We start from the raw sequence: 68,137 nt of genomic DNA on the forward strand, positions 1-68,137 counted from the left end.
CCTGAACAGTTGGGTTATTGTTGTAATCTATAACATTTTAGTCAAGAAACTTTTAATGAGACATCTAGAGCAAAAATTGTTCAGTTTTGCAAGATGTTTCAAACAACATCATGAAAAAGGCGAACAGGCCTCATGGCTCGCCTGAAGAGTTCGATTAGTGTCACAATCAATAGCTTTTTTCTGGAGAAACTTTTGATAAAACATGTAGACCAAAAGTTGTTCAGGTTTGCAAGATCTTTCAAACGATATCAAGAAAAAGGCCCACGGGCCTTATGACTCGCCTTAACAGTCTGATAAATGTCGCAATCAATAACTTTTTTCTTAAGAAAATTTCCATAGGATATGTAGAAAAAAATTTGTTCAGTTTTGCGAGATATATCTAGAATGATATAAAAAAAAAAATAGGCCTCCGGGCGGCATGACTCGCTTGATCAGTCGAATCTGTATCGCAGTAAATAAGATTATTAACTTTTTTCTCGAAAAAAAGCTGACCCCTTTAATTAGTTGCCGAGAGGTAGAGGGAGTCTTTAATTTATAACATTTAAATGATCAATATTTTTAAAACATTACCAAAGCTAAATTGTACGTCTAGACAATATATTTGTATCATTATTTATGAACGAAAATGTCAGTCAAATTCTTATCTAATCACATCTAAATTTGGACGGAAGACCCACTCGTTGCTCGCAACGAGATCGAATCTAGTTATTATTCTTTTTTTTTCTCCTTACCGATTTTTGTGCAGAAGATTTCTCGGAGATGGCTGGATCGATTTGCTTGAAATTTTCAGGATTGATGCGTTGTCATTTGAAGTTTGTACCGCCGTTTCACTTTTTGAAAAATCACTTCCGGTTGGAAGTTATCCCACTTTTATCGATTTTCAGATGACCATTTTGTCCAGACAAAAACTCAAAAACGGTAAAAGCTAGAGTGCTGAAATTTTCAGTGATGTTAGACGACATGTTGTAGTTGTGCACCTGGGTTTTCAAAATTTCCGGAAGTGCCTAGTATGGAAGCTCGGTAGGGGTCGAAAATGGAGTTTAAAAAAGTGTCCAATTTTTTTCCACGTTTTAAATCATAACTTTTTACTCGTAAATATTTTGTTTAGACATATATAACAAAAGTTGTACAGTTTATTGAGATCTTTCGTGTCATATCAAGAAATAGGCCCATGGGCCTCATGGCTCGCCTGAACCATTGAATTTCTGTTACAATGATTAACTTATTTCTCACGAAACTTTTGATAAGACATGTAGAATAAAAGTTGTTCAGTTTTGCAAGTTCTATTCAATGATATCTTAAAAAAGGCTCCTGGGCGTCATGGCTCGCCTGAACAGTCGAATTTGTATCGCAATTAATAACATTGATAACTTTTTTCTCGAGAAACTTTTGACAAGACATGTTGAACAAAAGTTGTTCAGTTTCGCAAGCGTTAACTAACAATGTTAAGAAATAGGCCTGTGGGTCTCATGGCTCACCAGAACAGTTGGGTTATTGTTGCAATCTATAACATTTTTGTCAAGAAACTTTTAATAAGACATCTAGAACAAAAGTTGTTCAGTTTTGCAAGATCTTTCGAACAACATCATGAAAAAGGCCAACGGGCCTTATGGCTCGCCTGAACAGTTTGATCAGTGTCACAATTACTAACTTTTTTCACGAGAATCTTTTGATAAGACATGTAGAACAAAAGTTGTTCAGTTTTGCAAGATCTTTCAAACGATATCAAGAAAAAGGCCCACGGGCCTTGTGACTCGCCTTAACAATGATAAATGTCGCATAACTTTATACTCGTGAACATTTTGTTTAGACATATATAACAAAAATTGTACAGTTTATTGAGATCTTTCGTGTCGTATCAAGAAATGGGCCAATTGGCCTCATGGCTCGCCTGAACGATTGAATTTCTGTTACAATGATTAACTTTTTCCTCACGAAACTTTAATAAAACATGTAGAATAAAAGTTGTTCAGTTTTGCAAGATATATTTAATGATAACAAAAAATAGGCCTGTGGGCGTCATGGCTCGCCTGAACAGTCGAATTTGTATCACAATTAATAACAATAATAACTTTTTTCTCGAGAAACTTTTGATAAGACATGTAGAACAAAAGTTGTTCAGATTCGCAAGCGTTAACTAACGATGTTAAGAATAAGGCCTGCAGGTCTCATGGCTCACCTGAACAGTTGGGTTATTGTTGCAATCTATAATATTTTAGTCAAGGAACTTTTAATGAGACATCTAGAGCAAAAGTTGTTTTGCAAGATGTTTCAAACAACATCATGAAAAAGGCGAACGGGCCTCATGGCTCGCCTGAACAGTTTGATTAGTGTCACAATCAATAGCTTTTTTCTGGAGAAACTTTTGATAAAACATGTAGACCAAAAGTTGTTTAGGTTTGCAAGATCTTTGAAACAATATCAAGAAAAAGGCCCACGGGCCTTATGACTCGCCTTAACAGTCTGATAAATGTCGCAATCAATAACTTTTTTCTCAAGAAAATTTCCATAGGACATGTAGAACAAAATTTGTTCAGTTTTGCGAGATATATCTAGAATGATATCAAAAAATAGGCCTCCGGGCCGCATGACTCGCCTGATCAGTCGAATCTGTATCGCAGTAAATAACATTAACTTTTTTCTCGAAAAAAAGCTGACCCCTTTAATTGTTTGCCAAGAGGGAGAGAGAGTCTTTAATTTATAACATTTAAATTATCAATATTTGTAAAACATTACCGAAGCTAAATTGTACGTCTAGACAATATATTTGTATCATTATTTATGAACGAAAATGTCAGTCAAATTCTAATCTAAATTTGGACGGAAGACCCACTCGTTGCTCGCAACGAGATCGAATCTAGTTCTTATTATTTTCTTATTTTCCCTCTTCTTTAGTGAGAAATTTGTCCACACGATTATATGAACACGCTTCGACTGATCCACTTCAAACTCTCTGAGCTGAGAGGGGGTCACTAGGAGGGGTGCAATCAACTTTTCAAATTTTCAAAATGGCCGCCGTTTCAAGATGGCGGCCAAAAAACGTCAAACACTCAAGGTTGTCGGATTTCAACCAAATTCTATTTCTAGGGTTATATGGTCACCCCGAGTCCAATTCCACCATCCAAATTTTTTTTTGAGCCGCCATTTTCAAAATGGCCGCCATATACCGAAATATTTGAAAGTGTTAAAATCTCTACAACATTAGGGTTCTGGGGTCAATTGAGGGTCCACAATTCATTTCTAGCATCAGTATTTCCTTCCAATCAATTTTCAAATGTTTCAAAATGGCCGCCAATGAAGAAAATGGCGGCCAAAAAACAAGTCCGTTGGATTTCAACCAAATTTAGTTTCTAGGGTTCTTTAAGGATCCCGAGTGCATATCTGGCATCCAAAACCATTTCTGACATGGGGAGGTGTTCGGAGACATTTGTGTTGGCATCCCAACACAGTTATAGCTCGTTATTATTATTATTATTATTATTTTCTTCTTCTTATTCTTATTATTCCTCTTCTTTAGTGAGAAATTTGTCCGACCGATTTTGTGAAAGTGCTTCGACAGATCCACTTCAAACTTTGTGAGCTGATAGGGGGTCACTAGGAGGGGTGCATTCAACTTTTCAAATTTTCAAAATGGCCGCCGTTTCAAGATGGTGGCCAAAAAACGTCAAAGACTCAAGGTTGTCGGATTTCAACCAAATTCGATTTCTAGGGTAATTTAATGACCCCAAGTTCATTTCCACCAACAAAATTTTTTTTTGAGCCGCCATTTTCAAAATGGCTGCCATATACCGAAATATTTGAAAGTGTTAAAATATCTACAACATTTGGGTTCTCGGGTAAATTGAGGGTCCACAATTCATTTCTAGCATCAGTATTTCCTTCCAATTTATTTTCAAATGTTTAGAAATGGCCGCCATTGAAGAAAATGGCGGTCAAATTACAAGTCCCTCGGATTTCAACCAAATTTAGTTTCTAGGGTTTTTAGAGGATCCTGAGTGCATATCTGGTATCAAAAACCATTTCTGACATTGGGAGATGTTCGGAGACATTTGTGTTGGCATCGCAACACAGTTATAGCTCGTTATTATTTTTTTTCTCCGGTACTTTTTTGTCCGGCAGTGTTCTCAGAAACTACAAAAGGAATCGATATGAAACTTTCCAGGATGATAGTATAGCGTTTGTAGATGTGCATGGTGATAGTCATTTTGTCTGCACATGCATGCACGCGCGCGCACGTGCACTGCAATTTTGGTACAAAAATTTTAAAATCAGAATATTGAAGGGATCGATATGAAACCTAAATAGGATGGTAGTATATCATCTGTAGATATAAAAAAGGATAGTAATTTTGGCTGCACGCGCACGCATGCGCGTGCACATGCATTACAAAATTTGTACACTAACTTCGGAATCAGTCTAACTTTTTTCCTGTTCATTGAAATGGCTTAATATTCATATCATAGGTAGATATTGAGACCCTTAACTGATTTGCATGGTCAAAATTACCAATTTCCACGTGCATGCACGTGCACTTCATTTTGATTGGATAGTACTAAAACGTTTGTAACTATCTTATTTATGAAGCGAATGAGATGATATTCACAGCATACGTAGACAATATGTGGATCTATCTATTGGTGTAACAAAAAATGCCAACGCACACGCGCATGCGCGTGCGACGTTTTTCAAATGTTCGATTTTTAAAGGACGATAACGTTTTTGTTTTTCATTAAATTCTATTGATATTAGGGTTTTAGATGTGTCTTGGTACTCCTTACAAATTGATGTGGTTAGAATTACTGTTCAGCACGTGCATGCACGTGTGCTGAATTCTGATTGGATGATTTTAAAATCGCTATAACTTCCTTATATTTGGTGGAAACGTTATGAAATTCATACTGTGGGTATATGATACAAATGCCTGTTGAACGACATCAACAAAAATTCGGAATCATACACGCGTGTGCGTGTATGCACGTGCAACGCTTTCTTTCATTTCTTGGCACTGAAATGACCATATTAAACGTACTACATGTAATTAAAGGCTAAAATAAAATGCTTTTTTGCTATAGATTCACAAGGACATCACATTTTATTTGGGGGAGGTTTGGGGAACATGTGTAACGGTTCCCGTTACAATTAGAACTAGCTATTATTGTTTTTCTCCGGTACTTTTTTGTCCGGTAGTGTTCTCAGAAATTACAAAAGGGATCGATATGAAACTTTCCAGGATGATAGTATAGCGTTTGTAGATGTGCATAGTGATAGTCATTTTGTCTGCACGTGCATGCACGCGCGCGCACGTGCACTGCAATTTTGGTACAAAAAATGGAAAATCAGAATATTGAAGGGATCGATATGAAACCTAAATAGGATGGTAGTATATCATTTGTAGATATAAAAAATAATAATTATTTTGTCTGCACGCGCACGTATGTGCGTGCACGTGCATTACAAAATTTGTACACTATCTTTGGAATCAGTCTAACGTTTTTGCTGTTCATTGAAATGGCTTGATATTTTTATCATAGGTAGATATTGAGACCCTTAACTGATTTACATGGTCAAAATTACCAATTTACACGTGTACGCACGTGCGCTTCATTTTGATTGGATAATACTAAAACGTTTGTAACTGTCTTATTTATGAAGAGAATGAGATGATATTCACAGCATATGTAGACAATATGTGTATCTATATATGTGTGTAACAAAAAATGCCAACGCAAACGCGCATGCGTGTGCAACGTTTTTCAAATGTTCAATTTTTAAAGGACGATAACGTTTTTGTTTTTCATCAAATTCTATTGATATTAGGGGTTTATATGTGTCTTCGTACTCCTTACAAATTGCTGTGGTTAGAGTTACTGCTCAGCTCGTGCATGCACGTGTGCTGAATTCTGATTGGATGATTTTAAAATCGCTATAACTTCCTTATATTTGGTGGAAACGTTATGAAATTCATACTGTGGGTATATGATACAAATGCCCGTTTAACGACATCAACAAAAATTCGAAATCATGCACGCGTGCGCGTGTATGCACGTGCAACGCTTTCTTTCATTTCTTGGTACTGAAATGACCATATTGAACGTACTACATGTAATTAAAGGCTAAAATAAAATGATTTTTTCCTATACATTCACAAGGATATCACTTTTTAATTGGGGGAGGTTTGGGGAACATCTGTAACGGTCCCCGTTACAATTAGAACTAGTTCCATCTTATATTCCTTTTTTCCAGAAAATGAAAAAAAGAAGCATAATACCCTCTCTACGGCCACTAATTCTCTCCATGTGGATCTATTCTCCCTCTCCCTTTTCCCGATACACCATGGGAAACAGCGTTACCTGTATGTACCCAATAATCATCAAATCACGTCTCATTTGCGTTAGTATAGAAAATCCGATTGGAACATGAAATATACTTCATTTCTTTTCCATTAATTTTATCTATCATATTTCTCCATGCTGAATTTAATTGATACGTCCTTCAGATAAATATATCATGCTATTCCAGGATGTTGAAGATAGCGTATCAATGCTACGACATCTAGTCACAAGATGAGAAACAGTGCCAATAACAATAGACATAGAAATTACAATACCAACAAGGCTAACAGTACGCCTTACTCTCAGTGTCTGAAAGTTTGCTTAATCTTCGTGTAGGGACATGGATGATAAGTGCCCTGTTCACAATTCAAAATATATGCCTTACAATTCTATCTTTTGACAGGGTATCCACATACACTGTAGACTTTTAAGCCTTTTGGTATGAGACCTGTAAAAACCATATTTGAGTACATTTCACACGCTGTTACATAATCACAGTGACATGCAAAACCGTTATCTAAACGCATCAAAATGTTTCCCTTTTCTACGTCATTTCTTGTTCAAGGCCTTAGTAAGCTCGGCGAAAATGTATGATGTAAAAGTAAGACCCAACGGCACACCATGGAACTGAAAATAACGCGAAACACTATCAAATTCCAAGCAAATCACAAGAATATAATCCACTGAAACTGAAAGAGGATTACTAAGAAAAGGCACTTCGTATTCCTCTGTCATCAAACCATTATCTTACAGATCTATAATCGCACCTCGTACAAATTCATCCTCCTGTAAAGCAAAACTGTTGTTCTTGGAAAATCTACCTTGTAGCAAAGAAAAATACGGAATCCTGTAATCAAAACTAAATGTATCAACAATAAATCTGCGTGCATTAATGTTTTTCCAAAACTGAAAATTACCTTTTTAACGATCCCTTACAAAAACTTTACCGTTTTCTTTGTACTCATGAACAACAATCATCAAATTGTAAAATATCAAAATAGATATTTTCGGTAGAATACGCATCAGATCGGATTCTCTTTCCGTCCCATTTGCTCGGGTAGAGTAATTCATTTTCCACAGTGAAAACATCTGGTGGCGAATCTCGGCTCCGACATTCCAGGAAATTCAAACTGAAAGAGCGATGACCCACGGAGTGGCTGCCTTGGAAAATGACAATAAGACGGAGCAAAGCCCCTAACATCATTAGAAATATTATTTCTAGACTTTTATTTTTCCGTTTGTTCTTCTTTTTCCCTTTTTGCTATAAGAGCCTTATTTTCAGCCTTGTTGATACGCTTTCCATCATCAGAATCATCTGCTACAGAGTTCGAGATGTAATACTTAACTCTGCAACAGCCACCGGGAGATATACCGATCATTTTGATAAGAAATTGCGTTTTTATCGAATTATATTTGCTTTCACCTGTACGATCCTTACACTAATCATATTTGTTATCATTCAACGCCAACAAACCTCGAGTTAAAGTATCAGAAACCTTTTCGTAATGTTCATATTTTTCCTAATTACCTGATTTTTTTTCAGGTAGTACTTTGGTCACCTTGGCGCTTTCTGACCTGATAGGACACAGAGGACACAATTCTTCTTTAAATTGATTCAGTTACATCGCCACAGTACGTTCCGTATCGGAATTTTACTCCATCAGCTTATTCAGAATGAATTGAAGCATCTGATCCGCTTGAGCCCAAAACCACACACATTATATTCACCTGTACGCGCCATCAAATCGAATATAACATATGTTTCTTACAGTTGCAGGACCTCAATTGAGGTGTGTAGCGGAACATGGTCTCAGCACGTTTGTGATGTTTGAACTGAGTGAATATTTATGTACCGTGCTTTAAAAACTTGATATACATTTTTTGGACAGCATGTTTTTTAAGGCATCAGTATTGTTACATTTTTACCAACTCTTGCAGAAAACAAGATTTGTTGCAATTCTAAATATAGTATTCACTTGCTGGTATAGTGTGCATACACATGCAAATTGTCCTGTACCGTTTATTAAAAAACGTAATGTGTAATATAGAGAATATATCGACTTTATTTATCAATACAACGTTATACGTTATACCTGGGGATGTCAAGGTCGTTAAGGTTTCGCATCCTAAGGCTGGGTCGCAATCACTATCGGAACAGTTACACATGTTCAAACAGTGCATTCCGTAGTACGGGAACTTGCAGATGTTGTTGCACTTTATTCTCCAGTAACCAGGAGGACAAGCTGAAAAACATTTTGAAAAATATCGCTTACAAATTTCATTCCAATAGACTTTAACAAAATATCGCAAACGGTACAATATACGCCCGTTGGACAGTGAAATTCAACCCGGAAGCATATTGTGCACTCTGAATTGATACACCACATATTCTAAATAGAAAAGCCTTAGAGTGGGTCATGGTGCACCAATCTACTTGACATGTGAACTGATTCTGTATTTCTCTGAGAGTGAGGTTGTGACAAAATTTCGGTACAATATTTATCTATGCTGATAAAAAGTCGGGGAAACCATCTGATCTACTTTTAGCTCTAAAGTGGGTCGTGGTGCACCCATTAAGTTGAAATGTTTGAACTGATTATACATTTTTCTGAGAAAGAGGTTGTGACAAAGTTTCAAAGAAATATATATGTGATCATACAAAAAAAACCTGAAAAACTGTTTGACCTACTTCTACCCCTCAAGTACATGTAGGTCATAGTGCACCAATCCCACTGAAATGCAAAAGAGAACTCGTATTCCTGCAAGAGGAAGCCTGGGACTAAATTTCAGCGTAATATCGGTTTTCATAATGAAAAAATCCCGGAAAACCATTTGACCTATTTTTAGTCCAAAAGTAGGTCAAGGATGGACCAATCCAGCTGAAATGGAAACTTAACTTGTATTCCTGCAAGAGGAAGCCTGTGATTAAATTTCAGCGCAACATCTGTATTCGTAATGAAAGAAAAGCCCGAAAAACTGTTTGACTTATTCTTAGCCCAAAAGTAGATCAAGGATAGGCCAATGCAGCTGAAATGCAAACTGAACTTGTACTGCTCAAAGGGGAAGCTTGTGACTAAATTGCAGGGCAATATGTGTACCCATTATAAAAAAAAGAAATTTGTTTGACCTACCTTTTAGTCCTAAGGTAGGTTACGGACGGACGAGCCAATCCAGCAGATATGCTAACTTAACTTCCATTCCTCTTAGAGGAAGCTTATGTGTAAATTACAGGGCAATATTTGTATCTGTAACGAAAAAGTCCGGAAAACTGTTTGACCTACTTGTAGCTCCAAAGTAATTCAAGGACGGACCAATCCAGCGAAAATGGAAATTCACACTAACACTTCATGGGGGAGAAATTGTGACAATATTTCAAAGTTGTACATGCTTTTGTTACGTAAAATAGTGATCGACGACAACGCCGACAGCTTGAATTATTTTCTTTTATAAAACTCATTAAATTAAATATGAAATGATCGGACTATGTTGGACTTGTATTACGAAATGTTTAACACCCTTTGTATAACAATATTCGATCTGTTTCTTGGAACTATGGTGATTTTGAGCTTTGTTTACAACCGGTATCCTATTTTCGTGTCATCCCTTGTTAGATATTTGTATATAGATTGAGAACAAAATGGATAAGAAGCCCCTGTGTTTGAACTGAGTGAATAGTTATGCACTGTACTCACAGGGGCTAAGCCCGTTTCTGGCCCGAATTCTGTGATATGAGGAAGCAATGAATGTGAAACTTTAATCGACAGGTCCGATATCTTCTACACTAGTCTGAATTTAGCTGCTGTCATAGGCGCGAAATCACTCGGTGAGCTGGACATGTAAATGTACTAGTAAAAATAAACATGTGAAATCGAGAAAACGATGACGTATATCTCTGTTATCTCAAGAACCTGTAGCTTCAAATTTGACATGCTAGTAGTTGAAACATTAATCTATGCAAGGAGACCGGCAAATTACGCACACCACACCTACATGTAGTTTAAGAATTTTTAGGCAATTGAAGCAAGTGGGTAGTTTTTCGTTTATCTGGGTCTGAGTTAGACCCCTCTCTATATTTATGGTATCACAGAGTTCGGGTCCAAAACGAGTTTAGCCCCTGTGACTGTAATTTAGAAAATGCTTTACATTTTTGCACAAGATATTGTCTATGACATCAGTGTTGTTTTATTTTTTGCCTACTCTTACAGAAAACTCCGTGAGTACTTAAAAGAACACATTGGCCTTGTTTATCTATAAAACGTTATACTTTATACCTGGGGATGCCAAAGTAGTTAAGGTATTGCATCCTGAGACTAGATCACAATCACTATCGGAACAGTTACATATGTTCAAACAGCGCATTCCGTAGTACGGGAACCTACAGATGTTGTTACACTTTAATCCCCAGTAACCAGGAGGACAAGCTGAAAAGATAAAAACAAATATCATTTATTTCATTCATATAGACTTTAGAAATGACATAAATGCCATCAAATCTCCTAGCAACATGTGACCATCATGCTTGACCATATGGGTAAGTAAACAACATGCGTTCGATGATGATGAAATTCTAGCCACGCTGTTACTATCTGGGGTTCACCTCACGACCTGCGGAATCAAATCTCCTAGCAATATGTGACCATCATGCTTGACCATATAGGTAAGTAAAAAATGCGCTCGATGACGATGAAATTCTAGCCACGCTGTTACTCGCACCATAATGATTCCAAAATCTTGGATATGTATACAGTACGCAGAATTGAAAGATTCAGAACACATTGATATTTAGACTTATAGAAACTGGGAGATGGTCTGGTATCCCAGGGCAGATAGAAAATGGAACGTTTGGAATTACATGTAGGCTTAGGGTAAATTATGAAGTGGAGTTGAGTCGTGGAGTCATGGAGTGGAGTATCTGTGCTTCATAACTTTACTATCCCCCAACTGCCAATCTTTATTTTAGAGCAATGTAACTTAACACCCTCATCCGGTACAAATAGGTGTTCTGGAATTTGGTTCAATCTATTTGTTCTACTGTAGTTGCACACACATCTGTCGACGAGCCGTCATCCCCTTAGGTGAGAGGAAATTGTTTAAAGCGGCAAGACGACACGAACTGTTTTCCGAGAGCAGAAGGAGGTTGAATTTCTCACGACTCTCGGTTGCTATCATTTTGAGTAGGTATTTCTAACATTGGGGACGTCAGTTTGAAATTTGTATCAGAGTAAGCTACGGATGACAATTAAATTGATTAAACATGTACTGTACATTTACATTCTAAACGCAACTCATGAACATGACCAATTACGTTTTCAACTTCCGTTAAACGCTTGTAGAACATTGTTTGTTTTGATTTTAAGTATACTTTTAGTTACAAAGTGAATATAAATGAGGAATATTTCCCGTTCCCATTATTTTCTAAAAATAAATTTGTGTGTGCAAATAAGAAAGATTATGTCGTATTTATTTACTGAGTAATTCAAAAGAAATAGTTATGACTTGCTTCAAGATAAATTTCCAAACAGATGACACTTCAAGTGTGTTGGATGCCAAATGCCCATTTATATAATCGACAAATTTAAGGAATGTTCCTGAATGGTGAATATAACGAAAATTGATCAATCTCATAACTCCTATAAGCAACAAAAATGGTTTAGCTTTGCAAACACCGGCCTCTGGACACACCAGAGGTGGGATCATATGCTCAGGAGGAGTAAGCATCTCTTACCGACCGGTAACACCCGCCATGAGCCCTATATATTTCATAAATTATTTATCTAAACGATTTGCTTAAATCTAAATCTTGTTTTTAAAGCTATTTCCACCCCTACCTGGAATCAAATATCCCAGCAGCATATGATCAGTGTGCTAGACCGCTCGATCATCTGAACGAATAAAAATGACGATGAACCATCGCTACACTGTCGTTGAAGATGGGATATTTCGTACTTACGTAAACAACTGTTCGAAACTTCATTCCATATGGTCCCAGCACAACACCTAAATATTAGATAACCTTTAATGGAGAATATTGCTAGCAATATTTTTGTAGTAAAAGATTCAAACTTCTGTCTCATCTAGATTAATATCTTGAATAGGTGTGGATTATCGCTCTAGCAAATTTTGTTACATTTCAAGATGCCTGCAAAATTGTAAAGATATATTTTTACATGACATAAATACACAACACTCTTTAATAGTCTTCTGCAGATTACGATCAACAAATCTTTGAAAAGGTGCAGTACTTCGCGGATTAAATCTAATATGGATTGTATACGATGCGTTTCGGAATTTATCACAAATACGCAAGTTTATATTGTTGTTCGAAAATGTTATAATTGACGATCTTTGAACTACCAGACTCTTGAAAGTTCATAATGACATGATTTGGTGTTTGCACTGCATTGTACAATACACAGATGAATTTCCAATGACTAGGCCTACAGGCCCCATGAAAAACCAACATGATATAACATAACGCCTAGGAGTAACAATGCCATGTTGAACTGTCACACCCACTGTGAGCCCTACATCCCGGTCAGGTAAACTGAGTAATCTGTGGTTAGAATTATTGTGCAGATAACTGCCTAGCAATTGGTATAAAACAAATCAGACTTGACCCAGCAAGCACATCCAACGATGAAAACCAGAATACATGTAATTAGCATTTATCAGCATTTACAATATTCAAATCATATTTACCAGTATTTAGAAAATTGTGATTTTACAATATTTACGCAAAACAAATAGGAAATTCACATTCTGTTCAATAAAAAAAAAAACATTCCATGGTTTCATGCATACGATTGAGTTATAGAATCATAAACAAAAGCCGTACTATTTGACTAACAATTGTTCAGTCTAACATGATAGGGATAATATTTCTAGAATTGTAGTTCAGCAAACATAATTAGGCATCCATCAAACAGTATTAATGCTATAAAGGAAGTACATGTGTAGGAATTTATGCTTTAAATATAATTTAACAATTATTTTAATAGGGAAATCAAAATATATGCATAGTGTACATGTATGTACTGAATTGAATTGTTCTGGAGTAAACATATATCCACAAAATGCATATTTTTTCTTGCCAAATGCTTTTGATTTTTTAACCCAAACGTGTTTCATTGCAGTTTGGATTTGAAACAACTACCAGTATGTACCCAGAGGTTTAGTGACGAAGAAATGAATATAGGTTAGGAAATAAGTGCTCTACTTAACGGCAGAGGACTGGTACATTTATAACCAGCTACCTGTTTGACCGAGGCAACGTAATATTTGTATGTGTATCATATTGAAAGCTTCATTTGTGTTTCTCTTATTTTTGTTGTAAAACTGATAGCTGTAACCAGATACCAGTGCATTGATGTTTGTATTGTGTCAAATTATTTATGTGGGTGTTTTTTCTTCAGAAACATCCACAAAATGAAACAAATCAACATGAGGAGCACTTGACATGCCCTTAATCAAAGAACTGGCAACAGTCAAAATGATGTTTCTTCTTTTCAAATAGTGCGATTCTTTTTTTTCTTTTTTTTTTTGGAAAGAAGAATTGGTTAACTCACCAAGAAAAACTTTGTAAATGAAAACCATAGGGTAACGGTCTATCTTGACCTACTAGTATGTAAAACTAAAATTGACAAAGCACTAAAGACAGCTTACATTTTATTCTCTTTCATAAGAAAGGTCGATTCATTGCAGTACCATGGAATTTAAGGTAATTCCATACTCGCAGTTTTATCTGATACAAATTTAAAATGTGTATTTATTTCCATTCATTAGATTTAATGTATATTTAAATTTTACAATACATAATGCGCATTTTTTGGCAAACAAAATTTAACAATCACTTGCAAGAAACTTGAATGGTGAACATAAAGTGTGTCCAAGCAGGCGTTGGACAATGTCTGAAAGTAAAAACTATTGCTGGAATTTAAACCCCACACATTTTTATGGCAACATACCGGACATTTTGGAGATGCATTATGGTAATGTGTTATAATTTCAAATCCGGGTTATTTTCATCCAACTAAGAATTGTAACCGAATATAATTAGGATTCATGCCCGATACTCATTTGATATTGAAACAGGAACATATTTCGGTTGGCGAACCCTTATCAGTTGATACAATTAAGCGTAAAAAATGTGCCAACGTACAACATGATAAACTGCAAATAATTACAGTTTGGGTTAGACATGTGCTTATGCTTGATAACTGATGACAAATGTAAAACGAAAAAGAAATCTACCCACTCTCCTTTTGCATATCCAGTACAATCCATGGAAAGATACATGCCAAACAGTGTGACACAAAGGAATGATGTAAAAGTATTCATTATTAATTCGCTTGATTATTTAAGTCAATAAGCATGGATGTAAATGAGTTCGTAGTTGTGTAAAATTTCTTCCTTGTGCGACTAATTCCAAGTAGATATTTATAGTGACAAGTAGATGTGATACGAGTTGTATTTTTCAGTTCTCGCATCGTATTATACATGTATGTATATGAGCAGTCTTTGAAACTAACTCAAAATTAGCTAGACATGCAGGGCTGACTCCTTGTAAAAGTTGTCAGCCCAGCCAAAGACCTACTAGCCCTGAAAAAAACTGCATTTTTAAAACTTACTTTCATTACTACATGTATCTATCTTCCAATGAAGTACGACAGGCCTAATTCGGTTCTACCGTATCACATTTTATCAAATTTGGATATATGGTAGAATATAAAATAATAAATCAAAATCAAACAGAAAACATGATTACGGTAATCAGCTTTGATTCTCAGCAGGGGTGTTTTTGGAAATAGGCTTTGAAAAATTCGAAATATCAAAAGGCAAAAATGAGAACATTTCCCATTAGAATATAAGTTTTAAAATAGAAAATCCACAATATACATGTACTTTTAATCCAAATCGAAGTATAACAGTAAGAAGATATTAATATTACAAGTTATGAGAAAAAAGTGGTCGTCAGTCTAAATGTTTCCGTAGAGGGGATCACTTCAAAGGAAGGCTTTTGACCAATTCTCAAAGATATAAAAAATAAGCTGATTTTACTTGTGTTTTCCTACTTTTTCTTTATATCATAATGAATGACGAATTTGACTCCACTTCTTGGGGACTCTGTTTTTCCCTCAAATAGTTCTGAAAGTTTATTGTTATTTCGGATTTCAAACATTTCGGTTGAGCATCACTGAAGAAACATTATTTCTCGAAATGCGCATCTTATGTATCAAAATTGGTACCGTATAAGTTTTACATGTACATGTAAGAGAACAGTAGAGTTTATTAAAAATATGGGGGGGGGGGGCAACATGCTATCGGAAATAAGGTTTCCATCGTGTTTCAAAATACCTTATACAGCATTAACTAGACACTAAATTGGTGTTTTAGTGATAGAAAATTCATGAAACTCAGTCGTGTTAAGTGTCCGGAACGAAGTAATAGAGATTTATAATCATGAAGCTGTAGTATTTGCGTTGCGCCATCCTCGTCGGATGGGTACTGAGTTGATGGATCTAATGGAAATTAATACGTTTTTCTGGTGACAACTTGATTGATTAATTGTATATTGTTTAACGTCCCTCTCGAGAGTATTTCACATATATGAAGACGTTACCATTGCCAGTGAAGGGCTGCAAAATGTAGGCCTATGCTCGGCGCTTATGACCTTTGAGCAGGGAGGGATCTTTATTATGCCACACTTTGTGACATGACACGGGGCCTCGGTTTAAGCGATCTCGTCGAAAGGACCGCCCCATTTAGTCGCCTCTTCTGACAAGCAGAGGGTACTAAGGACCTACTCGAACCCGGATTCACACAGTCAATTTGTATATGTGTGATTAGCTGTCAGACAAATTAGTAAGATTGTGCATGTATGGTTTGGGTATTTTATATTAGGAAAAGTACCAGCAGGGGTGGATTTAAGGATGGGACGCAACCGACGCGCGCCCCCTAAATTTTTTCAAATTTAAGATAAATCGTGGTATCTTGTTTAGAAAAATGTACTAAACGATAAAAGAAGCAATTTCTACCACTCCCGGAAAAATTAATAACAAAATCTTTTGCGTCATTTTACAAATTTCACCTTATCAAAAATGATAGAAAATACTACAAATGACTTAAATAAGAGACATATTTCAAGCCCTATAAATCTGTAAAATCCCGAAGCTTCAGGGGGCTTCGCACCCTGGGCCCCCTCAAGGCCGCCCCCAGAATACCTGCCTCATAAAGTGGAGCCACACGTAACCACAATTCCTGGATCCGCCCCTGCCTAGTGGCTGATAGATGCACTAAAACGCGCTAACATTAAACCCAATCGAGATTGGTGGACAGGGATGAATATACGCCCCTTTCTCCGTCGGGATCAAACCCTAACTTGATGGGACAGTCATTTTCTATCAGATTTTGACATGTTTGTCGACCATGTAGGCGCGTAGCTGCCTATACGCAGGTACGCGACTGCGTGCATATCATTTGAGAGAGAGAGAGAGAGAGAGAGAGAGAGAGAGAGAGAGAGAGAGAGATGGGGGCGCAGCAGGTTCCGTCGATTCCATTGGACACCAAACTTTTTCCTTTTACCATTTTTATACGAAATAATTTTTGGTGTTTCATAAAAAAAAAATTATTTGTGATATTGCAGTACGCACACTCAAGGACTTCGCAGTGCATTTTGCTGTGTACACGTAATACTTAAGTCATAAGACAATAGTGTTTTGTATCACACTATTATTTTCAGTAAAACCAAGAATAAAAGATTTTTTGTAATACCTATCGGTAAATCAGTCTTATCTTCTAGAAAATGCTCAAATTCTGCTAGGAAAAATTGTAAAACAAATCAAATTCCCATACAATAGCTTCCATTGTTTCCTCTTCAGAATGACAATGATTGCAGTACTTTGACTCTATTTTTTGTTTGATTTTGAATAAAAAAGGAATTTGTAGCTAAGATTCTGTTTATAATTCTGTATTGAAACAATTTGATTTTGCTATTTTTTGTCACTCATTTTATGAATTATTTTCCATTCTTTAGTGTTACAATGTAGCTTTCATTGCATTTTGTTTTGCCTGGTTTGATTTATAATTTCATAAAAAATATTTTGATTTGTTGCATTTCAAAACTGTATATATGTTTGACATAATCAGTGGATTTGTGAGCTTTTCCATAGTTTAGTCACATCCACAATTTTCACCCAAGCCTTAACAGTATGAATAATACTATTATATTCTTTAAAAAAAAATAATCTTTGCATTTCGATAAGTATTGCAAAACGATTCAAGACAGAAAATGAACCATCTTCATTGATAATATCATTTAAGTTGTCTGATGCCGCTGTCAAACATTTGTTTATTGTAAAATGGTTTTCCACCAATATGAATATTTAGATTATAAAATAGAGATGCATCAGCAGCAACATCAAACGTTTTACTACGGTTGTGTAATGTAAACCATGATTTAAATACATCTATCCAAAATGTATTTTTCAACGTTTTCAGTTTGTAATGTACGGTGTATTAAATTCCACAGTTTATCAATTTTCTGAAGTCCAACTTTGGAATAAAATGTTCCATCCATCCATTTGAAAACATGAGATAACTTATCCAGAATAATTTTATAGATGCTATTACCATTTTTAACCCCTATCTTCATATTTTTTAAAGAATGACCTCCTTTTTACCCTATGTGTTTAATTACTCCATATAAACAAGAATATCTTTTCTAATTCCTTAAGGTAGAGAACAGAAGGTTTTTCGATTGACATTAAAACATGGTTTAGTAATGGTAAAAACCAATGTTTTAATAACTGTAATTTTCCCTATGGAGTTAAAAACCTGTTCTCCCATTGTTTGATTATTGATTTAATCTGTATTAAGTTTGGTTCATAGTTTAATTGTGGTATCTTATCTAATTCCATGTAAAAATGTATTCCCAACAAAGTAAATCTGGTGTACCCCACCTAAACCTGTAATTTGGCAGCAAAGTTTCATTGCTATATTTTTGGGAATTTAACTATATTACATGAGGGTTTTTTTTGATAATTGATATATACATGTAGTACAGATATTTCTAAAGTTCTAAACGTTTCTGTGAGAGATTCTTCACTGTCATCAAGGAGAAGTGAGGTATCATCAGCCAATTTCAATTGCAGTGAAGTACTTGTTTTCAATGTAGATGCAGGATTACCTTCCCAGTCTCGAAATGGTGTTTAAAAATTTCAAAACAAAACTGATAGTTTTAATATCTCTCTCTCTCTCTCTCTCTCTCTCTCTCTCTCTCTCTCTCTCTCTCTCTCAGTTCTCAATATATTTTTTTAGAAATGGTTTCAATACTGAGTTTGTTGTGAGTGTCCGCACTCAATTACTTGACTAACAATTATTATGAAACACATCAGACAACATTTAAACTAATGACCGATTGTACAGTAAATTAGATCGGTATAACGATCATGAAATCCATGTGACATAAACACCATGTGTTGTAGGAGATAATTGGATATTAAATGGAATAATCAATTTATAGAAATATTTTTTGAAATGCAATATTGAAACTTGATAAAGAACTATGACGTCGAATATATAAGAATCTCACGTGACGTCACGTGTGTACGGGTGGAAATTTAGTCATATTATTGCCATGAATAGCTGGCATTTGCTTTGTTTCGTTTACGTACATGTAACTTAGGTAACCTACCAAGTAACATGTTTACTAATCACGAATAAATCCGATATGTTTAGTCTCATTGAAACTTCGGGGAGGAGGGGAGGTCTCGTGCGAGATCGCAATGAAATTGTGTGGACTCAAATGTTTGTTTTTTTTTCTGAACTCGGAAGTTAATTTTAAGGCAAGTGGTCACGGAAGATATTAAAAATCACCATTTATATGTGCATGTAAACACACCTGACATAGCCAAATAGGGAAGCAGTTTTCCCTGCACGTGACAAAAAGCTCGTGATACGTTAAGGATAAAATAATTTAAAAAAAACAACAACCGTGGATTGGAATATCCCTTTCATTCTCAGGAAACAAAAGCAGTTCCGGTGTGGTATGACAACGAGGAATAGCGTCTTTCTCGGATCTAAAGTTTGTTATTTTGTCGGTGTTCAGAAGGTACGATGTTTAAAATGCTAATCAAAGTATGAATAGATCATTGTACCACATTTATTTCCAAGAAAACAAAACTATTCCTCAACATCTTCGTTTCGAAAAAAAAAATCACAATGTATGTTTAACTCGCATGAGGTATGGTGTTATGTCTAAGTCTGGTAAACACTGATTTCTGTTACATGGTCTAACCCAGATTGCGACCTTCTGCAACAAACCACTAACATGTGAGATGGGTGGACAGGGACGACTATACGCCCCTTTCTCCATCGTGATCAAACCCCAACTTGATGGTACAGTCATTTTCTTTGTGCCTAAAAATAACTGCATTATATAATACTGGTTTTTAATTCAATCAGCATCATAATGTCCATTCAGTCAAATTGAAATTCCTTTTTGAATTTCAAATCATTAATATCATGTCGAATATCACTTTAATGTACATCATATATGTATGCTAGTACATAAAGTAGACAGATTGGGACAATCTTTGTAATCAGTAACATTTACCATATTTATACCAGTCAAAAACAACGAAGAAAATAATTCATAAAACGACTGTAACGTCAGTATACACGGTGAGTTCGCATACTAAAGCACTTTAGAAAATAATTTCATAAATTCTTTAGGTTTGGAAATTGACAAGAAACCCTGTTTCTATGCACAGAGGGTGGGTAATTTCATTGGTAAAACCCAGGAGCTTCCGGGGGCCCCACCAGGGTTTTGTTCCGGAACCACTGGTTGCCTCAAGGCGGCCTCCAGACCCCTTACCTTACTTTGCTTACACTTCATTTTCTTTCTGGCTTAGCGCCTGCCATGCATAACATGCAATATGATGCCAATGCTTAATTTAGTTCGATATTTATGCAAAAAAGGCTTTTTGTTATGCACTTGGTACATTTATTCACTGACCATTTGTTATTATGATATAGGGCCGATTCTTGCCCGATTGTTTGATATTTGTCTCTTTCGACACATTTCTCATTTTCATTTCATTCTTTGAATTTCACACCACATATACTTGTGCGTACATTGATTCAAATATTCGCACTGATTTGAATAACATTGCAAATTTAAGCCTGATTATGTTTTGTCACCATAAGCAGAGTATTATATATGTCTTTGTTATAAGATAAAAAGATGCAGAACTCCGCATATTTTTTTATTTGATAGTCATTTTAAAATCAAACTTTAATGTAATATACCTAGAAAAGAAATATAGTCCGATAAAGAGATCATACAATTTGTTTATAAAAACAAAAAAGGCAAATAAATTGCACTTTTTGTTAGAAGAGAAGTCTTTTCCACCTTATTTTATTTTATATGCAACTCATTAGATGGTCAATGCTGAGTAATTCGTATGAATCTTACTTTCCTCTACATTAACATCAATCTAATTACCGATAACCAAAACCGGAGTTTCTGATAACATTCAAAACGATCAACCGGATTTCCGGTAACGAATTAAGGAGGTATGCTACACCAGGGAAATTTGATGTGGATGAAAAATGAATATGTACAACAATATTTTGAAGTTGAAAATTTTCAAATTTACTTTATTTTGTAAAAAATACAGTTTTAGTAGAAGATAATCTGAAAAAAAAAATTAAAACACCTGCTGGACTCGAACCTGCGACCTACAGTTCAGCAGTCGGTATTCTAACCTACTGAGCTACTCGGCTAGGTATTTAAATGCAAAAGGAAAAGTCAAATATTGCTGATATCGATTTTTTCATCCATGTTTTTAAAGGAAGTCAGCCATTATGACGATGTAGAGTATTACCTTAAAATCAAAACTGGTGTTTGTAGATCGACAAAACTGGTTTTAACGACATTGACCATATGCTATGTTATTGACAGTAAGTAATGGTTGATAGATTGCAGAAAATGTCGGACTGCATTTACATACAACAAAAATTGTGACCAAAATGCCTAACAAAATTGGTAAATTCTACATTTGTAAACTTCCTATTCTTCTACATCACCATTGTAAAATACATCATCGCATTTTTCTTGACTTCTACGGTTCAACGCAAACCCGTGTCATGTCCTAAAAGAACGTCAATAACAATGATTTTGAGCAAATAATAAACTTACCAGTCAGAATGTCCGATAACAACCGAATAGCCGATAACGCGTTTACCCGTGTGAATTATCATAAGTCAAATGTTGAACTATCAAGTTACTCTGTATAGACAACAACACAATACTATAAACACGAAAACAACGATTTAGATTGAATGGAGCTATATGTACTAGTATCAATGAGAGGTGAAGATAAATAACAATGATGAATCTCATAAATATTATAAAAAATGCAAAATTGAGAATAGGTCAAGCATGGACCCGAAAACTCAAAACTTCAAAAGATTTCGTATGTTGACTTAGCCATTCTACAATATAGATAGTCAGTCAAACCAAACTCTGTTCACTTTCCATACTCATATTATTTTTGAACAGTATGTCTGTAAACAAATATTTTAGGTCAATATTTGGGATGAAATCATCCTAATTAGGTTGTTTTTACTCTTCACAGCGGTGGGGGCGGGAACCAAACTAGGTTTTTATAATATACAAGGATTACTTTTAATTAAATACTAAAGCTTTTTTTACGTACGTCAAGAGGAACTATACATTTGGCGGTTGATATAAACCAATTGTGTTTACGATAAAAGAGGACCGAATGCATACTTGTACCTTCTGTCGGATATTATAAATAGATACAAAAGTCAACGGGGTTCAAGGTGACTCGCTCTATACTAACATGGCTTCATCAATTTACTTACTTATATATACGTGTATAGAGAAAACATATTCTGATCAGAAGAGCTCCATATGACTATTTCATTGTTAAATTTCATTTATAAACAAATCATGTAAATGCTAAATGATGACTATTTGTACTACCGTCAATATACAGTCAACGTTTTACAAGATTTTCTCGTTTTCGCCTTGCTTGCAGTTGGTCCGAAGTCGAAAATAGTGGGAACTGCATCTGGTCGAAAATTTAATTCCTTATACCCATTTTTCTGGGCCAAAGTAGAGTGTATACGATAACGAAACTGATCCTCATCAACCCCTATAATCGCGTAAAATGATTGTCAAACAACTTCAAGTTCTGTGTTCTCGGTGTAGATTTCACACCAAGTATTTCTGAATGTTAGATCCTTTGGACAAAACTACATTGAAACAAATGACTTGCTACATCACAGTTGAATTCAAGCATATTGAACATTTTGGTGGCTATAAAACACGCAGTTATATATAAACCTTTTACATGTATAAGACATTGTTTGTAAATATTAACCCGCAGTTATTAGTATAAAAAAAAAATACACCTTTGCGTCAAGTTGATCTCTTTTGACGTCATCAAGCAAAGGAAATAAGTCATCATACTATTTCGATAATTCATATCACAGCAACATTTGACCATTTGTAGCGTCTGTTACCTTACGGTTTTTATTTATTGACTTATTTACATATGTTAAGAAATTAAAGAACACCTTTCCATGCAAAACATTTTTTTTTGGTGGGGGAGGGGGGGGGTCGTCTCCTATGACATTTAATGAAAATGTTATCCGGGAAAGGGCAAAAGACCGTAGTACTATTTCAAGATGTATTTCGTTTCTAAAGTTAAACTAGGGATATTTTTTTCTATCTTAGTAACACAGGCACTTGTTTCTGTAAATAACTTACAACCTCTGTATGCTAATAATGACACGTGTTATCATTAGTAAACAGATGTCGTAAATTATTTACAGAAACAAGTGTCTGTGCTTAGTAACATAAAACCTTTTTTTGAATGCATGCATTTACATTTCATTTATCATAATGTTTAAAACCCATGAAAACTACGAATTCTATCGAAATTCCTATTTGATAAATACCTCCAGCGGAAGCTATCTGCCAGCATTGGTTACTAGTAGTTGAATATCTGATAGAATTTAAAAGATGATAAATTAAATATCTGTTTAGCATTACATCTAAACTAATATGATCACCATGTAAACAAGTTCATGGTACAAGTCTACACTTACGAATTATTATTGACTCAGATATATTTAATTTTATTCTTTTTCCTAGAGTACATCGCCTTCAAAGGAAATATCCATAATTCAAACGGAAAATGGGACGAAGCAAGGGCTTTAAGGCCACTCTCCTCCGCTGTAGAAAACCTACACGGTTACCTCCCGTGGACCAAATCGATGTTATCTAGAACGTTTACGAGAGTTTAAAGTAGGTCATTAAAACTAGTTGGAATGTTTTGAATGTTATCGCAGCACACACTACACGCACTAACGACTCGGTGTAAATTTCAAGATTTAAATCGCACACCGTCAAGAAAATCATTCACAACAGATAAACTTTAAGTGTAGTTTGTGCAGTAAGATAGCTTTGATTACTTCTTCCCAATGCATGCACATGTCATCGCCGAAAATGTCTACTTTGTACACTGGATAAAGGGCGCGTTTGATTTGTTTACACCGCTGTGTACCCAGTGTACTCGGTTTACACCTTATAATCAAGTGCAGTATTTGGTGTAGCGTATAGTATATTCAATATGTATGTTCAGCAACTGAGGAGATCCTCATTGGGGAATTTTTGATTTAATGCAAATAAGCTACAAAATGAATAATTATCGTAATTTGAGATTTTTTTTGTAACAAACTTGAGTTTTAATGTGCATTTATAAATACCTACATACATGGTCATACTCTTAAATATTTGTTGGTTTTTTGACGCCGAAGTTGGTTATTAATGATTGTACGAAATATCAATTTTTTTCATTTATTCTTTAAAATATATCTAAAACTCTTGTAAATAACTACATACAATGCGCTGGAATTGTTTTCTTATGTATTTTACAACTAATTAACAAACTACGGAGAAACACATCTGCAGATTTTCAGTCTCATAATTTGTCAGTCATATAATGAATTATTTTGGTACATTTACCAACACATGTCATATGCAGGGTGTAAATGGTGTACACCAGAAAGTGCACACCTCTGTGTGTAAATTGCCACAGGGGCTAAGCCCGTTTTGGGCCCGAACTCTATATTTATGGTATCACAGAGTTCGGGCCCAAAACGGGCTTAGCCCCTGTGTAAAATACAGTATACATGTAAATCCTGTATATAAATAATTTTGATATCAACATTGATAATCTCCGTCTAATATTTTGTTTGAAATGTTTTACAGCTGTGACATTGTTTCAGTAGAAACACGAGTTATGTCATCAGCGTTATGGTATACAGATCTTTCACCACGTCTGATAGGATTTATAGTATATCGATCCCGATCAACGTCATCAGACACAGCGTATTGACTGGTGAAAACCTCATCAGTCACTAAGGGTTCCGTCTCTTCACAATGAAGTTTGATGGAATACGTCTTTGATGGTTTTTCGTATGTGATAGTCACATTGGAGATTCCGGAAAACACATCTGCCATCCCCGTTCGTTGATAAACATGTTCAGATCTCATTGTAACACTGGGCGACTGATACAAGTACCTGTCATTGTGGTTAGCGTTGGTGATTCTGTTTTGGTTTCCGTATTTCCGAGCTATTAAGACTATTGAGACAATAATCAGAACAAATAAAATGGAGCATGAGACAATGGTAACGATAGATGGGAAAGACGGAGAATCTTCATTCTTGCTGTTAGTGTTATTGAACAAATGGACGCCACCAGAGCTGGTAACGTTGATATCGAATCCATTTACATCAGTTCTCAGAACATTCTCTGTGGTTCTCGCTGAAAACAAAAACCAAAGGCGTTTGAGCAGGACATCCCTATGCAACATGGATACTCCTCAGGGACCCCCTCCCATTTATTGGACTATTTATAATTCATTTCATAATTCAAAACTTTATGAAAATGAATTGAAATCAAGATCATTAAAAGCTATATTCTTCTTCTATCCTAAAAATAAGTAGACGCAATTTTTTCCTCACATCCCACCTCTGTATCAAATGAATTGATAATATAATGAAATCAGGAAGTAATGTCTTTATGACATGGCAAAAATACCATTACACACATGTACATATCTGTGCACATGCTGTTGATTCCATCCATTAATTCTAATCCAGAGAGAGAGAGAGAGAGCGAGAGAGAGATTGTTTCATTATTATTGTTCTGGTGTGCTAATTACTTGATAAATTTGGACACCCCGATGAAACATGACAGGATTCTCGATCACACCAGCATTTGTTCTCACAGAGTGTTCCGTAATATGGGTATACACAGGGTATTTCACAGCGCAAACCAAAGTACCCCGGCGTACATTCTGCCAACAAACATCATAATTAGTAAATAGATAATGTCAGAACAACACGTATGATACACTGTAGGATAACATGTGTCCTTTGTTAATTCTAGCAAGTGGCCTAATGTTAAAATATCAGCGGCCGGGTCTACACATTCCCAGCATATTAGAAATTCTACCAATGAATGAAAACCCCCTTCCCTTCTCATTTTTGTGAAACATATATGAGTAACATGTACATGTTAAATTATGTATCGTTTTTCTTCTATCATTTTACATAGCAGATTCAGATAACGCTACCTTTACAAGCTTCCAGATATTTGTTCCATGAGGTTCCTCGACAACAGCCATTTGGTCTGTAAACACAATATCAAATTAAGAATTCAAAGCACACGCATCGTATTTTCAGTTAAATTAAAATGCAGGCATAACGCAATGTACCTTCCTGAACATGGGCCGTTATTGTTATGCATTTTCCTCCTATGATTTGCAATCCCTTTGTATGTTCAAATTCAGCTCAAAGGAATGCAACCTTCACCTCATCTCCTGCTCACTGTTTTAATGAGCTCGAGTATATGTTTGTGAAGAGGAAGATACATGTTCAATTGAATTTGATTTATCAAACTTTCAGATAAATTTTGAAACTACTTTGCTCTCTTGAATCGTGTTTCCGAAATGGGTCTTGTAGTTCTTTGGTCATGGCACAAATGAACACAAAATTATACAAACGGAAATATCGAATTATATATTCCAATTCGCACTTATGATCGTAGTATAACTGTCAGGTCTATTCTTAAACAACAAATTGGTATTGAATTTCCTTTCTATATACAATTACATTATAAGTATATGTTATCAACGCATTTTCGCTTTTTTATCTCATTTTAATCACACAAAAAATGTCACAATGAGGGACAGATATATACATGTATATATGTTTATGTTAACTATATTATTTTATCACAAAAACATGTCACATGGAGAGAGAGAGAGAGAGAGAGAGAGAGAGAGAGAGAGAGAGAGAGAGAGAGAGCGTTTCATGTTACATATGTAACTAGGTGCAATCCGGGTAATTCCGGATATTTTTTCAATTCTGCAATTCAGCGCCGATATATCTAATAAACTGTTCCATAACATATGTACAATATTATATATCATAAATCTTTAATACCACTTTATTTTGTTCGAAAACACAGACCATTAAGGTAAAACACATATTTTTCCATTTTATGGGGAAAATGTATAAACATGCAGATGGGGTAAAACCGGACACATATGAGGGTAACTCCGGACAGGATTCTTTTAAGAACATCGATTGCAACATAAGCATTATCATTTTATTCACGAGAGAGAGAGAGAGAGAGAGAGTTTGAGTTTTGTATTTTGTGTTATTCTCAATTCTATATACTGTATATTTATTAGAATGGTTATTGTTCGTTATCTTCCTTTTTCATTTGCTGTTCTGCCTCATGAAATTCTAAAGAATGTGTCTTGTATTATCAAACGATTCTCAATTTCATCTGACAGATTCTAAAGAATGTATTTCATGTTTTCCCAAGATTTTCTAATGTGATTTACACTTGTACATGAAATCGCCTGGAATAAGACTATGAACTTGTTGTCCATGTGTGTGACCCTACAGGAACCTTGTGAACCTTTTAACTTTGTATAATTTTTGTTCCGTACAAATACCATTACATGTGTACTTTGTTGTCAGTAAAATAACAACTTTCTTGTTAGTCGAAATTTCAGCCTACACATACACAGCCATGTAAGTAGGCACTAACTCTAAACATGCTTGCATCTTGAGATAAAAAAAAAAAAAGAATTGTTTCCCAAATTCCTGACCACTTTTATAAGTACATGTAAGACCAATGCGATCCTTAAACTGCTCAACAAATTACGTCTGCGCCCCCAGCTCTCTCAGAGTGTAAATATAAATCCATATTAGAGCACCAATCTAATTCTTGAAAACATTAACCATTCAAATTATGTAAAATATTTACCCAGATTCTGACATCCTCCATATCTTCACTGACCATAGTGTGGTGTCTAGCCGATATGAATCCTACCAAGCCTTTTAAACATCCTATCTGAAGGAATGATCATTACACACAAATTAAGTAGTCCTATTACAGACTGCACTCTTTAGAGCATCGTTTTATTTTGTTTAAAAATATCAACACCGCATCTGATAGCTAACGCAACTTATCCTTTGGGATCCTGATTTGTTGTTTGTTAGAGTCCTCACACCCAGAAACGCAATAACTGCTGTATATCCTACTATTTCCTCAACAACTAATGGGACTTCAAATCCCTACAAATAACCCCCCCCCCCAAAAAAAAAAACAACAAAAAAACTCCATAATCATATTTACCAGTGATGCATAGCTCTTGTTACCAGCTGGCCTAGCCAGACTAACCTCTTTCATATTGTTTTCTAGAGCTTTCCATTCAGTTGACATAATTGATTTTTGATGAACATAGTGTAGATCATGATTAACATTGGCAATTTGAAACAATGATGCATCTTGTGCTGAATAAACAAAATTATCAAGTGTTGGGGAATAACTTCTACAAGTAGCCGTTATGATAGCCTGTGCAGCTGCTATTCTTTCTGCCAGGATTCTTAGCTGGTCATCCGAAACTTAAAGGTTGACTGTCAACAGCGGCCATTTTCTTTCTGTATCTTCTCCCTTTGCTACACTCCTTTCTGCACTTCTTCATTATGATTTGACATATGAAATTAGACATATATACTTATAAACTTCCATGCAATGCCAACATGCATGTCCATGTATCAAGTTGAATTACTTTACGATTAACTGACGTGTAGACGACTTACATGAATAACACCCCTCTTCATTTATATCGTAATATTCTTTTGGTTATATTTGTTCAAGGCTCCGTGTGTGGTCTACTCGTCGTTTGTATTCTTTATAGGATTTACGAGATTTATCACCTTTCATTCTGACATTGGATTTGTAGTAGACTAGTGACGTATGTATTCATAATGTAAAACTTATACGGTACACTGTTGCTGCACCAGATGCGCATTTCAACAAATAATATCTCTTCAGTGATGCTCAACCGAAATGTTTGAAATCCGAAATAACAATGAAGTTTTAGAGCTATTATAGGCAAAAACAGTGTGCCAAAAAAGTGGAGTCAATAATGAAAATTAAAGTACCATAAATACACCCCATTGTATTTGATCAACCAATATAAGTTTTGTAACTTGGGATTGGGGTTATGCATTGCTATTGATAGCCAAATCAGAACTTATTTTATTTTCTTTCCATTTCCAAATTTTAGCAACATACACATTTTTCACACCACAACGCATTTTTAACAAAATCGGACCTGCTGGTATATAGTCAAAACGTACTTCATATCAGTTGAATTTTGGTTAATTTGATTCCCATTTGCCCGCCATATTATTCAGAGTACATGTACATGATTAAATATAATCTCCTGAGGAAAGGGACTAGATGTTTACTATTTTCAAACCAAGTGATATATGTGTCTTTCTTGTCAACCTGCAGCTAATCCTAAAGCTTAGACAATGAACAACTATCTTTTTAGTTGTCTACTTTCGTTTTAATATTTGGCAAGAAGTTTTCTCAAATGGGCACAATCAACAGGATTATTACTGCATGTAAAAGATTAACTTAAGGTAACTCTATTTATCTTTAGATTTTCCCAATTAGAAATAGATCATTTGATTCAAACCTGCTACCAGAAGGACAAATCAAATATCTATATCTACAAAGGTATTTGTCTATATGTGATACGTGTATATACATGCGTCACCTGACTTTAATTTTTAAACCACTTCGACATGTCGGTATGGTATGCTATTCGTCTTTAAAATCATATGACTCAATGAAAACCAAACTGATAATTAATGCCCGAATTTCTAAACAATTAGGCGATATTCCTAGATGTTTTAAGACATCGGAAATTTGGATGTTTTCTTTACATACCACGATAATGCATGACATTATTTCGACATGAAGGTATATATGTATATAAAATGAAAGTAGCTATCATTTTAATTTCGTTTAAAGTCATGTTGCTTAATTAGACATATCTTTACGGGGAAAAGAACTTCCATATGCCCTTCAGTTATATTGTTTAAAAAAAACCCACTTCAAATAGTACATGTATATCTATCTTGTATCATCTATATAAAAAAAAAAACTATCATCTATTTTTAGATTGGATTGGGAAATATCTTTTAACAGAGCGCAGAGATGATTTCCAGCTGTTTTATAAATAATTCTGCCATAAGTTTCACCATAATTTTTATTCTTTCCAAATTAAATGGCAACACTTGCAACGTATATGTAAGTATCAACTCTCTTGATCCAGAAGCATTGAAGCTGTATATATAATGAACACATATTTTACATGTAATGGTTGTGGTAGAGCCGACTATATTGAGAATTTGATATATGCATTGACTAAAAAGCTGTCAAATACATAATTTATTTATAGCCATAGTTTTGGCTTGTGTTTTAACTTATAAGTTTTAACGTGCTCTTACACAACATGTTTATCGAAGCATTACGCCACTTTAAACTATACAATTGATCTATGAGGATTGAATGGATTCTAATAATCCAGAGCGCTCTATCTACATATGTATTTATAATCGTAAGGCATACATATGGATGATATTTATGCATTATGAATTGTGGGAAGTCTAAAATTAAAACCGCTGTCCAATCATGAACAGCCGAGTAAATAACAATAATATATGCCCGGACTAAAGATTATAGCATGAAGAACAATGTATGAGACTGATCATTTTTTTTTTACAAGAATACAACTTGCCTTGCCTCCTGTCCTACAATAAAACGAGTACACGCTTGCCCAGTTAACGATGAAGAGAAGAAAGAAAGAGAAAAACGAATGGCCTGCGAAAAAATTACACAGACATGCTCAGAACCGCATCGTTTCAAATACCACTGCATCATTGACGAGCGGGGAGATCTGATGGAAATTTGCGCACCGATGGTTTGCATCTTGGGTAAATGAAATCTGCACAGTTTTATATAATACTCAACTAATAGGTATCACATGTTTGTCTTCATTGTGTTTGTGATTTTAATTACACACCCGTGCATGCATACGCAAATAGCGCAAGTTTTACTGTGACCAGCAAGTCTGCTTTTCGCCATACATTTAGATGTAGAATATATAGCATCGTATAAAAGATTAACATTGTACTACTTTACGACCAATGTTTATATATAAATCAATACAATTCACTATGACACCGTTACATTTTGTATAGCGAACTTATATTCTTAGGTTATTAACTTTTCTTCACGAAATACAGAATTTCATAAACGTAACTCCTACCCGACAGAAAACAGCATACTACATGTGCATTTCATACATTGACCACTTATGACAATAATTTATTCTACACATCCTAGATAAACTGTGTTATACACTGAGGTAATAAAAGACTACTCTGAAGATTTCTACTTCTGACATGATTGTATTTGTGGAATTTTCATTTTATCAGGGCAATACTGTGCTGAATTTAACTTAGGGGGTGGATTGGTTCAGGAACACTTCGATCGAAACTGTACAAGCTGTCCATTCAAGTATGATTCTTCTACACTGTACAGACGTAAGTATAACGATCCAGGTTGTAAAAGGCATGTGTATCTACCTTTCAAAATCCAAATTTTCAATATATGTTATTATTTCCCTTACAATCCTTTATATTTTACACATACACGTTAGTAAGTATGTTTTAAAATATCTAAATTACAATACACAGGCCAAAATAAGATTTTTTAACTTCAGTGTCATACTGATAGGACTGATAGGACAGCATCTACTAAGTTTTTTTCTGGGTTTTTTTTTTATTCTGAAAAAAACTTAAATCTTAACTGTTATAGATAGATCGTATATGAATATTTTTTGTTCAATATGAACATTTAAGTGCAAGGTGAAGATAACGAACAGTGATCAATCTCATAACTCCTATAAGCAATGCAAAATAGATAGTTGGTCAAACACGGACCCCTGGACACACCAGAGGTGGGATCAGGTGCCTAGGAGGAGTAAGCATCCCCTGTTGACCGGTCACACCCGCCGTGAGCCCTATATCCTGATCAGGTAAACGGAGTTATCCGCAGTCAAAAGTGTATATATCAAAGTTTGCAAGAGTTTTTGTGTAATTTCGTTATCTGAATTTCATCAAGAATATCTAATATGACCTTAAGACCTTAAGACTACTCTGCGTCTCGACTTAACTCCGAATTCTGCATTTAGATCTGGGACAAGGTTTGAGCTGTGCTAGTGAATATCCGTAATTGGTAGAACCATTTGAATTGGAAAAATAAAGCTGAATCCTTTAAATCAAACGTATTTGAAAATTGAGTTATGGGATCTACAATGTACGTTTGAAATGCTGATGATGTATGTAATCAACTTCTTTATTTGGTTATCATGTGTTCCTCTGTTATGTGATTCTATTCATCACGGCTTGTACATATTCAATGCATGTATCGTGCGATATGGTAGGTGTTAGTACAATTCACCTTTTCACCTAAATCTCCAAAAACCGCTTCACATGGCAGATATACATTTTTACACATTTCCGATAGAGTATATGGAAAATGTATCTAAAGTCTAGAAATAAGGCTTATAACATTCAAATAATAGCTTTAAAAATCAACAAATAAGAAAGAAAATATCTTCTTATCAAACGTTATGGTAGCTATTATATTTATTTTAAATTTAAGGAGTAATTTGTATTGAATTTTTGCGACAGTTTTGACATCACATCAATATACCACATTCGTTTGATATTGTGTCATTGTCATATCGTTGTGTGGAAAGTCAAAATCAGAATAAAGTTGAGATAACAAACGTGGATGCAATTGTTTGTATTACAGTTAATGAAAAAAATAACTTTTGGAAAACAATGCCGATTATTATTACTGATTTAGGTGACAGTGCATCGTAGTATTGCATACATGTTATAAAAATATTCCGTTTTATTCTGTTGCATACCTTGGTAGATGTGAATATAAAGAGGAAGTAATCACCTTCAATGAAAACTTTACACAATCTGTTCCATTTGTTTTCATTAGAATATCTGTAATGTGTTGACATTTCATCACATGAGGTACATGCGACGTCCAAAAAAGATGAAATATGGCCGTTGGACGTCGAATACTTATAAAAATAGTATATAAGAATAAAATATTTGTGTATGATTACTATCCAACTCGTTGTGTATTTATCAGTGAGGGGATAGGAAACACACAACAAGTAGGATACTAAGCATATTCAACCACAAACCAAGGGAGATTCTTTTCGCCACACATTTTATCCTTACATACTATTTAAAGTATTCTATGTCTAACGGCCATATTTCGTCATTTTTGGATTTGTTGAATGTTGTGGAATGTTGACGATAAATTTTCCATCATGTACATTGTCAGTCGCGAAACTTTGTATTCCTCCTGTGACATTGAGGGTCTTGGGACTTCTAGTGTTAGATTTCCATGTGTTTCTTACAGCTGTATTTTTGACGGAATTGTTATGTGTCCAGTTGAAAGTGGCGTATCCCGGGTTTATTTGGCGCATGTAGTTGGAAAGTTGATATCCATTAGATAAAGGGGTAGATCTTAGTGTGTTCGCTTCCTAATGCGAACTATAGGGATTTCTAACACTCAGAACAGGTTTACACTGCAAGATACTCAGTTCTGACCGGGGTGTCAATAGGACGGTTTCAAGAAACGATTTCTTTCATTTCATGTCACCCAATGTTCGTTTTTTAAATGTATTTTTGTTTTCTGGATCATTGAAACAAATCGTCAATTGTTTCATTTTCGACGATCGATAGAAAACATGACCTGGGAGAGTACTGCACTACAACGCTGCAGGCTGTTTCACTTTCCCAAGACTAACTATAGGTTAGAAAATGGAAATGACAGACCCATTCCCTTGATCTTAACTTCATATTTTAATCCATCGTTTTCAACTTTTGAAGATTTTTCAACACTTGTACCAACTCCATTATTTTTACAATTGAATTATTAGAACTACATCACCCTGCTTCGTTCCCTATGGCGTTTACGTTACTGCACGCGGCGTAGGAATACCTACTGTGAATATGAACACAACAAATATTGTATGAGTAATACCTACTGGTTAAAGGGGGTAAATATGTGGTAAATACATATATACATGATATACTTAAGGGGATCATTTTCTGGATAACAACCAACCATGCGACCATGATATGAAATAAATTGAAAATATGACAAACCTCAGTGTTTTAAGTCAGTTTAAAAAAAAACCATGAATACTTCTTTTGTGAATTCATCGGAGTCCATAGCATATGTACTGTAAAGTGATCCCTTGAAGTAATGTAAAACGTATATGGTACCAATTTTGATGCACCAGATGCGCATTTCGACAAATAATATCTCCTCACTGATGCTCAGCCGAAATGTTTGAATTCCAAAATAACAATATATTTGCTAGAGCTATTATATGGAAAAACAGAGTGCCAAAAAGTGTAGTCAAATTCGTCTAAGGATAAGAGTTATGCATGAGGGAGATAATCCTAAATTTTGAAATGAATTTCTAGATTTTATCACAGTAATTAAATATACATCCGTATTTTCAAGCCACTGGACTGTAGAGACCCTCAGGGCCTAACAGTCTACCAGCAGAGGCCTCGACCCAGGGGTCATAATGTAAAACTTATACGGTACCAATTTTGATGCATCAGATGCACATTTCGACAAATAATGTCTCTTCAGTGATGTTCAACCGAAATGTTTGAAATCCGAAATAACAATATAGTAAGTGAGGGTTTAAGAAATAATTGATTCAACGCTAGATTTCTGCAGAATGAAAGTGCACAATCAATAAACAAGGTTCCCAATCTCTGTTTTGTTACATTTATATTGCTGATCATGTAAAATTAGATTTTGATGGTATGATATACTCTGAATGTTTGCAAGTCAGGTACTAATGGTTTGTTTTCTCCTTATCACTTGCACCATACATAACATAGAAATTAATACCAAAACCAAAGAACAAGCGTGAGAGTTTTAAGGTGGTTCAATACACCCAGGAATAGTTTCTCAAATCAGTACGAATTTGTTTAATTATAAAAGATATAATGATATACAATAAGTATATATGCCAAAAAGGCAAAAATATACAAATTTGGATTAAAAAATGATTTTCAAAAATATTATTTCAACACATATGAATAAAAGATTGTTGGCGATTTGAACTCGAGATCTGCGGTTCACCAGCCCATTGCTTTTACCACTGATCTACCATGATAGACAAACAAATTGATCGATACAAACATTTTCACAAAACATTTAAATCGCCATCTTGTGACGTGATGTCATACAAAGTATAAGCTTTAGTATAATGAGCGTAAAAACTGCGTATTTTTACATTTAGTCATGTTCCTTAATTTATTATATTTGACTGTAGATCCAGAATGTTTTCCTCACTCAAAATACTCAAACACTCGGTCCAAGAGAACGAAACCAAGGTTAGTACATGTTAATACTGCATATCATGAACATTTTGTTAAATGTATATACGTGAATGTTAAGTAGGAAGATGACTGTTTGGTTGTATAATGTTTAACGCCCCTCTCGAAAATCTTTCACTGATATGGAAGCATTACCATTGCCGGTGAAAGGCTGCAAAATTTAGGCCTATGCTCGGCGTTTACGGCAATTGAGCAGGAAAGATATTTATCGTGCCACACCTGCTGTAACATTGAAACTCGGTTTTTGGGGCCTCATCCGAACCACCGCCCCATTTAGTCGCCTCATACGACAAGCAAGGGTAGTGAGGAACTATTCTAACCCGAGGAACTATTCCTCACGGGACGATAGATGGATATGTTAAATAAATATAATGTAGTATGTATAGATATACATGTATGTACACTGTAATTGATGATTTTTAGCGAATTGCATACATATATCCTTAATTAATTCATGGATATTGAAACAATGCGGATATGTGCCCCCTTACTAAATCAAAACATAAAGTACAGTGGGCCATGTTTGAAAACATTTTTCATTGATTGTCTTTTTAGAAATAGTATCATTGTACAATTTTCTCTTTCAAATGTTGAATTAGGGACATCTTCACTTTGAATATATGACTTGTATCACGATAAAAAACGCCATTTATGAAAGGTAAAGTTAAGGAACAGTGATTCATCTCATAACTCCCATAATGAATAAAAATAGAGAGTTATGCAAACACGGACCCCTGCACATACCAAAGGTGGTATCAGATGCCTAGGAATAGTAAACATCCTCTGTTGATCGTTCACAGCCACAAAGAGCCTTATACCCCGATCAGGTAAACGCAGTACTCCGTAGGCAAAATTAGAATAAAGATGCGTATATGTAATTATTCTATGTAGGCGTAAAACCCGTATACATGTGTACATAACGACACAGCATACTTCAATTTATTTTCAAACGCATATTTTCACCTTAATATGGTAACATTTTCAAACAAATCAGTTGTTAAAACCTTAATTCCCTTCTCATTCATTCTTGATCTAGTTTGCAACTTATCATTGGGCCAAATCCTGTCTGACGTGTTTCATACCGATTGTTAGACCATTCGCGGCACACTGACTTTGACTACGGATAACTCCGTTTACCTGATCAAGATATAGGGCTTACGGCGGGTGTGACCGGTCAACAGGGGATGCTTACTCCTCCTAGGCACCTGATCCCACCTCTGGTGTGTCCAGAGGTCCGTGTTTGCCTAACTATCTATTTTGTATTGCTTATGGGATTGATCACTGTTCGCTATCTCCACCTTTTAACACAATGTATCTATATAAAAAAAAAGTGCCGAAAAATTCCGAAATACATATTTTGAAATAATGTCACAATTCAGATGGTTGTTAACTAAATGATATGCTGTATTTGCTACTAAGATTATCACCATGATCATAGAATTTGCGAAATACTGACTTTAAAAGAAACTGATGAAACCCCTGAAACATCAATTTATTTGTCAGTGGTATGTCTCAAGTGAACATGGTCTAGCGTATCAAATGAGCTGAGGGACATATGTCTCATATGCAGGTGATTAGGTATCATATGCAGGTGATAATAGAATATTGCTATAAAAAAATGGGAAGTTGACGATGGAGAAGCTAGGGTCAACACTATCTAGCTAGCTAACTTTGTGTGCATGTATCAATTATTCTTTCTTATTATTCTTTATTCATCCGTGTATGAATTCATCTATGAATTAATCTTTTTTACTATTTTTTGTATGTTAAGAAAAGTAGGCATGTACTTTTCATCATGATTTTAGGCACAGCTCTACAAACAGATATCCCATTTTCATCGTCTTTCTGATCCTTGGTTTGGTGATTTTTGTTTCTTTTTCTATTTTCCTGTACTTTACGAGAAAAAATCTACACGTTCGTCAGGTATGTTGTCATAGTTTGTTTTGAATACAACTTATCAGAAGTATTGATACTTTCTTCTACAAAGACACTAATGTTGAGTTCGCGTCTATAAAAATCCAATACAATGTATCACATCAATACCTAAACTCATAGACACGGTCTTCCAGTTGTAATGAGAGCTGGACTACATATCTGGCAAACTGAAAAATCAAATTTATGTTACAAATCAATAGTGATTACCTGTACCAAGATAATCCTCATATTGTGAGAATATGCACTAAATTACTTCAGTTTAAACATCAATTGTAGAATGATCCGGATTCGGAGATGCTGTATGCCTGAGAGATACATCGTGCATATCAGTACTAATTTTTGTACAGTCGTGTTACAGGAAAAGGTGGAATTTTGCATAGTGATTGGACAATGTGGTACTTTTTAAGAGTAATGTAAAGATGTTAGCATAATCTGTATGAAGAAAAAAGACGATTTCTGCACTGTTAGATGAACTGAAAACAATATTGATCTAACATATTGAGCACAATGCTGTACGAGTATGGCATAGTGTTTGTGTGGAGAGAGAGAGAGAGAGAGAGAGAGAGAGAGAGAGAGAGAGAGTTGATATTCATATATTCATTGATCTGTATCTCAAGACAAATGTTGCTGAAAAGTAGCGTTATTTAGTATGCTATGTGTCCGAAAGGAATCTCATAAAGCACCATGAGAACACTTAGTTTTAGTTTGTAAAAGCTGTTGTTCTACATATGGTTTGTGATGGGTCTCTCTAGAGTTACAGTCAACAGTTAACAGATGACCATTTACAATAATCTATTTCACATTCCGCACTTTGGAAATCTATTGAAACCCCTTTAAAGCATGACAACTAACACTCTATTGATCTTTACTTTTCAGGTAGGTCAATCTTCCTTTGCATGTATTGGCATTAAAATATGTAAAGTTGATAGCGCTTAAAAGTTCATTTAGTGATTGAGTAAATTCACATGAATAGCGCTGCCGAAATTAGAAGCTAGATGATCATACGTCATACCATTCCTCCAGAAACCATATCTAAACATTTAGTACTTTTAACATTATACACATTTAAATGCAATAGTGAATACCGGATAAGAGCATTTTGAAATGTCTAGCTAAAATGCACACTTTTAACACATATGCAGTGATACATATTTTTTTCCTTCGTATGAACACCGTCACTTTGGTAAAAAAAAAATTCAAAATAAAACTGTTCTTCACCTTTCTATATAGCATTGCAAAATATGTCGACGATTATGAGAGTTCATAGTAAACTATCAACGAGTCATCTCTAATAAAGAAAATCCTAGTCCAAAATTGTCAATGAATTGTATCTTGTCTCTGGAAATAATGCCCTTTGTTCAAACCGTTTCATATTATAGCATGTATGTGATGCGCAGTTGCTCTTCTGTATTATTGGAATTTACCACCAAACGTAATGGATTTCTTGTACTTTATATGATGTTTTATTTTTTATTTTGAGAACTAAGTACTGACACACAATATCTTGCGCTATCAGGATGTAATCATGGTAAATGTTCATGCAAGCTTTGCACGGTCATCCCATGGTAAATGGAAGAAGGTAGATCAAATAATTTCAAATTTTGTTTGAAATTTGAAATTTTTCATATTAACTTGTACAGATGTAAATGCATACTTTTTAATTGTCTAATGTTATGGTTGTTCATTAATTAAAACTCTCCATTCGTTTCGAGGAAATTAAGCAAATATCGTACTCCCCTTCAGCTCCCCTTCAGGTGTGTGAAAGGATCATGACTGTTGAGGTTACTTAATAAAGGTATAATGTTGAGAATCCCACATCAATTGTCATCTTCTATTTTTAACTATTTAGTTTTTAATTAGCGACCTGTAATGATAATTGTTGGAGTTTATGAGGCATAATGACATATAAATGAAAAACAGCTGAAAATAACGACCATTTATCAATCTCATAATCAATAAGCATCCATTGCTTACTAACCTCACCCGCCATGAGTTCTTTATCTTTAATACTTAACGGAAGAATCTGTATTCAAAATCAGTATGTAAGGAACGGCTGAACAATTGGTACGAAACATGTCAAACCGCGTTCGACCAACATGTCAGATTGCATTTGTAAATAAGATCATTCATAACAGTATGAAATTTGCAAAATGCTGACTTTAAATGAGGTTGTTGAATCTCCTGTAACATCAACTTATCTGTCAGTAGCCTGTCATGGTTTAACAATTGGTGATACGCAGATCATCTTTTCGTGTATCGTATCATATGAGATACATAAATACCATACATAGGTGAAAGGGGATGACACTAAATAAATATGGACAGTGTACGATGGTGTTGCAAAGGTTCAGTTGCTAGACTACTGTTATCGCCTATTTCCCTTAAAATATTAAAATATGAACCACATTTGATATGCACTGTAGAATGAAAGTGAATGTTGGTAGATAAACGTTAACTATGTCTCTATATGTCGTCAGAATGGATTGAATGTATAAGATGGATATCAAAATACCGCATGCGACACATCAAAACAAAAGAAAGTACCATTTATCCTTCTGTATTTAGTTTAAAACGGAATCAGCAAATAATTAGGTAGGATACATGAGGAATATGTTTTGTTGCCAGCTGACAGAGATTGTAACAACATTTTTATTGTAAGACTCATTATTACAGCGGTATTTGACTTTTGGTAATTATAGTTGTACTTCAACTGCACTTTCAAAAGATGCAAGGTGAAGATCAATCTCATAACTCCTATAAGCAATACAAAATAGATAGTTGGGCAAACACGGACCTCTGGACACACCAGAGGTGGGATCAGGTGCCTAGGAGGAGTAAGCATCCCCTGTTGACTGGTCACACCCGCCGTGAGCCCTATATCCTGATCAGGTAAACGGAGCTATCCGCAGTCAAAATCAGTGTGCCAAGAACGGCTTAACAATCGGTACGAAACACGTCAGACAGCATTTGACCCAATGTGATCACTGTTCGTTATCTTCACCTTGCATTACCCACAATGCAATTATTACAAATACTTCTCAAGATTATCAAATATACATCACGAGATATTGAATATACATCACAAGAGTATTTAATATCCTTAACAAGATATTGAATATATATCACAAAATATTGAACATACATAACAATATATTGAACATACATCACAATATATTGAATATACAAAATACATCACAAGATTATCGAATATACATCACAAGATATCACAAGATTATCGAATATACATAACAAGATTATCGAACAAAACAACGTTGTACACGCTATAGTAAAGCCTTTTGTTTATTATTTTTGATGCACAAATAAAAATACTCAAAATTATATGGCATTAAACGTGATATTCCTTAAAAGCTAATGTTCGTACAAGTATGGTTTGCAAGAGGAATCGATGAATGAATGCAAACACTTCCAGTCTTGAATTAATTATGATAAGAAATGTTGTCTAGACAATATCGTCCATGCTGCATTCACATGGTTATAAAATATCTACAACTTCGGGCCTTGAATGAGGATTGACGTCAGGTAAGACCACATTTCTTTCCGTTATACACTCTAAAGATGTAATTGATCAAACAAGTTCGTGGAGAAGAAGGACAATTATATATCTTCATGATTTAATGCATCATACCTCTTCACGCCATTGCGATTACGATTGATGATTAGCATTGGGGATTTCTCTACAAACATTATGATAACCAGGCTGCTTGACTTTATGCATTTGTATCCAGGAAAAGGTGATGTTGAGGAAAACTTGTTTATTCGTACATACAGTGGAATCATTAGATTTCTTGAGGGCTCAGTTTTCATGGATTTCTTAGGGAACAATGTAATCTATATCTCATGAACCTTAAACTATGTTCAGAAAAATATGAAGATAACGAAAGTAATGAAAAGGTGATGACGAACAGTGATCAATCTCATAAATCCCATCAAAATATCAAATTATAAGTAGGGCAAACACGGACCCCCTGGACATACCAGAGGTGGCATTAGGTGCCTAGGAAGAGTAAGCATTTCCTGTTGACCGATCACTCCCGCCGTAAGCTTTATTTCTTTAGAAGGTACACTAAATCGATGCGTTACAAGAGTAGGGAATGTAACTTGCGGTGATGTGTTGATACCTATATTACTAGCTGTGTGCGGATTATCATTATAGTAACAGAACTAGAGGCCTACAATATTTAATCCATCTTCCAGGTTTCTGGTTTTATGGCCGTGAACGTACATGTTATTATGTATCATCTAATTGCCTACATTTCCACCAAACCTATCAAACAAGTAAGTCAAAAGGCAATCAGTGAATTGACAACTTTTCCTTTTTTACCATAACATCAATAAGAGATCATTGCTAATAAGGTTTTATAAAAGTCTGCGGGTTGCTCCATTTTGTGGATGTATTGTAGGTGATTGCAATTAATGAAAAGATAATAAAGAAAGGTATAGAGCAAAACGGTTTTTTTTACTGCAAGGTGGAGAAAAGTTTTATCCATAGTTTGAAATAAAATATCACCACGGTCAGCGTCATCTCTAACTACCACACGTGTGTAGACTAGGCCAACAGAGTAAGTGTGTGAGATTCTGCCCTTAAGAATCATAATTAAGATTAATTAGTAAACTACTTCTACATGTGAATATAGGTTACTATATTTCTCTATAATAAAGGTTTCATGATTTTCACCTTATTAGAGTACTGCGTCATAGTTCAAACTGTAGTTCATTATTGAATTGATTTTTTTTTCATATTTAAAGTATTTAAAGCAAAATGTTTATTACGTATGTTGTAGTCTTACCTAACCTGTTGTTGTCAACCGTAATCAATATCAAATTTTAATTTTACTTAAAGGGACTGGTTCACGGTTTTTGAAAAGACATTTATCAGGTTTGATGTTAAAAACTAAACATATTACTCATTTAATGTTCACAACCAAAATTTGGACATTCTGGATGCAAGGATAAGGGCAATATTTTAGCTTTAATTCTGTGTTATGTAAACAAACACTCGAGTCTTTTTGATATGCATACAAAACAAACTAGTGAAATGTTAATTTTGTAATTTAAAGAATCAAAATTTTGTATAATAGTAGTCACAAATTTTGATGACGCATTTTACCTAAAGAATACTTGAAATGTCACATATATATGATAAACGTGGATTGATATCCATTTATATTGAAAAATTCATAAACAACAACACACCTCAATTTTTTGTTTTTTAAAACATAGTATGAATTCTCTATTATGAGCTTTTGTCATGATATATAACCTTATTTTTGGAAAACCTTTTAAACATACAAGACTGTAGATTTTGATCATTTGAAATGAAAAACAAACTTTGGGATGAACTCCTGAATCAGTACCTTGGCATAGGCCAGAGTATCAATTTTTTGGCAACAGTTATTTACATTATAAAAATGTCTACTGTAAAACTTTATAATACTCGATGAAAGCAGTATTTTGATAATGGCACTCTAGAGTTAACTTTCTTGGTAAACAATAATTCAAGAAATCAGTTTCTTAGCAGGGGAAATATTACTCAAGGAGCAGCTATGGAGAAACAGTTCGGTCTAAATGGAGCATACATGTACTTAATCAGTTAACACGTCGCTTTGTTTCATGAAAACTAAAACTGTAGAGACATTAAGCAGCATATTCTGCACTGCTAATAAACTCATTTTTAAAAACATTTATCGACATGCCTTGCATGAATTTTACCCAGTTTCAATTCCCAGGTAACCTTTTGAGTGAGCCTAAAGATGTTTCACCCAGTAAGCAACAAATGTCTGCCTCTGCTTATAATTGTTTGCAATCCACACAATTTCTTTCAAGAGAATATATATTATGGTGTCACAACAATCTAATCAAAATCAGATATTCTCTAACCGTTACGCTGCAGAAAGCTTCTCCGGTGTAACGGTTAGAGATTGTATTTTGATAAATTGGGTGTCAAGAATTTCTTATCTCTGTCTGAACTACCTCACAATGATTCAGGTAATTGTCCAATCAAAATGAACTTAGTCAATTGTAGTTCCATATATTCAAAGAAAATATTTTTTTCCTTGCGCGATTTTTCTCATTTCCTCTTCTTCTTTTCTCTTAATTTTTGTACCCCTGATTAGGAAATTTTGTGTAATTTGTAGAAATAACCAAGTATATACAAAGGAACTATTTGGAGTTGGTAGCTGAGGCTACTTCCTGAGGTGCACTCCGGCTGTTTACACACATGTGAAAAACACGTGGAAATGAGGGTAGTCTTGTTTGCGGGTAACTTATTTTCGAAAATGCCCCGTAGGGTGTTCTTTTTCTGGTGTCGGCAGACGAGATAGGTAACATAGAACGTTTCTGACTGTGTTATACCACATCAAATATGTAAACTGATTTTTAATGATTTTTTCTTCTCTATAGTAATATATAGTGAAAATAATTACCGGTGTGATACCTTGAAGGAAGTTGTAAATTTCACAATTTGAATTACATCTAAATACATATCAACAATGTATTTTTGCCTTACAGAGCTAGGAAATCGTAAATATTTGTATAAACACCCATCTACATAGCATACACCGGGGGTTTTAACACTTAATACATCCAAAAGACGTATCAAAATTTCACCTCGATTTTACAATACGCATATTTCACAATAACCGCCCACTCCTCCTGTCTTGCGCAACTGTTAGATGGACTTTCCTTGGCATTCATAAGCATCATAAATAACTCTGTGACTTCTTGATTTAATGTCCCTATTGTAAATTAACCCAATTAAGATATTTCATATTTCTGCATAGAGTTTAGATTTTTTGTTTTAAGTCATGTCCTAAAGAGAAATTCAGATAATTCATGGTGAATGCCCGTCAAGGTCACTCATATGAACATCAAAATGTCTCCTTAACACGGAAGATTTCAAATTATTCGTTTTAAGGGCCCAACACGCGAAGTAATATTTCTGGCACGATTTACGACAGTCCCCTCCTTAGCAGGATATCAAGGCTCTGACGGCGTAGGCCATAATTCTGTTGCATGCTTCTAAAGCGTTGACTATAAATTTGTGTTCTGTCCTGCATATTAAGTTTGTCAATAGATATTCTTACCGTTTTGAGCATTTTGAGCACTTGCAATTCAACGTCACTATACATAGCGACCTTGATATTTGGCCTACATCTTCTTTAGAACCAAAATTTAGGAAATGTTTTAGCTTAATTTTTTGTAATATGTTACATGGATGATTTCTGTATGATTTGTGTACACGTTTTGAAACGTCATAGTATCCAGTCAGACTTTAGTCTTATTTATTTGTTTTAACCAGTATTTTTTCTTAATGTGTTACCTCTGCTTTGAAGAAAGGTTGAATACGCACAACCCCTGTAAGATTAGGAGACATTATCTGAAACACTAATCACCCGTGAGTATTTTTTTCACAAAACCAAAGATCTCACTCATATGAAATTTGAAATGATTAGCGATTTAAAAATAAAGGTATAGATAAATTTAGGATTAATAAGTAATTGAAATAGCACATTTCATCATTCTTCTTTCTAATAAAACAATTTTTGTGGAAATATCTTGATTTTCTACAAAGTTATTTCAATTTAAAAATACCACACGCGCCTCATATTTCACTGATGAAACAGGCAGAAATCACGATAGACCCAAGGGAAAGTAAATCACCAGTTACGTCAATTATCTTGCTCCGATCGCTGTGTGCATGGGGTATACTATTGATGAATGAAACGGGCACCTGCTGTGCAAATTTGACATTTTTTGATGGAGATTTAGTTGTCTTCAATTCAGAGTCGCTGCTGCCGGAAATCCTGTGTTATATTTTTAAGCACAGGATGACAACTTATCAGCACTGGTAACCGTAGAAAAAGGGGGTGACTTTTATACCAATGGTAACTTAGAGTGTGTTTGTTGAAAATCACAATTTTTTAAAACATGTTATGTACATGTACCAATAGTGCATATATCGGACTGGATTACATAATCTAAGATTAGCTAATACATGACTCACGGACCCTAATAGCATTAACATTGAGATAGAAGTCAATATGGATTTTGTTATTGAAACTACTGATATTCTGTCATAATAAATGAAGTATCCAATTTCATGAATACCTGCCTTCTAAAACCTTTGAATGGTTCAAAAACGTGGGTTCCATTTCCCACTGCAGACAGCTGCTAAATATTGCTTTCGGTTGAATTCAGACGCGCAGGTGCGCCTCAATCGCATTTTAATCATCCCTACAAAAATCTGCTTTCTGTCTCCAGTCATATTTATAACCAGTTGTACGGAGAAGACAAACATCCTTGGATATAAGAAATGAAACTTATAATTATGTTCCCCAAACAAAGTTTGGGAACATATTCTTTTTACTCTGTTTCTTATTATGTTCCCCAAACAAAGTTTGGGAACATATTGGTTTTACTCTGTTTCTTATTATGTTCCCCAAACGAAGTTTGGGAACATATTGGTTTTACTCTGTTTCTTATTATGTTCCCCAAACAAAGTTTGGGAACATATTGGTTTTACTCTGTTTCTTATTATTAGGGTCTTCCGTCTTCAGCGGAAGAACCTTCTATTATTCTATTGTTGATTTTTCACTTTTCTTCTTCTTATTATTATTATTATTTTTATTCTTTTTTTTTTCCTTACCGATTTTGTGCAGAGGATTTCTCAGAGATGGCTAGATCGATTTGCTTCAAATTTTTAGGGTTGATGCATTGCTATCTGAAGTTTATATCTTTTTTTGGATGTTTGAAATATCACTTCCGGTTGGAAGTTATCCCCCTTTTATCGATTTTCAGATGACCATTTTGTCCGGACAAAAACTCAAAAACGACAAAACCTAAAATGCTGAAATTTTCAGTGATGTTAGACGACATGTTGTAGTTGTGCACATCGGTTTTCAAAATTTCCGGAAGTGCCTAGTATGGAAGCTCGGTAGGGGTCGAAAATGGAGTTTTAAAAAGTGCCCATTTTTTTCCACGTTTTAAATCAAAACTTTTTATTCGTAAATATTTTGTTTAGACATATATAACAAAAGTTGTACAGTTTATTAAGATCTTTCGTGTCATATCAAGAAATGCGCCCATGGGCCTAATGGCTCGCCTGAACCATTGAATTTCTGTTACAATGATTAACTTTTTTCTCACGAAACTTTTGATAAGACATGTAGAATGAAAGTTGTTCAGTTTTGGAAGATCTATCTAATGATGTCAAAAAATAGGCCTCCGGGCGTCATGGCTACCCTGAACAGTCGAATTTGTATCACAATCAATAACATTAATAACTTTTTTCTCGAGAAACTTTTGACAAGACATGTAGAACGAAAGTTGTTCAGTTTCGCAAGCGTTAACTAACGATGTTAAGAAATAGGCCTGCGGGTATCATGGCTCACCTGAATAACTGGGTTATTGTTGCAATCTATTACATTTTTGTCAAGAAACTTTTAATAAGACATCTAGAACAAAAGTTGTTCAGTTTTGCAAGATCTTTCGAACAACATCATCAAAAAGGCGAACGGGTCTCATGGCTCGCCTGAACAGTTTGATTAGTGTCATAATTACTAACTTTTTTCTCGAGAATCTTTTAATTAGACATGTAGAACAAAAGTTGTTCAGTTTTGCAAGATCTTTCGAACAACATCATCAAAAAGGCGAACGGGCCTCATGGCTCGCCTGAACAGTTTGATTAGTGTCATATTTACTAACTTTTTTCTCGAGAATCTTTTGATTAGACATGTAGAACAAAAGTTGTTCAGTTTCGCAAGATCTTTCAAACGATATCAAGAAAAAGGCCCACGGGCCTTATGATTCGCCTTAACAATCTGATAAATGTCGCAATCAATAACTTTTTTCTCAAGAAAATTTTGATAGGACATGTAGAACAAAATTTTTTCAGTTTTGCGAGATATATCTACAATGATATATAAGAAAATAGGCCTCCGGGCGACATGACTCGCCTGATCAGTCGAATTTGTATCGCAGTAAATATAACATTATTAACTTTTTTGTCGAAAAAAAGGCTGACCCCTTCAATTAGTTGCCGAGAGCGACAGAGAGTCTTTAATTTATAGCACTTAAGACTGATTCTATGTAACTATCAAAATTCAGTGGCCACGGTATGTCACATATTTTTATGAAACTTTGTGTGTAACAATATTATGATAGATATAAAACAAAAAGGGCATGCAAAGGTTTGACTTAGCAATGGTTGCCATGGAAACCGATCCTCTAACAACAGCTGGACAAGATATGCACATATATGTTATATTTTGAATAAACCAAAATTAAACGCTATTGTTTATAAAAACAACAATTGTAAAAATTATTTTGAGCTAGGTTCTAGCTTTTAGAAATTTTTTTGTATTTATTTAATCCTTGAAAACAATAAAAATAATTATTTTTATGATGTATAAGGGTTTCATATATGTAATTTTTAGAGAGGGATAAAATATATTTGCCCAGTCATTTGGTGTAAACTCACATGCTAGTAAAATGTATTGAATCTTACTTTAAAAAAGTACAGAAACACATATGTGGAGAAACCAAAGGTAAACACATAAACCAGTAGTTTCCTCTGGTGCACAAACTAAAATACACCAGAAATAGTTATTGCCCTTTGTAACACTCTCTTGTATTGGAGATATGAACAGCCTTCATTTGTTTTCAGTATGGCAGGAGGTGGAAATTGAGTTTTTATTCAATTTGTTCTTCAGAAGTTTATCAATATCAGATGCTCTTTGTTCACTTAATTCACTACCACGATATTTATCTTCAATTGTGCTAAAGGATTCCGGTTTATTTCATGGAATACAAATCCGTTTGATCTTTGCCATAGTCACCGGACTCTAGCATCCAATCGTCTACGTATTCGTAGAAAAAGTAAATGCTGTGTGGAATTTAACGCTTTATTGCATCACATCCGACTAAAAAAATGACCAGGGAAACAGAAGGCTGACAGACATATTCATAGAAAAAGCCCTGCATGTTGCCGTGTTGGAACTTGTATTGACGTAAGTATTCTATTTGATTTAGAATCCAAATTCTAAAGTAAAGGCTGAATAAAATGTATCAGAAAATTTGGCTTTTAGTAAACATATGAGAACCCCAATTTATTTTATACTGCCAGCCAGGCTAGTCAGCTATAGTGGTATACATGTAGACTGAACATTGTAAGTAGTCCTGTCATTTACTGCATGGGTGTACAATATAGAATACTAGTTAAGTATGTCCCCAGCCTAACATTCACTCAGGGAGTTTCCTATCACATTTACACAGAGTTCAGGATCTGTAAAAATTGGGGAATACTTATAAAATCATGTTTCATGTGGACATTTTCAAAAGGACTAGGCTTAATTTATGTAATCCTAAGTGATGACCCCCCCCCCCTCTCTCTCTCTCTCTCTCTCTGACTGTCAAGTTTACAATAAAAACAAACATGTGAATGCCTGTGTGCATTCTAGATAAAGATTGTTAAAATCATATATATTGGTGAACCAGGCTACTTTCAAGTTTGTTTACCTGTGGTAACCCCCACTAATTAATATGTGATGGTTCTAATCTACAGAAGAAATCACACAAATACTATTATGATTTAAAGTTTTCTCATCTCTGTAATTATGAACTTTAGGACACTTGATTTGGAAAAATTAAATGATGAAAAATTGATGATTTTGAATTGGGTCCTGTAACTGGGCCCTCAAATTTTAATACATGTAGGTCCTGTCAACTGAAGTAAATCAAAAAATATTAAATGTAAATTGTAAATATTCAAATACTTTTGAATTCTTACTTTTTCATCCAATAATCACATATTTTGGCCAAAGTACATGACCACTATTTTATGTAATTAATGTGTGCTTTTCTGTGTTACAGCTGTATGAGCATCATACTGTGCAAATCACCTAAAGATGGAGTTGACCAAGTTGCTGACTTTGAGGAGGTAAATATTCAGCATTAATACATACACATTGAATATATAATTTGAAATTCAAATTTGAATCCCAGTATTATAAATCCTAAAACAAATTAATAGATGTGGGGAATGTGGTACATTGGGTTTAGTTTCTTGGTTATAGAGCCTGCATGGAAACTGAATTCTCTAGAATAATCACAGGAGACCATCCATTTTTTATGCGACATGATGACTTGAAACGTTTTCATCACAACTTCCTAAGAAAAATTTATTACTTCACTTAATTAGCATACTCAAAAAGACTAGTTGTTTTGTTGTCAATGACGCACATATATATGTACACATGTGTATGAGCTCAGTATCATTTGTAAAAATGATTAATTCTAATTAGGTCAATGTTGAGAATCACTCAAGTGTCACTGTGACCACATGTTGCTATTTGTGTGCGTCAGTCATCATAAGACGTTAATTGAACATTAATATTTTTTCTTGATAACCACCCTTCCAATTCTTTTCAAATTTCTTTTAAGCATCTTTGGGACAAGGGGAATTAAGTCCCTTTTAAAACTTTTAAAAATGCTCTATACCAAAATTGAGAATTTTGTTTTAAAACCAGGGTTTGATTTCTTCAATTTTATGGAGAAAACTTTTTCAGATATACACTTCATTAAATTGTAGAGGTGGGGAAGGGGGGGGGGGTATAAGTGTATTTGACATTTATTTGTGTCCAAATTATGTAATTAATACTGAGGATTTCAGTAGTAGTCTGTTTTTAAAACAACAGACACCTAGAATTAAGAGCACAATGAAATCATACATGTGATAAGGAGGGGGGGGGGGGACTTCATAATAAGGCCTGAAAATTCTTAACAAGTAAATTTTAACAAAAATTTTACACTAAAGATGCCAATTCAAGATAATTAACATGTTTTGTTTATTGGCATCTGGTGTACATTTAGCAACAAGTAGTGTTGTTCATTGTGAAACGATAAATTGATAATGTACATGTATGCGTTGGTTGTACAAGTGTTTTAGGCATATCTTATTGCATGTTTTGTTGTGTTTGGTTGTCGAAAATATTGATAGAAATTAATAATGAAGAATTGCTGATATACTAAGCACATCATGATTCTGATCTAAAGAAATTGAGGACTAATTACTATTTACATACTTTGTTACATCATGACCATACATTGCTTGCAAGAAAAACACACATGGGCCACATACATGTAATCAGTGACTAAGAAATGTTGTTCAGTTATACTGTTTTCAAGTCATTACACTTAATTCTTAAAAAAATTCCTTAACTGGCAATTGATTGCAATCAGAAATTGCAAATTTTCTATTTATTCCTAACTTGACACCATCGAATGACAGTAATGTGATGCGCGCTCCCTGTAATCAGGGGGAAATAACTCGTATAGCATTGTGAAAAATGTAGCTCATTGATTATTCATATACGTTTGAAATATTTTATGGTTATACAAGATATTTTACAATAACTATTGAAAAAGACTCGAAAACAATTTATGTTCATGTTATGCATAAATCTTATTAAATCATTGACTCCGCAAAATATTATGACATCACAGGAGGGTGGAACTACCTTAAATAAAGCTGAATGCTTATGAAGAAAAAACAGAAAGGGGTACCAAAATTGCGAATTTCGAAAACACAGGGTTGTGAATGTGGGTCCAAAAGAGTCATATAGTGTATAACATGGATTTTGTAGCCCTTAGAGCTATAGTGATACTTTGAATTTTTTTAAATTTGATTAATACTCAGGTAACCAATAAGGTTTGTGGACATCTTGTTAATTTATGAGTATTAACACTATTAATAGCTCTTCAATACAGCATAAACACATGTATACAAACTGTATCAAAACATAACATCCTTTAGGCCAATTCAACTTAATTAGTAAGATTATCATCCTGGGTCACCAAAAAGTATGGGGCAGACTGTGGGAAGATTTTATTTTTTAATTTTTATTTTCTGAGAAATATATTGATGACAAACGAGTTTTTGTCAACAGAAGTGCATAATTTAATGCCAGATATATAAATCTATGTTATTTCACAGATGATTTTTGAGGGGCGGGTGGGCGGGCATGATAATCTATCAACTACGTAATTAATCAAGTGGTAAAATTACTATTCTAGCATCATGAATGATCTTGTACATGTAAATTTAGTTTAATCAAATTGAATTAGGTGTGTACTGTATGAAAATGTGAAAAATAAGATGAACTTTTCAATATTTGTTCAACACATTTTTTAGAACTTGAAGAGCAGAAGATGCATTCCATGACTCTTATGTGATATAGAAGACAAAGAAGAGCTCTTGAGAATGAAAAAAAAACTGCGAGTTTTACAGTCAATGAACACACCTCACGACACAAGTCCATCCTGATTCAGTAAACTATTCTTCTAAGGAAACACCATGACTTAGTTAAGATCAAGTTTTGGTGTCAGAAGACTAATGTAACTAAAACATTGCAAAATTAACCTGCAAGTGTCTTATGTGAGCCTACTGAATAAGGATTCATTACTGAACAGTTGAAGGAAAATCACTATTATAATGATTTTTAAAAAAAGATGATTATGTTGTTTGGATAACATTGTGATCCATGTTTGTTGAATAAACAACTTTGCAAAAATGAGTTGTTCTGTGTTAATATTATAAATTTACTAATTACTGGTATGTGAACATAGATTACAGTAACACTGAACAAACTTCAATAAATTTTAAAGTTTCATGCAGTTTCTGCAGTAGAAAATGACACCTATTGATTTTCTGGTCCAAAGGTCACCAGGTGCAATACAATACTCTGTACAATTGATGTCTGACCAGTTTCTTCAGAACCCTTTGATTGATAGTGATATTTCATACAGGGGTTGGTCACTGGTAGTATATGACCCCCATTGATTTTCAGGTCAAAAGATTAAAAATAGCAGGGGCCTCCGTGGCCGAGTGGTTGGAGCATAGCGTTCAAAATGACACGGCCTCAGTCGGCGCGGGTTCGAATCCGGCTCGCGCTGGTATTAAGTGAGAAAGTTTCCCAATTTACTTTCGGAAGGTCGGTGGTCTCTTCCCAGGTACATTGTATCTGGGTTCTCACTTTCACCAATAAACACTGGGCACCACCAGAAAACTGAAAAATTGTTGAGTGTGGCGGAAAATATCAATAAATCAATCAATTAAAAATGACTAGGTGCAATGTAGCTAGTACTCTATGCAATGGTGTCCCCCCAATATCTTGGGCCTGTTGTTCAATTATGATATTTCATATGTTGGTTGGTTATGAATAGTAGATGACCCTAATGATTTCCAGGTCAAAGGTCAACAAATACAAGGCAGTACAATGAACAAGTTATTGGTATCTACCCAATATCTTGAGAAGACTTTTTATAGTTATTGATAATAGTTTACATGACAATACAGTGCATGTAATATAGCTCGTTTATGGAAATGATTGCAAAATCTACTTGGTGTTTGGGGAGGGGGGGGGGGTCCTACTGGATTACAGTTTATGTTTACATGGTTTTTTTTAATCACTCTAACTAATTTTTATTAATATGTTAAACTTCTCCATGTTTATTTTTGAAATATCAATTGCTCATATTGTTCATTTTAACTGAAAATGGTGTAGGTTGTATTATTTGCCATTAGTATGAATTTTTGGCAAAATGCCCAAATCTACAGTTTTCGTACTACAATAGATCAATTGTACTACATTTCACCATTAATCTTTTTATATAAATTAGGAGTCTTTGATATGGACATCCTTTGATGACAGTTGATTATGCTGTATGTATTTTCCAAATTATCTAAATTCATCAACGAAATCCAACAAAAAATCCCGTTTTGGCAAAATGCCCAAATCTACAGTTTTCATGCTACAATAGATCTATTGCACTACGTTTCACCATTAATCTTTTTATATACATTAAGAGTCTTTGATATGGACATCCTTTGATGACAGTTGATTATGCTGTATGTATTTTCCAAATTATCTAAATTCATCAACGAAATCCAACAAAAAATCCCGTTTTGGCAAAATGCCCAAATCTACAGTTTTCATGCTACAATAGATCTATTGCACTACGTTTCACCATTAATCTTTTTATATACATTAAGAGTCTTTGATATGGACATCCTTTGATGACAGTTGATTATGCTGTATGTATTTTCCAAATTATCTAAATTCATCAACGAAATCCAACAAAAAATCCCGTTTTGGCAAAATGCCCAAATCTACAGTTTTCGTACTACAATAGATCTATTGCACTGCGTTTCACCATTAATCTTTTTATATATATTAAGAGTCTTTGATATGGACATTCTTTGATGAAAGTTGATTATGCTGTATGTATTTTCCAAATTATCAAAATTCATCAACGAAATCCAACAAAAAATCACTTTTTGGCAAAGTGTTAAATTATAATACATTGGTACAGCGGTCAGTAACACATTCTTTACTATAGGTGGATATAGATATCATAAATAAGGAGGGAATTTTATGGGGAATCAAGATTTATGGAGAAAATTAGTTGTCTTTTTTCAATTTTTTATATACCACAAGGACAAAACATGGGCAAAACGGACTGAATTTTGCAGTTCAATTAGCCCTCATAGACTGCTGTCGGTTTCCATGGCAACGGATGGTAGAAATTCGGTGGTGGGGTTGAAATTATGTAAGATGGTGCAAGTAAAGTTAATACTGTGAAAATCAAAGAAATCGGTGACATTGAGTGGCCAGACCCTATCTGATTTCTTTGATTTTTACATAGAATTGATCTTAAATGATCAATATTTGTAAAACATTACCGAAGCTAAATTGTACGTCTAGACAATATATTTGTATCATTATTCATGAATGAAAATCTCAGTCAAATTCTTATCTCATCACATCTAAAATTGGACGGAAGACCCACTCGTTGCTCGCAACGAGATCGCATCTAGTTATTATTATTTTTCTTTCTTTCTTCTTGGGACTTTTTTGTCCACGAGTGTTCTCAGAAACTACTAAAGGAATCAAGATGAAACCTTTTTAGGATTATAGTATAGAATATGTAGATGTGCGGAACGAATGTCATTTTGTCTGAAAACGCATGCATGTGTATGCACGTGCATTGAATTTTTTGTTGACAAACTTTGGAATCAGTGTAACTTTTTTATTTTTGAATGAAATCGATTGATATTTTTATCGTAGGTATAACTTGAGACTCTTAACTGTTTGGCATTGTCAAAATTTCTATTTTGCACGTGCATGCACGTGTGCTTCAATTTGATTGGATAATACAAAACCGTCTATAACTTTCATGTTAATAAAGAAAATCTAATTATATTTACAGCATAGGTAGACATGACAAGTACCTACAGATCAATGTGATAAAATTTGCAAACACGCATGCGCACGCACGTGCATTGTCCTTTGAAGGTTCAATTCTTTCAATGACCATAACTTTTTTGTTTTTTGTCAAAATCATTTCAAATTTGGGTTGTATATGTATCTTGATATTCTTAACAAATATGTATACTCATAATTACTATCTGTCACGTGCATGCACGTGTGCTAAATTCTGATTGGACGATTTTCAACACGCCATAACTTTCTTGTAAATAATGGAAACAATATGAAATTTATACTGTAAGTATATCTATCAAATGCCTATTGAATGACATCAACATTGATGCTCAGTCATACTCACGTGCCCGTGTATGCACGTGCATAGCTTTTCTTTCATTTTTCGGGTACTAAAATGGTCATAACTATTGAATTAAAAACTGAAATGAATTCAAATTTACCCTGAGGATCTATGATATGAATGTCTATGAAATGGTGTTAACAAATTTTCCATTATCAAAATCGCATGCGCGTGAATGCGCATGCATTGTAATTTTTGACGTCTAAATTCAAGTCTTGGTCTATAACATTTTTAGATTGGAATGAATAGGTTTGAAATTTAGTTTACAGGTATGTTTTCGGCTTTTCAATTTATTAATAGTCTCAAAATCACTTCCCTGCACGCGCATGCACGTGTGCTTAATTCTGATTGGACGATTTTGAAATCCCAATAACTTTCTGATGAGTGAAGCAATCGATACCAAATTCATATAGTAAGTATATTGTTCAAATGTCTATTGAATAGCATCAACAAAATTGTTGTGTGGTACTCACGCGCACGTGTATGCACGTGCATTGATTTCGGTCTTTGTAGTTTTGAGTTGCCGTTAATTTATCGTTTTTCATTGAACAGTTGTGAAACTTCTCTTGTACTCATATAGTAAGACTTCTAATGTATCGAGATGATCGAATTCTTTATATGCACGTGCATGCACGTACGTGCACGTGCACAAAACTCTCAGATCTTTATAACTGATTTGAACTAGTATGAAATGGACTGAACGTTATAAGATAGTTATATATTCACATGCTACACAGTTTGCAATGGTCAAAACCACTTGTACTGAAATAAATGTCACCACTTACTAAATGGGGGAATGTTTGGGGAACATCTGTAACGGTCCCCGTTACAATAAGTACTAGTTATTATTATTATTATTATTCTTTCTTTCTTCTTGGGACTTTTTTGTCCACGAGTGTTCTCAGAAACTACTCAAGGGATCAATATGAAAACTTTTTAGGATGATAGCATAGCATATGTAGATGTGCGGAACGAATGTCATTTTTCTGAAAATGCATGCATGTGCATGCACGTGCATTGGATTTTTTGTTTACAACCATTGGAATCAGTGTAACTTTTTTACTTTTCAATGAAATCGTTTGCTATTTATATCGTAGGTATAACTTGAGACCCTTAACTGTTTGGCATCGTCAAAATTCCAATTCTGCACGCGCATGCACGTGTGCTTCAATTTGATTGGATAATACAAAACCGTTTAAAACATTCATACCAATTAAGAAAATTTGTTGATATTAACAGGATAAGTAGACATGCCAAATATCTACAGATCGATGTAACAAAAATTGCCAACGCGCATGCGCACGCACGTGCATTGTCTTTCGAAGGTTCAATTCTTTCCATGACCATAACTTTTTTGTTTTTTGTCCAAATCTTTTCAAACTTGTATTGTATATGTATCTTGATATTATTAAGAAATGTGTTTAGTCATAATTACCATCCGGCACGTGCATGCACGTGTGCTAAATTCTGATTGGACGATTTTCAAATCGCCATAACTTTCTTATAAATGATGGAAACAATATGAAATTTATACTGTAAGTATATCTATCAAATGTCTATTGAATGACATCAACATTGATGCTGGGTCGTACTCACGTGCGCGTGTATGCACGTGCATAGCTTTTCTTTTATTTTTTGGGTACTAAAATGGTCATAACTATTGAATTAAAAACTGAAATGAATTCAAATTTACCCTGAGGATCTATGATATGAATGTTTCTGAAATGGTGTCAACAAATTTTCCATAATCAAAATTGCGTGCGCGTGAATGCGCATGCATTGTAATTTTTGACGTCTAAATTTATGTATTGGTCTATAACATTTTCAGATTGCAATGAATAGGTTTGAAAATTAGGTTTCAGGTATCTTTGATACCTTTCAATTTATTGTTAGTGTCAAAATCACTTTCCTGCACGCGCATGCACGTGAGCTTAATTCTGATTGGACGATTTTGAAATTCCAATAACTTTCTTATGAATGAAGCAATCGATACCAAATTCATATAGTAAGTATATTGTTCAAATGTCTATTGAATAGCATCAATAAAATTGCTGTGTCGTACTCCCGCGCACGTGTATGTACGTGCATTGATTTCGGTCTTTGTAGTTTTGAGTTGCCGTTAATTTCTCGTTTTTCATTGAACAGTTGTGAAACTTCCCTTGTACTCATATAGTAAGACTTCTAATGTATCGAGATGGTCGAATTATTTATCTGCACGTGCATGCACGTACGTGCACGTGCACAAAACTCTCAGATCTTTATAATTGATTTGAACTAGTATGAAATGGACTGAACGTTATAAGATAGTTATATATTCACATGCTACACAGTTTGCCATGGTCAAAACCACTTGTACTGAAATAAATGTCACCACTTACTAAATGGGAGAATGTTTGGGGAACATCTGTAACGGTCCCCGTTACAATAAGTACTAGTTATTATTATTATTATGTTCCCCAAACAAAGTTTGGGAACATATTGGTTTTACTCTGTTTCTTCTTCTTCTTATTATTATTATTATTATTCTTTCTCTATTCTTGTCACCCTTTTTTGTCCACGAGTGTTCTCATAAACTACTCAAGGGATCAAGATTAAACCTTTTTAGGATAATAGAATACTCTTTGTAGATGTGCGGAACGAACGTCATTTTGTCTGAAAATGCATGCATGTGCATGCACGTGCATTGGATTTTTTGTTTACAAATTTTGGAATGCGTCTAACTTTTTTATTTTTCAATGAAATCGTTTGATATTTATATTGCAGGTATAACTTGAGACCCTTAACCGTTTGGCATCGTCAAAATTTCAATTCTGCACGCGCATGCACGTGTGCTTTAATTTGATTGGATAATACAAAACCGTTGATAACTTTCATGAAAATTAAGACAATTTGATGATATTTACAGGATAGGTAAAGATTACAAATATCTACAAATCTAAGTTTCAAAAATTGAAAACGCGCATGCGCACGCACGTGCATTGACTTTTGAATATTCAATTAATTCAATGACCATAACTTTTTTGTTTTTTGTCAAAATCTTTCCTATCTTGTATTGTATATGTATCTTGATATTCTTAACAAAAGCGTACAGTCATAATTACCATCCGGCACGTGCATCCACGTGTGCTAAGTTCTGATTGGACGATTTTCAAATCGCCATAACTTTCTTATAAATGATGGAAACAATATGAAATTTATACTGTAAGTATATCCATCAAATGTCTATTGAATGACATCAACATTGATGCTGAGTCATACTCATGTGCCCGTGTATGCACGTGCATATCTTTTCTTTTATTTTTTGGGTACTAAAATGGTCATAACTATTGAGTTAAAAACTGAAATGAATTCAAATTTACCCTGAGGATCTATGATATGAATGTCTATGAAATGATGTCAACAAATTTTCCATTATCAAAATTGCGTGTGCGTGAATGCGCGTGCATTGTGATTTTTGACGTCTAAATTTAAGTATTGGTCTATAACATTTTGGGATTGCAATGAATAGGTTTGAAAATTAGGTTGTAGGTATGTTTTGGGCCTCTCAATTTACTAATAGTCTCAAAATCACTTCCCTGCACGCGCATGCACGTGCGCTTAATTCTGATTGGACGATTTTGAAATCCCAATAACTTTCTTAAGAGGAAAGCAATCGATACCAAATTCATGTAGTAAATATATTGTTCAAATGTCTATTGAATAGCACCAACAAAATTGCTGTGTGGTACTCACGCGCACGTGTATGCACGTGCAATGATTTCGGTCTTTGTAGTTTTGAGTTGCCGTTAATTTCTCGTTTTTCATTGAACAGTTGTGAAACTTCTCTTGTACTCATATAGTAAGACTTCTAATGTATCGAGATGGTCGAATTATGTATGTGCACGTGCATACACGTACGTGCACGTGCAGAAAACTCTCAGATCTGTATAACTGATTTGTATTAGCATGAAATGGACTGAACGTTATAAAATAGTTATATATTCACATGTTTCACTTTTTGCAATGGTCAAAACAACTTGTACTGAAATAAATGACACCACTTGCTAAATGGGGGAATGTTTGGGGAACATTTGTAACGGTCCCCGTTACAATAAGTACTAGTTAAGGTCTTCCGTCTCCTGCGGAAGACCTTACTATTATTGTTCGCATTCTTCTTCATTATTATTAAGGTCTTCCGTCTCCTGCGGAAGACCTTACTATTATTGTTCGCGTTCTTCTTCTTCATTATTATTATTATTTTTATTATTATTATTATTTTCCTTGGTAGTACACGCGTTTTTCTCAGCCATTTCTCGATCGATTTTCACGAAATTTTCAGGAAAGATGTCTTTTGGTGACGAGACTTTGCTTGCAAAATTTCGTGCTTGACGTCACTTCCGGTCAGGAGTTATCTCTCTTTTAGTGACTTTTTGAAGGGCCTTGTTGTCCACACATCTCCTCCGTTAGTTTTGAAGCTAGAGTCTTGAAATTTCTACACAAGATAGAGTAAACATTCTAGAAGATTTGTGGGGGATTCGATTTTACCGGAGGCGATTTGCCTAAACGCTCGCTTGGACCTGAAAAAATGGATACCAAAATTTTTCGCCGATTTCGGCGATTTTTGACCTTTGCTCTCCAATATCTTTTTTCTTGCAAATATTTTGTTAAGACATGTAGAACAAAAGTTGTGCAAATTTACGAGATCTTTTCGAAAATATCAAGATTTAGGGGCTAGCCCCTTCAATTAGGGATCTAGAAGGGCTCAAAGTCTAGATCAAATATCTCAAAAATCTTTAATATTTTGGTATAAGTCAAAGAACAAAAAATGCTCATCTCAACAATCCAAATCTATTCAGATAAAATTTAGGTCATATGTTACGTAATAAGGGATTTTAAGGGCCAAAACCATAAATTTTTTACCCCTTGTATCTCGAAAACGACAAATATTTTGAAAAGCAATAAAGAACAAAAGTTGTTCAGAGTGATGATCTGAACAATATGCATATTTCGTTTTTACCCTATGTGGCCCCGTTAGGGAGCTACAGTTTGGCCCCTAAAAATTACTTCTAGAAATAACTCGAGAACGGTAAAGAATTTCTAAATACTTGTTGAACAAAAAATGTTTGAAATGTCATGACCTTTCTTACGATATCAAGCAAAAGGGGCTGACCCTTTAAATTAGGGGCCCAGAAGGGTCCAAAGGTTTATGAGAATATCTCAGAAAGTATTCATATTTTGTAATAAGTCATTGAAGCGGAAATGTTCATTTAAACGAGCTTGTTCTTATCAAATCAAAAAGTAGGTCATATGTTACGTAATAAGGGATTTTAAGGGCCAAAATCATAAATAATTGACGCCTCATATCTTGAAAACGACAAATATTTTGAAAAGCATTATTGAACAAAAGTTGTTCAGAATGATAATCTAAACAATATGTACATTTCGTTTTTTCCCTATGTGGCCCCGTTAGGGAGCTACAGTTTGGCCCCTAAATATTTCTTGTAGAGATAACTCGAGAACGGTAAAGAATTTCTAAATACTTGTTGAGCAAAAAATGTTTCAAATGACAAGGCCTTTCTTACGATATCAAGCAAAACGGGCTGGCCCTTTAAATTAGGGGTTCAGAAGGGTCCAAATGTTTTTGAGAATATCTCAGAAACTATTAATATTTTATAATAAGTTGTAGAAGCGGAAATGTTCATCTCAACGAGCTTGATCTTATCAAATCAAAAAGTAGGTCATATGTTACGTAATTAGAGATTTTAAGGGCCAAAATCGTAAATATTTGACACCTCATATCTTTAAAACGACATATTTTTTGAAAAGCATTATTGAACAAAAGTTGTTCAATGTGTCATAACCTATCGATCAATATCCAAAAATGGGTCTGTGGGCCTCATGGCTCGCCTGTAGAGTCGATTTTTGTCGATATCAGTCGATTTCAAAAACTTGTAACTGGTAAATATTTTGTAAGGACATATTGAACAAAAGTTGTTCAGTTTATCGAGATCTATCGATTGATATCAAGAAATAGGCCTATGGTAATAATGGCTCGCCTGTAGAGTCGATTTTTTGTCGATATCGGTCGATCTCAATAACTTTTTACAGGGAAATATTTTGTAAAGACATATAGAACTAAAGTTGTTGAGTCTATAGAAGGCTAACAAATGACATCAAGAAATAGGCCCGCGGGCCTTATGGCTCGCCTGGAGAGTCGAATTTCAAACGAATTTCACCGCAACTTTGCTTCAGAAGCTTATGATATGAAAAATTGATTATATCTAAAGTGTCTTAAAGTCGTAAACTAAATTGGGACTCATTTGTCTTTTTTCTTTTTTTTTAACTCCGAGTGCATCAACAAATCGGACGGAAGACCTACTCGTTGCTCACAACGAGATCGTGTCTAGTTATTATTATTATTATTATTATTATTATTATTATTTTCCTTGGTAGTACACGCGTTTTTCTCAGCCATTTCTCGATCGATTTTCACGAAATTTTCAGGAAAGATGTCGTTTGGTGACGAGACTTTGCTTGCAAAATGTCGTCCTTCATGTCACTTCCGGTCAGGAGTTATCTCTCTTTTAGTGACTTTTTGAAGGGCCTTGTTGTCCACACATCTCCTCCGTCAGTTTTGAAGCTAGAGTCTTGAAATTTCTACACAAGATAGAGTAAACATTCTAGAAGATTTGTGGGGGATTCGATTTTACCGGAGGCGATTTGCCTAAACGCTCGCCTGGACCTGAAAAAATGGATGCCAAAATTGTTCGCCGATTTCGGCGATTTTTGACCTTTGATCTCCAATATCTTTTTTCTTGCAAATATTTTGTTAAGACATGTAGAACAAAAGTTGTGCACATTTACGAGATCTTTTCGAAAATATCAAGATTTAGGGGCTAGCCCCTTCAATTAGGGATCTAGAAGGGCTCAAAGTCTAGATCAAATATCTCAAAAATCGTTAATATTTTGGTATAAGTCAAAGAACAAAAAATGTTCATCTCAACAATCCAAATCTATTCATATAAAAATTTAGGTCATATGTTACGTAATAAGGGATTTTAAGGGCCAAAACCATAAATTTTTTACCCCTTGTATCTCGAAAACGACAAATAGTTTGAAAAGCAATAAAGAACAAAATTTGTTCAGAATGATGATCTGAACAATATGCATATTTCGTTTTTACCCTATGTGTTAGGGAGCTACAGTTTGGCCCCTAAAAATTACTTCTTGAAATAACTCGAGAACGGTAAAGAATTTCTAAATACTTGTTGAACAAAAAATGTTTGAAATGTCATGACCTTTCTTACGATATCAAGCAAAAGGGGCTGACCCTTTAAATTAGGGGCCCAGAAGGGTCCAAAGGTTTATGAGAATATCTCAGAAACTATTAATATTTTGTAATAAGTCATTGAAGCGGAAATGTTCATCTAAACGAGCTTGTTCTTATCAAATCAAAAAGTAGGTCATGTGTTACGTAATAAGGGATTTTAAGGGCCAAAATCATAAATAATTGACGCCTCATATCTTGAAAACGACAAATATTTTGAAAAGCATTATTGAACAAAAGTTGTTCAGAATGATAATCTAAACAATATGTACATTTCGTTTTTTCCCTATGTGGCCCCGTTAGGGAGCTACAGTTTGGCCCCTAAATATTTCTTGTAGAGATAACTCGAGAACGGTAAAGAATTTCTAAATACTTGTTGAGCAAAAAATGTTTCAAATGACAAGGCCTTTCTTACGATATCAAGCAAAACGGGCTGGCCCTTTAAATTAGGGGTTCAGAAGGGTCCAAATGTTTTTGAGAATATCTCAGAAACTATTAATATTTTATAATAAGTTGTAGAAGCGGAAATGTTCATCTCAACGAGCTTGATCTTATCAAATCAAAAAGTAGGTCATATGTTATGTAATTAGATATTTTAAGGGCCAAAATCGTAAATATTTGACGCCTCATATCTTTAAAACGACATATTTTTTGAAAAGCATTATTGAACAAAAGTTGTTCAATGTGTCATAACCTATCGATCAATATCCAAAAATGGGTCTGTGGGCCTCATGGCTCGCCTGTAGAGTCGATTTTTGTCGATATCAGTCGATTTCAAAAACTTGTAACTGGTAAATATTTTGTAAGGACATATTGAACAAAAGTTGTTCAGTTTATCGAGATCTATCGATTAATATCAAGAAATAGGCCTATGGTCCTAATGGCTCGCCTGTAGAGTCGATTTTTTGTCGATATCGGTCGATCTCAATAACTTTTTACAGGTAAATATTTTGTAAAGACATATAGAACTAAAGTTGTTGAGTCTATAGAGGGCTAACAAATGACATCAAGAAATAGGCCCGCGGGCCTTATGGCTCGCCTGGAGAGTCGAATTTCAAACGAATTTCACCGCAACTTTGCTTCAGAAGCTTATAATATGAAAAATTGATTATATCTAAAGTGTCTTAAAGTCGGAAACTAAATTGGGACTCATTTGTCTTTCTTTTTTTTTTTTTTAACTCCGAGTGCATCAACAAATCGGACGGAAGACCTACTCGTTGCTCGCAACGAGATCGTGTCTAGTTATTATTATTATTCTTTCTTTATTCTTGTCACCCTTTTTTGTCCACGAGTGTTCTCAGAAACTACTGAAGGGATCAAGATGAAACCTTTTTAGGATGATAGAATACTCTATGTAGATGTGCGGAACGAACGTCATTTTGTCTGAAAATGCATGCATGTGCATGCACGTGCATTGGATTTTTTGTTTACAAACTTTGGAATGCGTCTAACTTTTTTATTTTTCAATGAAATCGTTTGATATTTATATTGCAGGTATAACTTGAGACCCTTAACCGTTTGGCATCGTCAAAATTTCAATTCTGCACGCGCATGCACGTGTGCTTCAATTTGATTGGATAAGACAAAACTGTTTATAACTTTCATGTAAATTAAGACAATTTAATGATATTAGCAGGATATGGAAAGATTATAAATATCTACAAATTTGTGTTATAAAATTTGAAAACACGCATGCGTACGCACGTGCATTGACATTTGAATATTCAATTCTTTCAATGACCATAACTTTTTTGTTTTTTGTCAAAATCTTTTCAAACTTGTATTGTATATGTATCTTGATATTCTTAACAAACGAAAACAGTCAAAATAACTATCCGGCACGTGCATGCACGTGTACTTAATTCTGATTGGACGATTTTCAAATCGCCATAACTTTCTTATAAATGATGGAAACAATATGAAATTCATACTGTAAGTATATCTATCAAATGTCTATTGAACAACATCAACATTGATGCTGAGTCATACTCATTTGCCCGTGTATGCACGTGCATATCTTTTCTTTCATTTTTCGGGTACTAAAATGGTCATAACTATTGAATTAAAAACTGAAATGAGTTCAAATTTACCCTGAGGATCTATGATATGAATGTCTGTGAAATGGTGTCAACAAATTTTCCATTATCAAAATCTTGTGCGCGTGAATGCGCGTGCATTGTAATTTTTGACGTCTAAATTTGAGTATTGGTCTATAACATTTTGAGATTACAATTAATAGGTTTGAAAATTAGGTCGCAGGTATGTTTTGGGCCTGTCAATTTATTAATAGTCTCAAAATCACTTCCCTGCACGCGCATGCACGTGCGCTTAATTCTGATTGGACGATTTTGAAATCCCAATAACTTTCTTAAGAGTGAAGCGATCGATACCAAATTCATATAGTAAGTATATTGTTCAAATGTCTATTGATTAGCATCAACAAAATTGTTGTGTGGTACTCACGCGCACGTGTATGCACGTGCATTGATTTCGGTCTTTGTAGTTTTGATTTGCCGTTAATTTCTCGTTTTTCATTGAACAGTTGTGAAACTTCTATTGTACTCATATAGTAAGACTTCTAATGTATGGAGATGGTCGAATTATGTATATGCACGTGCATGCACGTACGTGCACAAAACTCTCAGATCTTTATAACTGATTTGTATTAGTATGAAATGGACTGAACGTTATAAAATAGTTATATATTCACATGTTTCACAGCTTGCAATGGTCAAAACCACTTGTACTGAAATAAATGACACCACTTGCAAAATGGGGGAATGTTTGGGGAACATCTGTAACGGTCCCCGTTACAATATGTACTAGTTATTATTATTATTATTTTTTTTTTCTCCGGTACTTTTTTGTCCGGTAGTGTTCTCAGAAACTATAAAAGGGATCGATATGAAACTTTCCAGGATGATAGTATAGCGTTTGTAAATGTGCATAGTGATAGTCATTTTGTCTGCACGTGCATGCACGCGCGCGCACGTGCATTGTAATTTTGGTACAAAAAATGGAAAATCAGAATATTGAAGGAAGCGATATAAAACCTAAATAGGATGATAGTATATCATTTGTACATATGAAAAATAATATTTATTTTGTCAGCACGTGCACGCATGCGCGTGCAAGCGCATTACAAAATTTGTACGCTAACTTTGGAATCAGTCTAACTTTTTTGTTGTTCATTGAAATGGCTTGAAATTCATATCATAGGTAGATATTGAGACTCTTAACTGATTTGCATGGTCAAAATTACCAATTTGCACGCGCATGCACGTGCGCTTCATTTTGATTGGATAATACTAAAACGTTTGTAACTATCTTGTTTATGAAGTGAATGAGATGATATTCACAGCATATGTAGACAATATGTGTATCTATATATTGTGTAAGAAAAAAATGCCAACGCACATGCGCATGCGCGTGCAACGTTTTTAAATTTTCAATTTTTAAAGGACGATAACGTTTTTGTTTTTCATCAAATTCTATTGATATTAATGGTTCAGATGTGTCTTGTTACTCCTTACAAATTGTTGTGGTTAGAATTACTGCTCAGCACGTGCATGCACGTGTGCTGAATTCTGATTGGACGATTTTAAAATCGCTATAACTTCCTTGTATTTGGTGGAAACGTTATGAAATTCACACTGTGGGTATATGATACACATGCCTGTTGAACGACATCAACAAAAATTCGGAATCATACACGCGTGCGCGTGTATGCGCGTGCAACGCTTTCTTTCATTTTTTTTGGTACTGAAATGACCATATTGAACGTACTACATGTAATTAAAGGCTAAAATAAAATGATTTTTTGCTATAGATTCACAAGGACATCACTTTTTAATTGGGGGAGGTTTGGGGAACATATGTAACGGTCCCCGTTACAATTAGAACTAGTTCTTTATTTGATGCATGTATCAAACGAAAAATCGGACGGGAAACTTCATCAATGCGCGCAGCTAAAAAAGTTTTCCGTCCAATTTTACGTTTGATAATGCATCAAATAAAGAATTATAAGATAGATTTCTTATCATTCAATTGTGATTTTAAAATAGAAAAACAGTCAGTTTCTCTCATCAATAGTTTGAATTAACGTTTTTGAAATAGTGCTTACGAATACCTACACGGAACAATAAAAACAACAACAAAACTGGCTGTGTGTTCAGGTCGGGTGGATAGAGTTACTGTGCATAATTAAATTGATTATATGCCAATTTAAAGGTGTAATGGTTAAATATAAAGGAAGACAATAAGTGGTGACTGGATGTATGCTGCATTGCGTTCGAGGAGACGTTGAACACCGGTTGTGGGCATACTATAAAACCTGGCCTGGCCCCATTGGCCTGGCCTGGCCTCAAAATTGGCATGGCCCCAATTTTGGCCTCTACTTATGCTCCATCCCAAATTTTGGCCTGGCCTCAAAAGTTGGCCTGGCCTCAAAAAAATTTTTGGCCTCAACCAAAAAAATTTTTTTATTCAAAATTTTGATCGAACTCATTGATTTATTATTGGCTTACGTTTTTCAGTCATGTAGCAGATAAATGATATGTTTCTGTTGTTTTGTAAATGTGCACTTTAAAATAATCGTGAACTACCATCAATCTGATTGATTTTATTGAATATCTATTGATCAGTTTATTGATCAAATCATTTACTTTTCCCATCATCCAAAAACGTATACACAACTAATGAAACGATTGGCGTATTGATTTTTTTCTTCAGAATAATGATTAATTTCATTGATTTATTATTGGTTTTGTATTTTCAAAATTGTTGAACATGAATGATATGTTTCTGTTGTTTTGTGAACGTGCACATTAAAATAATCATGAACTACCACCAATCTGATTGATTTTATTGAATATATGTTGATCAATTTATTGATTAAACAATTTTTCCCTTCCTAACTTATGCACTATTACACAGCAAAAAAAGTATACCGAACTAATGAAATTATTGTCTTATTGTTTTTTTCCTGAATTATGATTGATTTCATTATTTTATTATTGGTTTTGATTTTCGAAATTGTTGAACATAAATGATATGTTTGTGTTGTTTTGTAAATATGCACATTGAAAACTCTCATTTTACTAATGATCCATTTCACTTATTGATAATGAATTTAAAGAACAAATTCACACTATAGTTTAATGATGAATCATCACACTTCACACTGCAATGTAGTGTACTGCCTTTACTCTCATTGATAAGAACAATGAGTTTGATATCTAGGTATAAAAATACTACCATAAATCATACAGATTGAAACTACAACTTTGATAAATTAAGGATATTCATATCTGGTTAAACTATTTGAAATAAACATGTGACACTAGTACTGTAATGGGATATCAGATTATTTACAACATATTTTTCTACAGTATGGTTCTTGACAGGAAGTCAAGGTTGAGGTTAATCTATGATATACGGTTTGAAATGTCACACAGCTTTGCACAGAACGTTTCTTTTCAATAATTATCAGAATGAAAAACGTTAAGAAGTAAAGCACAAAATTAAAGCTCCACTTTGTGAATTTGTAGATGCATAAATCTTTTTTCTTCATTATAAGACAATAGTATGAGTATTACATGTATCTGATATTTGCTTAGATATACTGCTGTAGTGGTTAGATAAAGGTACAATGATTTTTTTTTGTTAACTAATTAATGCAGGCTTTGATATAAAATAAGAAGAAGGTGGACAGATTCAATGTAATAATTGTAATTAGTTCTGTTTTACTGTTGCTTTATCACAAAACCAGAAGAAAAAAAATCACAATTTTGAAAATTTGGACAGACAGTTTTGTATACCTTGTTTAGTTCAGGCACAATCATAAAATGAGTTACTTATCAAAATCTTCTGTTGTATCAAACACACCCTATTTGCAAATGTTGGACTGCTCCATTGTTTCTGTATAATGGAATTTCCAACTTCAGCAAAAGTTTTCATCACTATCTTTTAATATGGTGATAGATATT

General features: G+C 34.4%; 2 protein-coding genes and 1 long non-coding RNA gene across 5 annotated transcripts; 2 read left to right on the forward strand and 1 right to left on the reverse strand.

The window, feature by feature from the left end:
• Positions 1-24,268: 24,268 nt before the first annotated feature.
• LOC125647560 (uncharacterized) lies at positions 24,269-28,287 on the reverse strand. 2 transcript variants are annotated; one of them, XM_048874277.2, is made up of 4 exons: positions 27,714-28,287; positions 26,008-26,063; positions 25,594-25,728; positions 24,269-25,193 (listed from the first exon to the last, which is right to left on the reverse strand). In XM_048874277.2, the coding sequence occupies exons 1-4, from the start codon at positions 27,725-27,727 to the stop codon at positions 24,631-24,633; spliced, it is 768 nt and encodes a 255-aa protein (XP_048730234.2). In that variant the 5' UTR covers positions 27,728-28,287; the 3' UTR covers positions 24,269-24,630. The 2 variants fall into 2 exon arrangements, with proteins under 2 accessions (XP_048730234.2, XP_048730233.2); XM_048874276.2 differs by lacking the exon at positions 27,714-28,287 and adding an exon at positions 26,149-26,557.
• An 825-nt stretch (positions 28,288-29,112) lies between these two features.
• On the forward strand, positions 29,113-39,021 carry LOC130052809 (uncharacterized). 2 transcript variants are annotated; one of them, XM_056158851.1, is made up of 7 exons: positions 29,123-29,383; positions 29,928-30,056; positions 30,535-30,742; positions 31,247-31,354; positions 35,206-35,266; positions 37,075-37,192; positions 37,481-39,021. In XM_056158851.1, exons 2-7 carry the CDS (start codon positions 29,964-29,966, stop codon positions 37,511-37,513), a joined length of 621 nt encoding a protein of 206 aa, XP_056014826.1. In that variant the 5' UTR covers positions 29,123-29,383; positions 29,928-29,963; the 3' UTR covers positions 37,514-39,021. The 2 variants fall into 2 exon arrangements, with proteins under 2 accessions (XP_056014827.1, XP_056014826.1); XM_056158852.1 differs by lacking the exon at positions 37,075-37,192 and having other exon boundaries at positions 29,113-29,383.
• An 8,817-nt stretch (positions 39,022-47,838) lies between these two features.
• LOC125670454 (uncharacterized) lies at positions 47,839-51,792 on the forward strand. The gene is made up of 3 exons (XR_008801200.1): positions 47,839-48,231; positions 49,094-49,160; positions 51,414-51,792. It is a non-coding gene; the product is annotated as an uncharacterized LOC125670454 (long non-coding RNA).
• The last annotated feature ends 16,345 nt before the right edge of the window (positions 51,793-68,137 follow it).

This window comes from Ostrea edulis, chromosome 3 (assembly GCF_947568905.1).
Source record: "Ostrea edulis chromosome 3, xbOstEdul1.1, whole genome shotgun sequence".
NCBI classification, from domain to species: domain Eukaryota; kingdom Metazoa; phylum Mollusca; class Bivalvia; order Ostreida; family Ostreidae; genus Ostrea; species Ostrea edulis.

What these genes read in the sequence shown, in the direction of transcription:
- LOC125647560 (XM_048874276.2), bottom strand. Translation starts at nt 26,180, where the DNA reads ATGCATAACAATAACGGCCCATGTTCAGGAAG. An exon ending in AACGGCCCATGTTCAGGAAG is followed by an intron (nt 26,064 to 26,148) that starts GTACATTGCGTT and finishes TTGTGTTTACAG; the next exon opens with ACCAAATGGCTGTTGTCGAG. An exon ending in ATATCTGGAAGCTTGTAAAG is followed by an intron (nt 25,729 to 26,007) that starts GTAGCGTTATCT and finishes GTTTGTTGGCAG; the next exon opens with AATGTACGCCGGGGTACTTT.
- LOC130052809 (XM_056158851.1), top strand. Translation starts at nt 29,964, where the DNA reads ATGATTTCCAGCTGTTTTATAAATAATTCTGCCATAAGTTTCACCATA. An exon ending in TTCTTCTACACTGTACAGAC is followed by an intron (nt 31,355 to 35,205) that starts GTAAGTATAACG and finishes ATTTGACTGTAG; the next exon opens with ATCCAGAATGTTTTCCTCAC. An exon ending in AAAATCTACACGTTCGTCAG is followed by an intron (nt 37,193 to 37,480) that starts GTATGTTGTCAT and finishes CATCAATTGTAG; the next exon opens with AATGATCCGGATTCGGAGAT.